Below are 72,089 nucleotides of genomic sequence, written 5' to 3' on the forward strand. Positions count from 1 at the left end.
TCTCTCGAGTGATCTACGGTCCTGACTGGGAACCATCAGGAATGCCGCGAACACCACGAAGGAGAGAGGACGATCGGGCGCTGGATCCAGAGGACAGGAAACCGTCCATGCGGTCCGGGTAAGGTCGTGTAAACACGACGAATTGAGGAAAATTGTTTTTGTTTGGATAATACTAGTATTACGCTTTGTTGAAACCTCTGGAGATTCGCTGTCTGCAAACGGGGAAAAACAAACAGGCTCTCTCTTTGCAAACAGTGAAGGATAGGTAACGCAGACTTTTGTCCCCATTGTAATCCGTCGTACCTATCTTCCTCCCCCACTGTTTCCCGAACTGTCGTTCGTGGATTATTGTCTGGAGATTCTTTGTCTGCAAACAGGGAAGAACAAGGTCTCTCTTTGCAGGTAGAGAAAGAGTGGGTAGCGATAACTTTTCGTGCCCACTTATTCTCCCCACTGAATTGTTTGATTGGCCGATTATTCGGTATTGGTTCGTTCGAGGTATTCACCGCCGCCAAACAACGGAGAATAGAAATATTCTGCCTAGTCTTTGCCCGCTGTGATAAGATAGGTAGTGCAGACTTTTGTCCCCGGTGTAAACCGTCATGCCTATCTTCTCCCCACTGGTTGGTAGCCTGTTTAGCCCGGACCGCTTATTAGAGATGAACCATCCAGCTCCACTGGAGGGCACCCCTAATAAGGACATGTTCACTAAGTATGGACTAGTCGCTATAGCTTACACTAGACTATGGCATAAATACACGAAAAAGAACCCTGAAAGTCAGTGGCCACTGATAGGTTCCTTTAGTGAAAATAAAATAAAAGCATTAGAAATAGCGCTCCAGAAAAATAAGACCACGCCCACCATGCTCGACAGTATCGGCATGTGGCGCAAAGAAACGGAACAACGAAAGAAAAGAGAAGAAGCAAAAGTAGGGAAAGAATTACGAAAGGCAGCCCACCTAGCCGCAAAGCAACTAGAAGAGGAAATAAAAGAAAGAAACGAAGCTACACAAAACCAAGAATCGGGGTCAACAGGCCAATGTCCTGTTAGGACCCCCTCTGCGCTCTACCCTGAACTACCCTCCAAACAACGGGCAAACGATGAGTTATTGCTAGGCCCCCCAATCATCTACATGCCCCCTCCATATGCTCCCAGCCAACAAAACCTGCAAGCCCCGAGTGTGAGTGAAAGTGACCCTAGTGCTAGTGCACCGGCCCTCACGGCCTCCGCACCAGCCGCATTAACAACTTCATTAGGCAACCCCGAGGCTAGCAAACAATCATCAGCCAGGTTAAATAGGTTAAGCAAAGATGAGCGGGATGGGATCGACAAAATAGCAAAGACATTGGTAGAACGAAGGGAGAGCGAAGAATACACAATGAGCGTGTATAATTCACATGCCGACAGCCACAGACGGCATTTCATTTTGCGATTCAGCTTCCACACCCTGAACGCGTATGAAGATAGGTATCAGAGTAAGGGTCCCGCTAGACTAACAGCACTGTATAGGAAGATTGATGTCGGAGATGGGACTGAACGTGAGGCGACGGAGCTCTTCATGCAAATGCTCGAGGTCTTCCGCCACCTCGCCGAACAGAAACCAGAAACAAAGGTTACGCCCCCTGAAACAACCTCGGCAGAGGTAGCCAATACTATGATGCCTATCAGAGAAGCGGCTCCTTACTGGATCCCGCCACGGGGCCAGGGAACGAGCGATGATATTAATAATGAACATGCAAAGGGAAGGGTTGTGTACAATTGGGTTTACCAACCATGGGACCGACAAGACATCCTAACCTTCAAGCAAACCTTGCCCGACTTAAGAAAGAACCCGACGGCATTTTATACTGAATTAGGCACAGCTTTGGGTTCGACAATAATGACTTTAGCAGATATTGACTTGTTCTTTGGGTTATGCCTGCCAGCTGATGTGTGGAAGCAAATCCGGAAAGTCGACCACACGGATCTGTTTGGACATACCTGGGACCAACTCGGTAAACTCGATAGACAGCGAGAGCCAGGGAGTAAACCAGTGAAGGACATACTGGAACTCCCAGACAAACTGGTTCAGAAGTTAAAAACCCTGGTCCCGGAAAGAAAAGTAGACTGGTCGATAGTCACGGCCTGTCGACAGAAACCCCAGGAGGATGTGTCAGAATACTTCTCCCGATTCGAGACAGTGTTCTCCGACTACAGTGGCCAAGACATGACCACCGCAACCGGACAACACCTGTTTGTGCAAAATTATGTAAAGGGACTAACACAAGAAGTCTCCCAAAAACTGCAGACGAGTGAGAGTAGTTGGGGAGCCTCCAAACCCGCAGCCATCCTTCAGATGGCTCAGTATTACGAGCACCAAAGGAATGAGAATGATAGGGCGTCCGAGAAAAAGAAGAAAGATTTGAAGGAAAGGGTAATGATAGCCCAGATACAGGGTATAGCGCTAGGACGGGAACACCAAAGGGGGAACTACCAATCAACCACCCCCAGAGATCTACCTCCTAAAGATCACACCCCAACATCCCACACTGGACGGAGAGACATTAGCAATGACCAATGCGCCTTCTGCAAAGGGCTCGGCCATTGGAAATCCCAGTGTCCGGTTCTGCTAGAGATGAATAGAAGTAGGGATTCCAGGGATGTGGCGGGTGGTCCGAGGAATAGAATACAGGGACGAGGGAACCCCAACGACACCAATAATGACAGATCAGGAAGACTGAACACATTTGACCGTCCCCGACAGAACCAATATCAGCTATCCGAAGGTGAACATGCCCCCGACTTTGCATAGGACTGCCAGGGGCAAGGGAGGGATCCAGTCGAGCTCTGTGTTGACCAGCAAGGTCCTTATGTCACCGCTAAGGTCTTGGGTACAGAGTCTCCATTCTTGGTAGACACTGGGGCGACACGCAGTGTGTTATCAAAACGACTGATTCCAAGGGCACCCTTGTCTGGCTCACACATAACGTCGATAGGTTTCGATGGGACGCCCTCCACTAACCCCCTGTCCGTACCTATTACCTTCGACCTAGAAAACAACACTACTGACGCGACATTTCTCCTCTCCTCCAACTCCCCTGACGCCATTATGGGCATTGACTTACTGAAGCATTTTCGAGCTACCATTAGGTGTTCCCCAGATGGAATACGAGTCATCCTGTACGACAACCCAGACATGCCCAGATCCCGTCCCCCACGACACATGTGCTCTATAACTGATGCTGACCTATCCCTGCTTGACACCCTACCTTCGTACCTGTGGGCCAAAAATGACTCTGATGTGGGGCGGATGATGATTGACCCTATTCACATAACTGTACGACAGGACGCTATGCTCCCGAAACTCCCGCAGTATCGGATATCGCCAGAGGGTGAGAAGGCACTGGTAGCGATCATTCAGTCTCTGGTAGACGCAGGAGTGGTTGAAGAAGTGGTTAGCAACGTCTGCAACAGCCCAATCCTACCTATTGTTAAGAAGCAAGGTGAAGGAGATGAGAAAGCGTACCGCTTCATCATCGACTTGCGAGAGATTAACAAAGTGGTTGTACCCCAATATCCTGTGGTCTCTGATATCACCACCATTCTGACCCTCATCCCGTCCACTGCCACCACCTTCACTGTTTTTTCTCTATCCCCATCCATCCAGACAGCCGTTATCTCTTCGGCTTCACTTTAAAATCCCGTTCGTACCGATTCTGTAGAGCTCCCCAGGGGTACACTGAAAGTCCCAGCATTTACAGCCAGGCCCTCAAAAGACAGCTGGATGCCTTCCAGCTACCAGAGGGAGTGGTGTTGATCCAATATGTCGATGATATCCTTTTGGCGGCTGACACCACCCCGCTTGCAACGACAGCCACCGTTCAACTCCTACACTTTCTTGCAGAAAATGGCCATAAAGTCTCCAAAAAGAAGTTACAGTTCTGCCAGCCACAGGTGACTTACCTAGGCCATCTTCTGTCCAAAGAAGGGAGAAAACTTACACCCGACCGAATCCAAACCATCCTAGATACCCCCATCCCGAAAACACAAAAGCAGGTCCGCTCTTTGGTTGGCCTGACATCTTTTTGCAGACAGTGGTTGCCTAATTACAGCCTCATTGTGAAACCATTACTTGCCCTACTGACCAAGGATGCCCCCTCCCCGTTTCCTTGGACCGCTGAGTGTCAAGCCTCCTTTAAGGAATTACGGGATGCACTCTGCTCAGCGCCCATCCTCGGAACGCCGGATTACTCCAAACCCTTCTCCCTCTTCACCCACGAAAGGGAGGGATGCGCATTGTCTGTCCTAACTCAATCAATTGGTCCTAAGCAGCGCCCTTGTGCCTACTTCTCCGCCACTCTTGATCCTGTAGCCAGAGCTTTGCCTGCCTGCCTTCGAGCAGTAGCCGCCGCTGCTGTCTCTATCCGTCAGAGCGAGGGAATTGTACTTTCCAACTCCCTCACAGTGCTAGTACCCCATGCAGTCGACACCCTCTTGAATCAGACAAAGACCCAGCACCTGACTAGCGCACGACTGACAGGGTATGAACTGACGCTACTTGCACCCCACATCACCCTAAAAAGATGCACGACTTTGAATCCTGCCACATTGTTACCCCTGCCTGAAAATGACCCTGACATTCCTCCCATCCACGACTGTGTGACCCTCACGGACGAACAAACTAGGAGTAGGATTGACCTCCGAGACACTGCTTTCCCTGACCCCGATGGAGAGCTATGGGTAGACGGCTCTTGCATCAAACTCCCAGATGGCACCACTTCAGCTGCCTATGCAGTAACGACAGCCCGAACAGTAGTTGAGACAGCCTGCATCACACAACGATCTGCCCAAGCAGCAGAGCTGATAGCCCTCACTCGAGCATGCATCATAGCCGCAGGGACCACCACGAACGTATATACGGACAGCCAGTATGCCTTCGGAGTGGTCCACCATTTTGGGCTCCTGTGGAGGGAGAGGGGATTCCTGACGTCCCACGGCACCCCGATCCTCCACGGAGATTTAGTCTCCGCCCTGATTGAAGCAGTTCTCCTCCCCAAACGATTAGCGGTGATAAAATGTCAGGCACACAAAAGGGTGACAGACTTAGTTGGACAAGGGAATGCATTGGCCGACATTACTGCACGAACCACAGCCGAGAACAGGACGGTGACACGCATGTACGTGACCAGGTCACAAGCAGAAACATGGAGTGACACAAGGACAATGATCAGAGACATACAATCGGCCAGCACCCCTCACGAGCTGACTAAGTGGGCAGGGGTGGGTTTGAAGGATGAGGAAGGTTGTTGGCGAACGAAGGATGCAAGCAAATGGATGCTGCCCGACTCATATCTGATTCCCATACTGACCATGGCCCACTCCCCCGCACACATAGGATCTGCACCCATGATCGAACTCATTTCCAAAGTCTGGCATAACGACAAAATCCCTGACTCAGCCAGACGCCTAGTTCAGCAGTGCCTTATCTGCCTGCAACACAACCCCGGGAAAGGGACTGTAGTGCCCCGGGGAGGGTTCGGGACCCCCAATCACCCCTTTGAGGTCCTTCAGATGGATTACATCCAACTAGAGAGATGCCAAAACCTGAAGTATGTACTAGTCATCGTATGTGCCTTCAGCAAATGGGTAGAAGCCTATCCAACCCGTGACAACACTGCCATGACTACTGCCAAAGTACTACTGAAGGAATTCTTCCCTCGCTATGGCCTTTGCCGAATTTTATGGAGCGACAATGGCCCTCACTTCATAGCTGAGGTTATCCAGCTAATCCTGAAAGGGTTGGGGGTGAAGCAACGATTCCATGCGGTCTTCCACCCCCAATCCGCCGGTCTAGTGGAGCGCCATAATGCCACACTGAAGCTGAAATTGTCAAAAATCGTGGCCACCACTGGACTTAACTGGCCGGATGCCCTCCCACTGGCTTTGTTATCAATGCGCTCCACTCCCACCAAGCACCATTTGACCCCCTACGAGGTCGTGTTTGGGCGGCCTATGAATCTCTGGACTGCTCCCAAACCGACCTCCATTCATGACGTCCCAGACGTCCTACTATCTGATTATTTGTGCAAGTTGACTAAAACGTTGTCTGTCATTCATCAACAGGTGCAGCAGGCCATCCCCGATGCTTCCAGGGGCCCCGGTCACGACATCCAACCGGGAAATTTCGTATTGATACGAAATTTCCAGCGAACCAAGAGTCTGGAACCTCGGTGGACGGGCCCCTGGCAAGTGCTGATCACCACCCGAACGGCACTCCGAGTGGAGGGGAAGAAGCACTGGCTGCACGCGCATCATTGTCGGAAGGTCCCTGAAAACCTGGCCACAACAGAAAACGTCAGCACCCAAGAAGAGCTCCTGAACAAAGACCGACCGATATTGGACTGTTATTCAGATACTGGGGCACTCGAACTTGCAAAATTCTCTGATCCTACTGTGCCATCCAGAGAAGGGTATTTCCTGCGTCGAAAGGAGGGAGTCTCGGCTAAGTAGGCCACGGACTAAGTTAAAATCTCAGAACGGTGACCCACACACAATCAAGGGTTGCCGGGAGAGAGGCTAAACAAGGTCTGTGGTTCTGCCCACTACCGAGCCCCTTGAAGGTGATGGAAGCGCCAAATAAGAAGATGATGGAAGCGCCAGATAAGAAGATGATGGAAGCAACGGGAAATACCCAGTATAGAAATCCAAAGACTGACAACCTGCACAAACCGAAGACAATTGCACTCTTCATTGTCTTCCTCTTCTGCCTCCTTCTCATGACCTCCTTCTGGATTCTGGAAGAGAGCACACCGGCTCATGAAACATTGCTACCTACTGCACAGCCAACACCTTTGAAAGAGCATCACCTAATCTCTCTGTCGCCTCAGCTCCGAGAAAGGCGCAGGGAATTCTGGAACAATTCCTTCGTGCAACTGTTGCACCAACATAACCTTGCTGCAAATGCTACGAACTGTTGGATCTGTGGGTTGCTCCCGCATGCCACTGGACACTCCATCCCCTTCATCCCTTCACCCTTCTCAGTTCACGGCTCTTGCCTCGCTTGGTTGATCCTCATGCAAGAGAGCCACAGGGACAACGCCACCTCCAGCCGGACAGTGTCACACTTCTACTCTGGGTTTTGGCTGAACAAAACAGGAAAGACCCCAGCTGCCCTGTGTCCTGCGCTCGCAGGCGCCACCTTCATCAAAGACATTCCGGCCAAAGAACGAGTCGAAGTACAGGTGCTCCACAATCCAGCCAGAACCACCTTCACTCATCTGCAAAAGCAATCTACTGCCACTCTAACTGTGGCCCTGTCCGTTATCAATGTCACAGGTCTCGTGTGTCTCGAAGGCCATGGAACGCAGCTGGTGGGTCACAGCGCCTGCCGAATCACCAGAACATTGGACTCAGCTGACCCCCCTTCCTTTGTTGCTTCTCCGAACATGTACTTTGTGTGTGGCACCAAGGCTTACACCTGGCTCCCGAAAGGCTGGAAGGGCACCTGTTATATTGCCTTCGTTCTTCCACCCACATATGTAGCCCCTGCCAACCACCACCGGCAGAGGCGTGCAGACGACCTTGGGCAAGCCGACTCAACTGGAGCACAGTTCCTGGATGCAGCAAAGGGACTTGTTCCTCTGTGGGGCCCAATGGCAAACAGCCGTGCTATCCGACACCTGACCCAGGCAGTAGAAACAACGATCAACATCACGGCTGGCATCCTCGCCAACAACACTGCGGAGCTCCAGGCGGTCCGCCTCGTGACCCTCCAAAATCGTCTTGTCTTAGACGTGGTCCTGGCCGACCGAGGAGGAGCATGCCGCATCATCGGATCCAGCTGCTGCACCTACGTGCCTGACAACTCGCCTTCAGTCTTCAAAAGCCATTGAACACCTCCACAGACTGTCCTCAGAGGTTCACCAAGAACAAGAAGGATGGTCGCTTGGGAGCTGGTTTTGGGACACTTTGAAAAATTGGGGTTGGAAGTTGTTTTCCTTCGTGCTGATACCTATTGTAATATTATGTGGGTGTTGTTTAGGTATCCAATGTCTGCCACCATTGTTCGGCCTTCTTTCTGGCTACATGTGCCCAAAGACTTTGGACTTCCGAAATGAGCACATGAGCCCCCTCTATGAGGTAGAGATACGTGGTCTTATGGGGATAAATCCGAACTGACAAGTTGGCGAGACATGTTAAAAGGGAGGACTGTGGAATTTTAGTTTGCGATCTGAACATCATCTGCGCCAGCTTGTCACCTATGCACTACGCGCACGGCAGCCATTGTGGGTCACCTATGTATTACGTGCACGGCAGCCATCTTAGATATCATGGTCTCCCTGCCCACGATCGATCACCAGCGCGCCCCTGTGACCCAGCAAGCATCCTCCGCGCACCCTGGCTCCCCCTCCCTCCTCTTTATGAGCATGACCCTTCTGCATGACCCTGTCCTTGGGAGTCACGCCAGCGCCTGACCAACACCTCCTCTCCTCCCATGAATGCCCCTCTGTTGATAAACCTCCCCTCTGCGCTGGATTGTTCATGCGGCATGAATACCACTCCATTGATGGCCCCTCGCCCCGTGTCCGACTGTCCGCACGGGTCCGAGGCCATTGCCTAAGCCGAGAGATACCATTTACTGCCCTTATTGTATGAGGTCGCTCTCCTTCAAAGGACCCTCTATTGATCCAGGCCTCCCCACCCCCTGTGACATGATCAGGCGCACACACCCTAAGACCCGACGGAACACTCAGCTGCGTGATGACCCTCTCTCTCTTATCAGCAGGTTGAGGACCTCCATTGTGAATGTATATGGGGGTGGGATTAACACGAGGATTACGGGGATGTCTTTTCCCATGCCTTACAAAGTTGTGATTGTATTAAAAGAAGGTCACATGCCATAAACCAGTGTATAAGAGGCCAGGCCTCTGAGTGGCTGTTAGAGCACCTCGAGACGATACCTTGTTGTCTGATCTGATGTGTTCTGCTCCGTCGGAATAAACTTCTGTTTCCTGCCTTCTGGTCTCCGGCGCCTGCCTCATTGCTTGGTAAACTTGAATGGTACAAGGGCGGTTAGCGCCGGGCAAATCTTGAGAAAGGTCCTAGCCCTACCTTTTTCTACAATGGGGGCCGCAATAGGTAGCTTGGTTGATGGCTGCAAGTTGGGCAGGCCAGTAGTATTTTTTAATATCTGGGAGGCTTATGCCACCATCATACCAGTTGAGGACCAAATTTTTAAGTGCTATGTGAGGTCTCTCGTTCCAGATCAGTTCCCTCTGAAGACCCTCAATTTCCCTAAAATAACTGGCTGGCATTGGATTGGGCTTATTTTGCAATGTATATAGGAAACGCGGTAGGGACATCATTTTAAATAAAGCTGCCCATCCAAGGAGTGAGAGGCAGCGTCCTCCAGGTGGCAATATCCCGCCGCAGCCTCTGGAGAGGCGGGTGCAGGTTTCTCGCAAAGTGTAATTTAGGGTCAGGTGTAACAAATATTCCTAGAAAACTATATCCACCTTCCGCGGTCTGAATGGGGCAATCGTCAAATAAACGGGGGACGCCCTTAAGCACAAACATTATTGATTTATCTCAATTAATCGAAAAAACGGAGTGTCCCCCAAATGCTGCAAAAATGTCCAGGATACTCCTGAACGACCTATGGGGGGGGAGTAAAAAAAAAGAAGTATGCCATCTGCATATTGTGAGATGTGATCCTCCCAATCCATTGACCATTTCAGTCCTTAAATAACGGGATCCTGTCGGATCCAGGCCACCAAGGGCTCCAGGGATAAGCAAATAATAATGGCGATAGTGGACACCACTGACCGGTGCCTCGGCTCAATTTGAAGGCCTCAGATCGCCTGTTGTTCACTACTACTTGTGCCTGCGATGTGGCATATAGCAGTCTGATCCAGGATATAAAAGTAGGCCCAAAGCCCAGCTTCTCAAGCACCGCCATGAGATATGGCCATTCTACAGTATCGAAGGCTATCGAGGCATCTAGGGGCAGTACAATGGCGTCTTCCTGAATTGTGTCAACCCTGCCCAATACACCGTGTACTCGCCGTAGGTTCAGGGCCGTATTCTGCTGAGGCATGAAGCCCGATTGATCAGTCTGCACTAAACTAGTTATGACCTTAACTAGCCTGGTTGCAAGTAGCTTGGTAAGGATTTTGGGTTCCGCATTGAGAATGGAAATGGGTCTGTACACAGAGCACAGATCCCTAGGTTTGCCTTCTTTATGGATAACTACCAGAGAGGCCAGACGCTGGTCCGGTGGGAGGGCGCCTATACTTTCTTCAAAGACTGCCTTCAGGCGCAGGTGAGAGTAAGTCTGGGCATAACTTATATAATTCGATGGGGAACCCGATGGGACCCATGGCCTTCCCTGGTTTAAGACTCCGAATGGCCTGCGCTATCTCTTCAGTCGTTATGGTGCTGTCTACGTACGACTTGTCGTCAGGGGAGAGTGTACGTAGTCTTATATCTCGCAGGAGGGCTCTAGAGTTCACCTCCCCGAGGGGCGATGTGGATTTGTATATTGTACTAAAGTGTTTTGCAAATGCTTTCCTTATTGCCATGGGGTTACTAATTACGCTACTGCCGTCGACCGTCAGCTCGGAGACTAGTCTGCTGGCTCTTTCTTTCTTATCAAGCCAGGTGATCAATTTGTCAGCTTTATCTCCCCATTCGTAGATCCTACTATCTCTCTCTGAACCCCATTCCTTGGCTTAATCTGTTGCTATGTGTTTGTATTCTTCTCTTTTTAGGTGTAGGAGGTGTAGTGTGTCCGGAGATGTAAATAACTAGTTTCTGTCCCTCCCAAAAGGAAGGGGCGGTTGAAGAATGGGGAAACATGGTGAGCATGGAGGACAGATTGGACACAGAGGCAGCAGAGTGGGAAGAATTTAAGGGTGGGTATGGAGAGAGTTTGCTCGACCTGGTAATACCTCATGTTTCAATTATTGTCATCAATGGAACTGAAGCAAGATAACCCAGACTTATCCCAGAGCTCACAAAACAGTCTGATTTCTGTCCTCACCAAAGCTTAAGGACAGTCCAACGGAAGGCAACTGCTCTGTACAAGCTTTGATTTCTGTGACCAGAAAGGGATGTATGGCAATGTGATATTTATGTAAAGCTCACTTGATGTCTTATTTATACAGGTGCTAGTCAACCAGCCTTGAAAAACATAGATTTTCTTATTCTTCTCATCTCGGGCAAAACTAGTGATTGCAGTTGGCATTTCAAATACACATTTCTTTAGGCCCAATCACAAAGCAGCACACATTCCTTCTCAGTGAATTTTGCAAATCTGCTGGGAATTCACCTCTTGTGTGAATTCAAGTTTACTGTTGACCAGGGCCATTTTAACAGCACTATAGCCCCCCAGGCACAGCAGTGCACTGGGCCCTGCCTAGACAGCCACTCACAGGAGTAAAAATGTTTAATGGAAAATGAGTGTTAAATTCTAGTCTGGATGGGGCCCCCATGCTCATGAGGCCACTGGCTAACTGCCCATGCATTAGGATGGCACTGCTGTTGACTGGTACCCATTTGAATGTGCCTATTAGGAACAAAATGTATGCTTTAGCTGTGTTATGAAGGAATGTTCTTTCCTTTAACATGCCTGTTACTGTAAACATGCACTTTCCTCGTTATCGTCTCAACATGCTAGTACTGTAGGTTGTGTTTTAACTGATAATCTGATCAAAATCAGGTTGAAGCCAATGGAGAAACTCCCCAACATGAAATTATGCCCTGTGGCAGAAGGAGGAATCTACCTGGTTATTGCTGCTTTGTTGAAGCACTTCTATCGGAAAACTGTTAGGCGCTCATATCAATGTTTTAAAGACCTACTTGCTATAAATGCTGTTGTGTAATTGAGTTTTATTGTCGTACTTAATCCAGCAACTCATGGGTCACTGCTTTTGATTTATGTTCCTCATTCTTCTCAGTTCCTATGCATCCTGATAGCCCATGCTTACTCACCTTCAGTTACTCTGCATCCCAATTAACTTGGATCCAGCTCCCACAACGGCGCATAAAGTCACCTTCCATTCCTCAAAAATCTTTAACATTTGGACACCCTGGTCTTCCAAGATGGTCATTTTAGAGGATTTTTGGCTGCTTTAGACTCCTTGGGCCAATGCAAAAGCAATTCCTTGTATCTACTCCTTGAGTTAATTAAGCGAGAACATAAGGGGGGATATGTACAATGGAAGTGGCGTAGAGAGGCTTTAGCTGTCGTGGCTTAACGCCTCACTCCACTACTTCTGAAATGCAAGGCTGCACCATATTTACAATGATATGGTGCTGACTTGCTTTTCCCCCTGCAATGGCGCTACACTTAGCAGTGTAGCGCCAACGCAGGCACCCTTGCACCATAGTGCAAGGGTGTCTGCATGCAGGGGAGGATTGCTTATGTTTAGGAAGGTGTCCCTTCCTGCACATAAACAATCCTGAAATAACATGTTGTCACTTGCTTAATGCGCACACATGAAAGTCACAAAACTGCATTTTTTTAAAAATGATTGTTTATGTACAGGAAGGTTCCCTTTCCTGTACATAACACTCCATGGCATTTTGCTTTTTCTATGTGTGCTGCGCAAGGCAACATGCACACATGGAAACAGCAAAAACGAGGAAAAAAAAGAAATTTCTCCTCGATTCACCAACTTAAGACCAGGTTTCTCCTGGTCTTAATTTTGGCGCTGCGTCCTAGGTATGCTGCCCTTGTACATAGGGGGCAGCATCAAAATCAATGGGTGTTGCAGTGGAATGCCCACCGCAACACCCACTGCCCACTCCTTGCTAACCACAGCGTGAAAGGAGGTCTTATTCACAACGTTAAGTGGCTTAACGCTGCCTTGTAAATAAGACCAAGCCCCTATCCCCACCACAACGTTAAAAAAATTGATATTGTGGTGGTGATAGGGGTTTGTACAAATGTCCAAACGTTTCTAGGGAAAATCTGCAATTCTGGAGTACGGCATCTGGCCATCAACTGCATCAAAGTGGCACATAAGCAACTCCGACGTGTTACCATCTCCCAGTTATGCACTCTTATGGGAATGTCCAGCTCCCGTAAACAATGGGTTTCAGGAAATGCTAGTATTCTTATACCTTTGCAGTACTTAATTAAAAGAGATACCTGGAAGGAGGCGTGGCCTGGCAGCCTAAGGTGGCAGACGTGCTTCTCTAGTGCTCCACCCCGGCTGCCCGCGCAATCCGTGCCAAACGCTACTGGAATCCTCTCCCGGCCATCCGGCCATAATGCCACAGAGCTCATCACCCCTGGAACCCCCGGCGCCCCTGAAATGTAAAGTGGCGCGGTACTTCCCCAAGAACGAGGCGACTGATCCACGGTGGAGATCAAAATGGCGGCACCCCTCGGGGAGACAGACAATAGGGCCTAACAACGGCGGGCGCCAGAATCTTGCCAGGCGAACCGGAGGTGCCCCCATATGCGGGTGTGTCCCGCGTGGAGAAAACGGCGGCCAGATCGAAGCCCCCGATGTCCCCTGGAGGCAGGTGAGAGAGCATACCTCAACTGCGCTCAGGGTTCCGCCGACAGTGTGCAGCCCGCGTGTAGGGCTTAGCTCCGGTGCCATAATACCCAGGTTGTCGGAGGGCCCCCACTGCAATGCGGTGACTGCCAACCCCCCGCGTGCTGCTGGAGAGGTCCTGCTGCAGAGCAGGTGCTCGGCGGTGAATCGGCAGGTGGGGCACTGGGCCATACTCCACCCGGTGCACAGATTCTCCGCCGCGACCCCCGCTGGGGGCCACCAACCCGGCACGCTACCCATCATTGGCCGCAGACACATGCCTTGCTCGGCCAGCGCAGTTCCAGTGGCAACAACTCTCCCCCCCCCGATCGGTGCTAGGATTCGGAGCGCGGGGTTGGCGGAGCCTACATGTGAGGATGCTGGTGGGGGGACAGATCGGGAGGCCCATCACACTACACCCACCATTGCCCTAGGAAAGCAGAGAGTCCTGCACAGGTTGAGACTGTGATCCCGGGCCGCGGACAGGAGCCTACCACTGGGCCCAGCGACAGGACACACACTGAGAGATGGCAGAGGCCTATAGGTGGGGTGCCCACCATTGCCGGAGCCACAAGAACACGCCTGGGGTCCTGGGTTTGCGAGACGGTGCCCACGACCTACAACAGCCACACAGCAAGCTGCCTTTGCACTCCCTGCTCAACGCATTACTGGCTCCAGGCCTGTGCACATGGTCCTCCCTCCCCGCCCAGCACTGGGCCTCGTGGTGCACCGTGGGGGCCCCCGGCGAAGGGTGAGATCACAGTCTGATACAAACCGGCACAGTAGGGTGATCTCCATAGATAAGACAGCCAGAACGACCATCAGTCACGTGGGGCACAACGGACAAGGCAGACGTGTGCTAGGCCCTGCGCTCAGCAATAAGGCAACCATCTGCAGCTTGTCACACCGTGCATACCTAAGTCAGACGGCGACCCCCATATACCCCCCCACTCCCGGCATTGGGACTCGAGGCACGAATCAGGGGCCCAGATAGGAATTTTCTCCTCCGACATTATGGGACGCAAACACATCACAGGGTCCACACGGCACCGGGTCGCAGACAGGCTTCCCCGGAACCCACGAATTCCCTCACAGAAGGAGGGCCCTCCCAACGAGGCGTCCACATCTGATAAACTGGATAAAGTCCTCACCACCATCGAACACTCCATGGTGACGATGGAGACTAAGTTTGGGGAATTGGCAGCAGATATCAGTATTCTGCGAGATGATCATCGGAAATTGGCAGACAAAGTTAAGCATACTGAGATGACACTTCAAGTTGTAGAACCAAAGGTACGGATGCACCAAGATGCCCTGACAGACCTCCAACAAAGAATACAACTCCTTGAAAATAAAACGGACGATTTGGAAGGACGCTCTCAGAGGAGTAATATCCGCATCTTGAACCTGCCGGAAGGCTCAGAAGGCACCCACCCAGTTAAACATATGGAAACATGGTTAAAGTCATTTATCTGACCAGAAGATCTGACCCCAGTCTGTACCGTACGAGTACCAGCTCGTAAACCAATACCAGGCTCACCACCACGACTGTTTCTCCTGAAGCTACTCCACTTTCAGGACAGAGACACTATTCTCAGGGCAGCCCGGGAGAATGGTTCGCTCCAAGTAGAAGATAAACGCGTTATACTGTTCCCCGTGAAGAACTGGGATATCAAATACCCAGCGGCGCCAGGGACACGTCCAAAGTCCTCTGGGTTCCCTTGCCTTGGGATACAGAGACACGGAATACTTCTAGGTGGCGTCAGAGATCAAATTTATTAGCTGCAGCTAGTAGCAGAAATCCCAGCAATACAACACGGTGTACAACTCAAGAAACTGCTCAATTTTACTAAGGCGAGACATCCCTATTTATACACAAAAAGGTACATTTAAAATGCACGCCCCTGCACAAAAATTCAACCAATAGAAAATACATGACATCACACAGCATCATACAGTAAAGCTCATTTTACAGTGTCCCAACCCACAAGTTAATATTTAGGCATATCTAAATAATAATCTGGAAGGCCCGGACAAACCCTTAATTGAAAGCGTAACCCATGAAATGAAGAAACAGTAAAGAAAAGTAGTTTCAGATAATGTGCAAGATAACAGAAACGTAAAGAAACTTAAAAGTTAACAAATGTCTTGAATGGTGATTGGGAAAGTGGATAATGATCTTGCAGGGAAATTGGCTTGGCAGGGTCAATTCCAGGTGAAAGGCCAGCTTCTGAAATTAACTCCAGCGCACGAAGAAAACCTTAGTTAATGTATACATGACCCACAAAAGGTCAGACTGCTTTGCTCGCAGACTAACTTCTGAGGCCTACGTAAAAGGCAACACCAGATGACAGTCACGACGCATGGCAAAAACCCATGTTTAGAAAAGAAAGTCGTAAGGAAAGAAACAATTTAGATATTCTTTAGGATAAGATATATGCAAGGAAACAAAAGGTTAACAAGGTCTTGAACAGTGATTGAAAAACTCAGACAACGATCAGCTAGTGAAACTGGTTTTGCAAAAGGTCAGTTTCAGGTGAAAAGGGTCACTCTCTCTGCAGTTCATTCAGAGTCAGAAAAACCCAAGTTAATACATGCACGAACTCAGAAGGCCAGGCCACTTGTTCGTTGGGCCTACTTCACAGGCCTACGTGAGGGCAAGACTAAAATGGAGTCAGGTTTGAGAATTACAGAATCACAGACCCTCCTTTTGCCATTATGTAGGTCTATATCTATTCTCATCAGGTCATCAAGGTGTTGCTGTAACATCATCTTATTATCCTTCACTTCTCTCGGGACTGGTCTTCTCACACAGATCGTAGCACAAAGGCTACAAATGGCGGGACCACACTGGATGCATAAACAACACGAGAAAAGGATAGCTAACTCCATACCAAGAAACATCAGAATCTTCCATCCCCATTTGGACAGCGATTCCCATAACCATCCCATCAACGACCAGTTACCTTCGTCCACATGAATAGACTCAGAGATCTTATGTAGTCTAGAGATGGCTTGGTACACTGTCGGGGCATTATCTGGTATGAAAACGCAGCAACTAGATCTAATCAATTTGCATACCCCACTTCTATCTGCAAGTATAATATCTAGAACAAAGCGGTTCTGTAATGTCATAAGGCGATCCGCTTGAAGCTCAGCTGTAATATTGCTAAGGGCACCTGCATTCTCATTTATAGTGGCCTCAACTACTCTCGTAAGCTGACGAATATTACTACTATTAGCCATAGGACCCCAAAAGGGTAGGAAGCCCTTGAAGAAGTCTCCAGCTTCTTGTGCGACAGTATCTTTCCCATCGATAATACCTCTACCATATCTTGTCTTATGGTAGTCGAAAACAGCAGTGTATGTAGGGGGAAGCAAAAATGCCACGTAACATGTGCAGGAAAAATCAGATGGCAACCATGTGTATACTCTATTGTGACAAACAAAATACGTGCCTTTGGCTGGCACGAACGGAGGAGATTTCTGGGACGTATAAACGTATGTGTGAACACACACACTCTTACCAAGCTGAGCTCTCGGATTCTGACCATTACCTTGCAAACAGAGATGACCTCCGTGGGGTATAATCCAAATAGGAGGAGACCTTCTCTGCCTTTCTTTCTCCGTCAAGCTAACACTATATGTTGTCTTATTCCAACCGACATATGCTCGTACCTCATCTCTAGGGATAGCGTCATACGCATCGATATCTCTAATCATATCAACTATTCCCCGTATCAAGGCATTATTACTTGCATTGTCTTTGACGGAACGTACAGGAGAGGCTTCATTCACATAGATAAACATTGATTGGAGTGCCCAAACTGACCCGTTAGGCGAAAAAGGTAAAACCAAATATGTCATTCCCTTATCTGTAGTATGTTGCATAAGACCACACACCCAACAATTCGTGGTATTTATGACTTGCTGATGCTGATGCAACATCTGTATAAACGAATTGTTTGCAAATTCTGATCTTCGTGTATGTTCATGTTCAGGTAACGTATGAAACTCATGTGGAGAAACAGTAGAAAAAGAAAGAGTAGGTTGGGAGGTAGATGTAAGTGGCAATTGTGTGACAGAAAATCCAACCCACACAAGCAAACGTAATATATTCACAAGCATAAGAAAACACATTATCAAAAAACATTTGCTACGAATCAATATACATATTCGGACTTTAGAATCCACTTTCCTAACCCATTTATGAGACTCAAGAAACTCCATCCTCTAACGTGCTGCTCACGGAAATTTTCCTTCTTCACTTAAGTGTGCGCCAAGATCACACTAACGACCCTGAACCACAGACCTTGTGTCAATACGCGGCTCACCCCTTAAGAACTTCCTACCGTGACCCTGCAGCTGAGTCCGGATGGTGACTCGAAAAAGGAAAAAGCAAAAAAAAAGTCTCCTGATCTGACAAGGTGTAATTCACTATATAAAAAAATTCGGTTTTATTTGTCCATGGCAATAGGCTTTCTTGGCCTCAAATCGTAGCGTTCTTTATCAGGTACAGTTGGATCCTTAAATAAAAGTTCCGGATTGGTGGTGTCAATCTTTAGATGAGGAGGCACAGCAGCTTGCAGAACATCATCATCCTAGCATTCTGACCGTGTCCATGTCAAATGAGCATCACTAAATGGAACAAATTTGGGGACTCTCTCGCAATCTGTGCCAGCTATACCATCCCTCACCCACTGATCATATGGTAAAGGCAAAGGAACTTTTTTCGTATGGGTGGCATGCACCCAGTTCTTTTTACCAGCTACTCTAACAGCAGTTCTAGTGACCAGCAATACCAAATAGGGACCAGTCCATCTTGGTTCCAAATTCTTGGATCGCTGAAAATTCTTCGTCAAGATAAAATCACCAGGTTGGATCGTGTGCCCTGGATCTGTAGTAGCTGTCGGCAAACTGTCATAGACCTGTTGGTGGAGAACACGTAATTTAGCAGTCAAGTAATGTAAGTAATCCACCAACATAGGGTACTCAATACTGCTGTATTCTTTAGGACGGGGCACACCCCAACCATTCGCAGGACGACCAAACACAATTTCATACGGACTAAGTCCCACTCGAGAATGCACAGTCGTCCTTGTTGACAAAAGAGCCAACGGCAAGGCATCCGGCCATGTAAGACCAGTGCTCACTTGTACCTTAGCTAATTTCAGCTTCAAGGTACCATTGTAACATTCAACAAGTCCAGCAGACTGGGGGTGATTCGCTGCATGGAACTTCTGATTTATTCCCAAACCAGCACATACTTTCTTCATGATTTGACCCACAAATTCACTCCCATTGTCCGACCATACAGTTCTCGGCAAACCATACCTAGGGAAGTACTCTCTCAGCAAAACCTTGGCTGTAGACAAGGCAGTATTATCCTTTAGGGGGTAGGCCTCTATCCACCTGGAAAAGGCACAAACAACCACAAGGACATACTTCAAATTATTGCATTTCTCCATATGTATATAATCTAGCTGTATCACCTCAAACGGATACGTCGGAGGAGCAAAATGACCAGCTGGAGTTGGAATTCCCTTACCAGGATTATACTTCAGACAAATCATACAATGTTTCACCACGTTCTCTGCACATTTCGGAATTCCAGCATTCTGCCAAACTGGAGCCAACAACTTGCATATTCCCTTCGAACTTATGTGAGCCATTCCATGAGCCATTGTAACCAGTGGGAGCACATACGCATCTGGCAACAGACATCGCTGGTGTTCTGACAACTCAACCCAACAACCTGTTGAATCCAACATACCCGTAGTCTCTCTCCAAACACTCACTTCTTTCTCAGTCGCTTCAGCCTGAATCATTTTCACACTTTCTATTGTGTCTTCACACATTCCACCAGCCATAACCCAATTAGCTGGGCCTGCAACATACATACGGCTCATCATGTCTTTTGCCGTTTCCTTCGCAACTTCATCCGCAAACGCATTCCCTCGACCAACATCATCCACAACTTTCTTATGCGCACTACACTTCATAATTTAAATCTGCTTTGGGAGAGTGAGAGATTCCAAAAGTTCATTCACCAACTGCCCATGCTGTATTTTGGTTCCGTGCGAAGTAAGGAACCCACGCTCTCTCCATAAATGCCCAAAACTATGGGCAACACCAAACGCATACTGGCTGTCGGTGTAAACATTCACTCGCTTTCCTTCTGACAACACACACGCTCTAGTCAGTGCAATCAACTCTGCTGCTTGCGCAGAATTCTGTGGTATGCGTGCTGTCTCAACAACTGTATGTAAATTTGTAATAGCATACGCTGCAGTCGTTTCACTATTCTGGAGCTTAAAACACGAACCATCTACCCATAGGGTACCATCAACATCCGTAAGGGGAGTATCCCTTAGGTCACCTCTAGCCTTCGTTTCTTCCTCTGTACGAAGAAAACAATCATGCTGTTCCTGAGGATCCGTCTCTGTAGAGATCGGTAACAACGTAGCTGGATTCAACACATTACATCTTTTAATGTGCACATGACTAGCCAACAATGTCAACTCGTAACCTGACAGACGTGCACTAGTAAGGTGCTTTGTCTTAGTCCTGTTTAATAAGGTATCCACTGCATGTGGGACCATCACAATCAACGTATTATCCAATACCAAACCAGTAGACTGTCGGATAGAAACAGCCGCTGCAGCTGTAGCTCTCAGACAACTCAGCAACGCCTTAGCAACTGGGTCTAACGTTGCTGAAAAATACGCACATGGACGCTGCTTGTCCCCAAATGGTTGTGTTAACACTGACAACGCACAACCTTCTCTCTCGTGCACGTACAACGTGAAAGGCATACTATAGTCTGGAGTACCCAACACAGGAGCCGAACACAATGCATCGCGTAGTTCAGAAAAACTTTTCTGACATTCGTCAGACCAAGGTAGAGGAGGCGGAGTATCTTTCAGAGTCAATGCTAACAGAGGGTTCGCCAACAGTGAAAAATTGGGGATCCACTGTCTACAATACGATGTAATACCTAAAAAGGCACGCACTTCTCTCTGTGTGGATGGTACATTCATTTGCGCAATTGCTTGAATTCGTTCTGGGGTCAATCTCCTTCCCTCCTTCGACAAGAGATGACCTAAGTAGGTCACTTCTTGGCGACAATATTGCAACTTTTAAGGTGACACTTTATGATGAAGGTCAGACAAATACCGTAACAAAAAAAGAGTAGCCTCTATACAAATCTTTTCATCATCAGCAGTAATCAACAAATCATCGACATACTGAATAAGAGGGTATACACCTGTTACAACACAACTTTTACAACTGCCTACTATTACAACGCTACTTTTACAACGCATACCATTACAACGCATTGCGCTGTGGGGGCGCTCTAGGATAGGGAATAAGTATAATTTACTATCCAACACCTTCCCTAGTGTCCACGGGGACTGGAGTTAGAATAGTAAATTATACTTACCACTATCCAGCACCTCAAAGCGCTATGCGTTGTAATGGTATGCGTTGTAATGGTCGCGTTGTAATAGTAGGTAGTTGTAATGGTATGCGTTGTAACATGGTACATCCGAATAAGAGTAGCACCAACAGGTAACACAAAACCGTCAAGCTGAGTTTTCAACGCCTGACTATAGATGGAGGGACTTTCACAATAACCTTGGGAATCTCTCCTAAACCGGAAGCTTTGGCCTCCTAATGAGAAGCCAAAAATATCCCAGCTCTCCTCAGTAATAGGAATACTGAAGAAAGCATTCTTCAAATCGATGACAGAAAACCAAGCTGCCGAAGCAGGAATCAAAGTCAACAAAGCAGTAATATCAGGTACCACAGGAAACTGTGGCACGACAATGTTGTTTACCTCTGGAAGGTTGATCACAAACCGGTACACAGGTGGCTGAGAAGCATCAGTACATTTAAGGACAGGCAAAACAGGACTGTTACAAACATTACCTCTCGTTTCCTCAACTACACCCTTCTCAACCAGATCATAGACACTCGCTAAAAGAGCTCTCTCACCATCACTCGAGATCTTGTATTGGGGAATACGAGGTAGCCTAGCATTTGACTTAAGGGTGACAACTTAAGGTGGAATCTGCAAAAGACCAACATCATTTGGACCTGTAGCCCAAAGTGTATCAGGAAGCGAACGCAATTCCAGTGGCAAACAATCCTTAGACAAATACATTGGGGAAATCACTTTCTTACCGAGGGTAAGTTGTACTCCTGAAGGAGAACAATGTAATGTTGCATACAATCTTTTCAGCAGGTCCAAACCCAACAGATTCTCACCACAACCAGCCGTTAGAATAAGTGGAGCTTCCAATTCAAAAGGGCCAATGGAAAGGGACAAAGGACTAGAAATCGGATTACGAACTGGGGCGCCTGAAAATCCTACTGAAACATTGGTCAAGCCAGACAAAGGTGCGCCTGGATGTTTAGAGTGCATAATAGAACTCTTTGTCGCACCAGTATCTAAAAGAAAAGGTTCTACCACACCTGATGTAATCACTTCAACATAAGGTCCACTCTGATCTACTGGAACTGACACTGCTCCCTCACTTTGTCCTTGGCTGTCCTAGTTATCATTATAACCAGAACTCTCGCCTTCGACATAGTAATCCTCAACATAGTACTGGGCAGACTGACCACTCAGAACATTCTGTCAGTCAAAATAATTCGCAGAATTCTGTAGGGAAGAGGAACGCTCATTCTGAGGGATCACACCATGTTCTCTACCCCTAAGAGCTTGCTGAAAACTACCACGACCTCTCTGACCAGATACACCATTCACACGCTGTAACAAAGCCGAGCAACTATTCTTGTAATGACCTTCCTCTCTGCAATAAGCACACTGATTAGGGCCAGGAAAGAATCGCTGAACGTAAGGCTCAGGCTTCTGTAACAATCTCTGAAATTGTGGAGGTTGCGGAAACTGAGGCTGATTCTGATGAGGCGGAAAAGCTTGCTGCAAAAGAACTTTCGTCTTTAACTCTTTAGTTTTCTTCTCCACTTTATCCTTATCATCTTTATCCCTATTCTCGTAATATTGTGCACTAGCCAATATCTGGGCCGACGAAGAGAAGGCCCATGAACTCTCAGAGTCCTTTAACTTATTAGAAAGTTCGGGAAGCAAATTAAAAACAAATTTATCCACAAACAACCTTTGACCACCCTCCGTACTCATATCCTGACCACTATGATCGATACACGTTTCTTCAAACCTCGTGAAGAAATCAGATACACTCTCGTCTTTCTTCTGCTTACATGCTGCTAACTTATCCCAATTCACTCGTAAAGCGGGCATCATTGTTTTCATCAGATTAATAATTCTACCTGGTAATTCTGAAACTAAAGGTTACGGTTTAGCACCTCCCTCCTGTCTACCATCTGCAGCAACAATATTCGCCCAGGTAGCACCTAATTCAGCAGCATGATTCTCATGACGAATCTTTGCCCACAAGGGTTGAGGGACTACATTACCCATCAACATATCGATGTCAGCTAAATTCATAATGCACGCTTCAACTGTCTGGGACAACTCCTTGTAATAACCAGCAGGATTCTTACGAGGGTCCGGTAAGGTCTACTTAAGAGCCAAGACCTCTGCTCTCTTCCAAGGGACATGTACCCATACTCGCTGAAAATGAGCCGGAGCGGCCTGAATACCCAAATTTACATTAGCCTAAACTGCTTCTTTCCATACAGGAGGAACTTCTCTCAAGGGTACTGTTTCACTTTCCTCCTAACAGAGGTATCAGGTTCATACAATGTCTGAGGCGAAAGTCTATATCTGAAAGCAAGTATTGTCTCTACGGCATCTGTAACATCAGATTCCACTATCATCCCTTTAGCAAAATCTGACTGAACATCGAGCACATCCTGCGGAATCGGACCCAACTCATTATCTTCCCATTCCTGACGCAGAAAAGTACACATTACATCAAAAACATACCTTTGCTCAGGCGGTTCCCACTGAAAGAAAACATCTATAACTGCTGGCAAATCATACCTCGGAGCATTTAAAATCCACCTACGAGCCAACAAATCCAACACTGTCCGTTCTTCAGAACTAGGAAGCTGACTACGACTCTGTTTACGTTCCGAAACAGGGGTCATATTCAGTAACCCAAACAATGGTGACAACAGATTAACAACAGTCTTGGTCATTCGTTTTCGAGCAGAAGGGGAAGAAGTAGACATAAGAACAGGAGAATAAGTATTCTGAGGTAAAGAAGGTGTAGGGACAAGAAAAGTAGAAGTCGAAGATGCAGAAGCAGAAGGCAAAGGAGTTTGAGGCAAAGCTGGTAGCAAGGCTGGCGACCCTAGAATGGGTTGCTCAGGAGAAGGCAAAACCATCTGTGGAGCACCGGGTGGCTGAACAACAGCAGGAGGTTGAACAACAAAGGGTGGAACAACCGGGGGTGATAGAGGCGCAGTAGCACCCTGCACATAGGGAGGAGGCAATCTCAGTAAATGAGAGATCAAAGGATCTTTTTCAAGGTCTTCCATCACTTTCGGAGGAGAAAATGGCAAGGCCGGATAACATTTATCTATGGCCATGCAACGCTGTCTATCTAAGACTTCACTCGCACGCTCTTCTCCATCTTCCTTAAACTGTCTAGCAGCTTGTAGTATTGACAAATTCATATCTTTCCTATCTCTCTTTGCTTGCTTAATTTCTCGCTGTTTGGCTTCCTTACGCCAAAGGCGGAAAGAGTCAAACATTGCCGGCCGGGCTTTCTTCCTAAATAGCCTAACTTCTAGATTGTCTAAAATCTCTGTTTCAAAACTACCATGTGGGGGCCATTGCAAAACACCATCTTTTTTGTGTAGCGGATCCATACTTCATTATAAGTAATAGGGCCCACTCTGTGTTTAGAATAGAGCTCATAAGTCGGAGTTCCAACCTGAGGTATCGGACATGAATCCTCCAATCGGGAATCCCTGTTACTACCACAAACAAACCAATTACAAAATGTACGAAGACCAGGCATCTTGCTCACTAGTCTGGTTTCAAACTTCAAAGGGAATCAAAAAATGATACACTCGTAAATATGGAAGCCCTTCGGCTTTGGGTACTGCAGCAACCAAATCAAAACCAAGGAACCAAACAAAGTCGTGGGAGCGACCCACTTATACTTAACCAAATATCTGTCACGCCACCAGAAGAACGTCTATCGTCTCGCTTTACAAACATCAATCGGAGGGTCCAAGACAAGGGGACAGTCAGGGCAGCAGTCCTTCGTAGCCGTTGGAAAGCGGGAAGCTTCGCAGAAAAGACCTTTGGTCCACGTCGACATGCAGGGGTCGATGAAGTGGGGGCCCTCCTCCAGAATTTCCTCATGTGGCTCCTCGCAATTTCGGGCTTGGACCGGTACCACTGAAGTAGCCCCATGTTGGGCGCCAACTGAAGAACTGGGATATCAAATACCCAGCGGCGCCAGGGGCACGCCCAAAGTCCTCTGGGTTCCCTTGCCTTGGCTTACAGAGACACGGAATACTTCTAGGTGGTATCAGAGATCAAATTTATTAGCTGCAGCTAGTAGCAGAAATCCCAGCAATACAACACAGTGTACAACTCAAGAAACTGCTCAATTTTACTAAGGCGAGACATCCCTATTTATACACAAAAGGGTACATTTAAAATGCACGCCCCTGCACCAAAATTCAACCAATAGAAAATACATGACATCACACAGCATCATACAGTAAAGCTCATTTTACAGTGTCCCAACCCACAAGTTAATATTTAGGCATATATAAATAATAATCTGGAAGGCCCGGACAAACCCTTAATTGAAAGCGTAACCCATGAAATGAAGAAACAGTAAAGATAAGTAGTTTCAGATAATGTGCAAGATAACAGAAACGTAAAGAAACTTAAAAGTTAACAAATGTCTTGAATGGTGATTGGGAAAGTGGATAACGATCTTGCAGGGAAATTGGTTTGGCAGGGTCAATTCCAGGTGAAAGGCCAGCTTCTGAAATTAACTCCAGCGCACGAAGAAAACCTTAGTTAATGTATACAGGACCCACAAAAGGTCAGACTGCTTTGCTCGCAGACTAACTTCTGAGGCCTACGTAAAAGGCAACACCAGATGGCAGTCACGACGCATGGCAAAAACCCATGTTTAGAAAAGAAAGTCGTAAGGAAAGAATCAATTTAGATATTGTTTAGGATCAGATATGTGCAAGGAAACTAAAGGTTAACAAGGTCCTGAACAGTGATTGAAAAACTCAGACAACGATCAGCTAGTGAAACTGGTTTTGCAAAAGGTCAGTTTCAGGTGAAAAGGGTCACTCTCTCTGCAGTTCATTCAGAGTCAGAAAAACCCAACTTAATATATGCACGAACTCAGAAGGCCAGGCCACTTGTTCGTTGGGCCTACTTCACAGGCCTACGTGAGGGCAAGACTAAAATGGAGTCAGGTTTGAGAATTACAGAACCACACCCGACTACTCGCGAGCCGTCTAACAACAGAGAGCCACCTTCCGGGCAGTCAAGCGAATCCTGCAACAGAAAAAGTGCAATACGCTCTCCTCTTTCCAGCCCTTTTGAAAATACTTCATAATGGCTCTACACATTTTTTCACCGACCCAGCAGAGGCAAGTGACTGGGAAGACTGGCAGCTATCTGGGCCGGATGCCCATGAGAACACGCAAAGCCATCAACCGCCAAACTGCCACAGACATCAACAGAAGACAATTACCCTCACACAGCTCAGCTCCCGCTCGGAGTCACTCACACATCGCTCCCCCGATCTAGAACATATTATAGCCGAGCGCAGGAGAGCCCTACAGGCGGCAGCGGCGAGCAGGGTGATCAAGAACACCTCTGATGTGGAAAAAGCTCCTCATATCTTCACGTCGGACGACGAAGCAAGTGATACACACACGTCGCATGACGGCTCTGGCACGCCGCCACTCCGCAAAAGGCAGACACATTACTATAGACTGTGATGAGAGGGGCAGGTCATGCTAAAGTATAGCGCCCTTACCGATGTCCACCCCTGGGACTCAGAGTGCTAACAGGGCAGCGATGGGGGGCAAAACTAAACAAATCCTCGAGGGCGACTGCCCTGCCTGTCGCAGAGCGAGACGACACACGAGCTATAACATGAGCGACTACTTCCCTAGCAACATGAACCGGTCACTATAAAGTGGGCGGCTGGACCTCTGGAGACACCCACAGCAGAGCAACCACCCCCCCACACAGAACGATTTAAAGACAGTACATGAAGTACAGTTTGGACATACCGTCCGCTATGTCCCTCCAGTTGGGAAGTTTCCCGGACATCCAAGTTTTACTTCCCCGTTTTTCCGGCTCACCCTATTCCCCCTGCGGATCAATCTAGTAGAATCCTATGTAATCAATGGGCTGTGGACAAAAGGAGGAGAAGGGCACAGGAGGGAGGTGAAGGGATGACACACAAGAGCGGCTGGCCCGCGTTCACGACATATCATGACCCATAAAATCCCTAACACAGACATAAAGATCATTACCATAAATGTCAGGGGCATGCACACAGCTACCAAGAGATACGCTGTCTATGCATACATCAAACGACAACAGGCACAGATAGCGCTCTTACAGGAGACACACTTGTCAGCACAGGAAGTGGGCCGGCTACACAGAAAATGGCAGGGTATCGTATGTGCCACTACTTACTCTGCATATGCCAGGGGCGCTCTCATCTGGATCAGGCCGGGAATTCTGTTTAAAAAGCAAACACGGGTCATGGATAAAGAGGGCCGATACGCCCTAATAGAGGGCATTCTGGAAGGCTAGACTATCCTACTGGGAAGTATATACGCTCCTAACATAGATCAAAACCAATATTGGAAGCATCTCACGGGAGTACTCACCCAATACACCTTAGTCCCATGGCTCTTAGGCGGAGATTATAATTGTGTTCTGAACATCCAGCTTGATAGGTCCCACTCCCCACCAATACACTCCACAACACACAAACAGGCAACCCAATTTCAAGCATGGGTGCAACTCTGGAACCTGATAGATCCTTGCAAAGCAAAACCCAGGCACTAAACTATACTCCTTTCACTCTGTACCACACAACCTGCGTGTCCGCCTCGATAGATTCCTTTGCTCCACAGCGGTGCTCTCACATGTACAACATTCTGATTATCTTGGTAGAGTACTTTCACATCACAATGCCCATATACTGACACTCAGATGGAGACCTCCGCACCTCCCTTGCCCACATGGAAACTGCTGCGTGATTGTCTCTCCGATCAGGTGTTCTGACAGGAACACAGCTCCTACATCCGGGAACACTTTACACTCAACTCAGGCACAGCAGGGTCTAGATTAATAGAATGGGACGTGTTTAAAGTAGCAGCTTGGGGTCACTGCTTACAACAAATAGTGGAGGTTCGAAAGACGCTAGACAGAACACTTCAAGCAGCAGAACTGACACTAGCGACACTAACAAATCAAACGGACACTGCTGAAGCCTCTACGAGCAAATAGCAGCGGCTAAAACCACCTATGCAGAGGCACTACGAGACACACGTAAATATAACTTTAGGGCCTGTGTCGCCAGGACACACAGGGAGGGCAATAGGGCGGGTACACCCTTAGCGTGGTTAGCCAGACAGGAGGTGAACACAAACCCGGTCATGGAACTACTAGACCACACAGGTACCCCCAGGCACTCACAAATCAACATTTTGCACATCTTCCGAGATTACTACTCAGAAATCTACCAAGCCCCAGCGCAAATAAATCAAGGGTAAATAACACAATTCCTCCGCCCACTGCAAATCTCCCTCATCCCAAGAACCTTCAGAAAAGACTTGGGGCCAGATGTAGGAGAGGAAATACCGGTCGGTAACGGCCGAATTTGGCCGTTACCGACCGGTATTTAGGAATCGGCATGTAGGGGCCAGTATTTTACAGAATCAGTAAATTTACTGATTCAGTAAATTTACCGATTCTGTAAAATACCGAATCGGTAATTTTACCGATTCGGTAATTCCACATGTAGGTGGCACTCCTGAGAGTGCCACAGGCCCTTTAGAGTTGGTATTTTACCACCCAATCCTATTGGGTGGTAAAATACCGAATGCAGGTGTGCACCTGTGCCATGTGACACACAGACATGCCCTTAGGGCATGTCTGTGTTCCACATGGCACACATGCCTGTATTTGGGGTGCTAGAGGGTGTCAAAGTGACACCCCCTGCACCCTTGCAGGATTCAGTATTTACTGATTCGGTAAATACCGAATCGGTATTGCCCATTGATTCCTATGGGCTTCAAGGCCCATAGGAATCAATGGGCAATACCGATTCGGTATTTACCGAATCGGTAAATACCGAATGTTACCGATTCGGTAATTGAAAATTAAATTTTACCTACATCTCCCACCTTCTATTTTACCGATTCATAAATACCGAATCGGTATTCATGAATCTGTAAAATAGAATTACCTACATCTGGCCCTTGGACTCCAAGATCAAAGCCCCGGAGGTCACTCACTCCATTAGACAACTAGCACGACATAAAGCCCCGGGAATGGATGGCTCACTAGAATACTATAGCACGTTCTCGATGCATCTTGTCCCCAAGGTAGTGACCATATTCGAAGAGGCACTGGCCAGAGGGGAACTCCCAGGGTCACTCCGGGAATCCATAATTTTAATTTTTCTCAAGCCCCATAGGAACCCCGCCCTCCCAGCCTCATATTGACCAATAACACTACTAAATACAGACTGTAAATTATTAGGGAAGATTTTGGCAAACCGATACACCCAAATCCTAGCGCCATTGGTGCACCCTGACCAAAATGGGTTTGTTGCGGGGCGAAACACCTCACAAAACATACGTAGACTGTTCCATCTCCAAGACAGAGCAAGAACACGCTTCCCGAATGCGGCCTGCTTGATCCTAGATCTTGAAAAGGAGTTTGATACTCTGCTCTGGCCGTATCTGTTTGCGGTTCTACGCAGGGTCCGGGTGGGACCTGTTCTGCTGAAATACACAAAACTACTCTACAAGGGCCTCACATCTTAAATGCGGATAGGCAAATATAGTTCAGCCCCATTTCAGATAGAGAGAGGGACAAGACAAGGGTGCCCCCTGTCCCCCCTCTTGTTTGCCCTAGCAGTAGAACCACTCGTAATTAAACTAAGACGGGAGGGACGGGTGTGGGGAATACCAATAGCATACACAACACACTGCGTATCACTCTACGCAGATGATCTTTTGATCTATGTGAGAGACATTACGAGCGACCTCTCTACTATCTGGTCGGCGTTACAGGACTTTGCGACGGCATCGGGTCTTAGGGTCAACTGGACCAAGTCCACGATATTACCCTTGAGCCCACATCTAGCTCCACACGACATACCGGTGGGCGCTCACACGCTCACTTGGAGTACGGCGGCACCTAGATACCTGGGGGTACAATTATTTCACTCTCCCTAAGGTTTATACGACGGGAATCATCGCAAGGTCTTAGCGGGACTGAGAGCGTCAGTACAATTCTGGAAAACACTACCCCTTGCCCCCATAGGCCGCATAGCACTTGCAAAGATGATAATGGTCCCACGACTCCTGTACCATTTCGCCAACCTTCCAGTGATACCGCCACATTCCTTTTCTAAAGAACTAAACACGCTCCTCACAACCCTGATCTGGGGAGGGGGAGAAGCAGGGTGGCCCTAACCACGCTTTACCTACCCACGACCCATGGAGGACTTGGTGCTCAGTCTTCTGAAGCATACTTTCTGGCGGCGCAACTCCAATGTTTGTTGTACTGGACAGCGGAGCGCCATATCGGGGAGACACTCAGGAAACAAGGGCGGATCCCCCTTCCAGCTGTACCCAGGCTATTACTACCAGGTACAAAGCCCCTACATACACACCCCTTGCACCTGACAGTTGCACGCACATGTATGCTGAGGATCCACCGTATGTCCAAAGGGAAACCCCCGTACTCACTTCTTCTTCCACTGGTAGGATTCCCCCGTAATGACAATTATTATACCACCCGCGCCTTCCAGGTTTGGACTGACCACTCTATCACGGACATTGCGTCCCTTTTTGACGACGGACAACTAATGACATACGCCCAACTGACAGATCTCTACGACCTTCCTCAAGGGCAATTTTTACTGCACCGACAGCTAATAGACAGTAGCCGCCCGTTCTGGATCGCGCAGGAGGGCGAACCACCCAACACACCCAGTAATACACACCATTATACATATGGGAGTGGGAAGGCACCTGGTCACATGGTTATACAAGGCAGTCCGAGAGCTTCTTCTCCGTCCCCTGGACACATTACGACGAACATGGAAGGACGAAGTAGGTCGAGTATTCAACGAAAAAGAGAGGGAAAGAGCCCTAGAGTATCCAAAGAAAGTCTCTAGAAACGCACACTTCCGAAACATCCAATTTAATATACTCCATAGAGCGTACCTCACCCAACAACGTCTTCACCGGTTCTATCCTGACACACACTTAGCCTGTCCCCGATGTCAGGCCCCTGAAGCTGACTTCAAACACATGTTTTGGGATTGCCCAATCGTCCAACAATATTGGAACCAGGTGCACCACATACTCCAGGAGGTTACAAGTAATCTGACCCTGTCCTCATGGGAAGCCAGTGCCCTCGGGGTGTTCTGCAAACGGAAAACCAAGAAGGTACCATGACGATTCACTTCACTAGCTATTCTCCTAGCTAAGAGAGGGATAATGATGCACTGGCGTGCCCCAGGTGGCCCCCCTTTAGGCAGCATGGATAGGGGCAATGAAGAAATGGGGGGCGGCAGAGGAGGAGGCTCTGCGGGACAAGGAGGTGAGAGGCATGCGAAAGCACCCAATCTCCCTTGAATTGGCGCAACTGTGGCATCAATTTACCTACGTAACAGCACAGCCACCCTCCCCTGCCACCTCCCAGGCACAATCCCCATTGGGCTCCCCACAGAGACAGATAGGAGATAATGCACGAGTAACCACCGGTACCTAGAGAGATCACTAGCATCACACCAACCCTACCCCCCCCAAAGGATACACAGAGGCTACCTTCCGAAACAGGTTCCTACCGCAGTCCACAACACTTACCTAGATTAGACTCCTTCACACTAGAATCTCCGCAGCACTATCCCCCAGTTCATCCCCCCTGAAGTTAACAGTTCTTCTCTATATCGGAGGTTCCGATTCCGATAAATAGTTTATAGGAATACATACACCCAAGACCTGGTGAGGGACACCAAAAGGATATATGCAGGTGCCACGATGAATCCCTGGATACACCAGACAATACTGACCCAATGGCCTGTACACTCCATAACGCTACATCAGAGGGTGGGCTTGGGATCGTTCTACAACTGGCAATTATTGCAAATGTTCGAAGGGACCATGTGTAGGTGGACAATTCCTTTTGTCAAAACTGTATCCTACCGATACTCGTTGAGTGGACACTCGCCATGTATTACTGTACCTTAATGTTGAAATGATTTACGCTCACTAGGACCCTTGATGTAATGTAATACAAAATATCAATAAAAACATTTAAATAAAAAAAAAAGAGATACCTGGAACCACTGTCCTGGTCCAAGGTAACAGAATAAGCCTATGGTTTTTCAAAATATACTTTATTTTCTCCACCTGCTTTGGGTTTATCCAATGATGTTAAACCTTTTAAACTGTGCTGTTATGAGGAACTTACCTTAGAGTTGTTGGTGCAAAATCATAGTGACGAAAAGAAACTGACTGCTTTTTACCAGGTGCTACGCAAACAAATGATAGACGGAATGCTGAATAAATCATACATTCACCCCAGTCAAGAGATTTGGGTTAAATCCATTGCTCTTTTACTAACCATGCCACCCCAGTTTAGACCAAGCCATATGCAAATCGGTCTTGACCCTGTGCCTCCTGGGAAAGGTCCAGACCAAACTGCCAAGCCAGGTCCTCCCTGGAACGGAAACAAGCCTCCTGGGACCGGTTTCTGGGTATTACCCTTCATCAGCCAGGCTAGCTTGAATCCAGTGGCACAGTGAGCAAGGAACCCACGTCTGGGCATACCCATCCCACTTAGGGTAAAAAGTGCAACGTAAACAATTGATAGACGGAATGCTGAATAAATCATACATTCACCCCCAGTCAATAGATCTGGGTTAAATCCATCGTTCTTTTGCTCACCATGCCACCCCAGTTTAGACCGAGCAAATCAGTCTTGACCCTGTGCCTCTGAAATTATGCAATTCTGTGGCTGCTGTTTTTTTCCACATAGTTGTGATTTTGCTACACTGGCCACATAATCCAACAACTTCTGTGTATTTTTCAGAATTGGTTTATAGCTCAAATAAATCATAAGTTACCAAAAATGCTGCCACATATGTTGCTGTGAATTAGCAGGCTCCTTGCTTCATAGTTGCAGAACACCTTCAAATTTCTGCTTGTTGTATTTATAATAATAAGATTAAACATTTGCCCAAACTATGCTAACATGCGTAAAATGACCAAAAAGTGAACTACAAAATGTGCTGCTTTAATCTTATCTTATCTTATCTTAATAGTCATTTGTTGAGCGCACGTACACCCTTGGGTTTCTTGGCGCTATAGAATCAAGACAACAACACCATTCTTAAGCATAGGCCTGTTGGAATAACCAAGTTTTTAAAGATTTTCGGAACGTCAGTAGATCCTTGCTCTGTCTAATATAAAGGGGGAGAGCATTCCAGAAGGAGGCAGCCAGATGGTGAAAACAGCTGCCACCCTGGCATTTTTTTTTAAATGAGGAGACATTTGCAAGAAGTAGATGTTTAGAGCGTAGGTTGCGCAAAGGTGCGTAGTTGGTAATAGATTGCCTAATAAATCTAGGGCCATAGTCATGGAGCGCCCTAAAGGTGATACATCCTGCTTTAAAAGCAATCCGCTGGGCCACTGGCAGCCAGTGAAGTTTTTCTAACCCAGCTCTAATTGATTGCCACTTTGGTTGTTTCCAAATCAGTCTTGCCGCCTGGTTTTGGACAATCTGTAGGCGTTATGTAGTTTAAGCTACATAATTTGTCTTTTCTTGCTGCATTTAGTCAACCATGGCGCATTATTTGGTCCTCTCTTGTCACATAATCCTGTGGCCCAGCTTACTACTCTTATGTCCTTGATACTGTGGCTGCTTCCATATTAGTGCATTGCTGCAGCAGCAGAAATCTTGTTGACGTTTCTGAAAATATTGTATTGGGTCACCCCTCACTGTTGCTAGGCATCGTGCTGTGGTGTCACTACTGTCAACCACCAACGTCCAGCACATGTCTATGTCTAGGTTGCCAAGGTATAAGATAATATTGCTCACTGCTTCTCATAGCACTATAGTACAGTGTCCTAAGCTAAACCCTGTTTCATTGTTCCCTACTTCATTGATGTAGATCCACTTGATTTTATTCTCATGACTACCCATCTGGCCACATCCTGTGCCAGTATCACTAATGCACCTTTACTAAACTGTGACCTTCTATATTATGTTGATGGTTCTTGCCTAGTAAACGATAGAGGGCACACATGTTACTGACTGTGTTGTATCACTATACATGAATTGTTGACAGTCTTTGCTTAACCTAAGTGCGCTCTGCTCAAGTAGTTAAACTGGTTTCTCTTATGCGCATATGTGTGCCTATACTTTAGCCATTCAGAAAACTGTAACAGTTTTGACTGACTTAAATATCCATTTAAATTAGTCTATTATCTTGATGCAGCAAGGATTTCTCACTTCCGTAGGTACTGCTGACAAAATAGGTCCTATATTAAAGGTTTGCTTGGTGCCCTTCAATAGCCCCTGAAAGCAGCTAGTGTTAAGTGTACTAATCTTCCATCTGGTCAGGATGAGGGATCCAAACGTAAAAAAATGTCAGCTGTGCTGCTCAAATCAAATACTTCATCTCCTCCTTCTTAGGGAATGTTAAATGCATCCCAGACTGTTACCCACCCTACAGGACCTTGTAGTTTTACATGATCTGACTCCTGAAAGTCAAAAGAATAAGCAAGCTAGATGAAAATGTCTAAAACATTCTGATGGTTTATGCAAGACAATCATGGCAAGGTGGCTGACCCCAAATTATGGTGATTCTCCCAGATCTAGTCGACATGCATCATGGTATTACACATGATAGTTGAGATGGAATCAGTGGGCCCTATTGTTCACATACAAATCAGTATTATCCAAATGCTTCAAGGTTGTTCTTTTTTGTTGTTTTTTTTGTCCTCATCTCACATATAAGCATATTGCAGAGTGTTACAGCCATTATAATGGACCTGGGCTCCCTCCGGCCAACTGCACTTGCTTATGTCTCCCGGCCAACTCCTTACACTGGAGTTAAGGTGTAATCATCAGATCGGATATCTTCGCGCTTAGTTACCGAAACAGTCTGAGGTATCGGCCCATAGTAATAAGGCGTTGCCAGAGGCGGGTTAAAGTGCTGCTGGAGCTAGCAAGGTCAAGGTGAGCCATCACAAATGCTGATTTAAGCCAATCTTCCGTTCTTGGGGGGCTTGGGTCTTACCATTTCACACATATTTCTCTGCGCTCCAGCAAGATAAGACATAATATTAGTCCTCTATCGTTCACTGCCAGGTCCTTTGTTGAGGAACAATCGTCCGCAAAAAAACACTAAAGACCTATTGACCACAATGTTCATATCAAAAATCCTGCACAGACAGTCCCCAATCCCTTTCCAAAACGATCCCAGCTCTGGGCACTCAAAGAAAATATGAATGTCATCAGCTTTAGGGGCCATACATCTGTGACATTTCGGCTCGGGGGTTGGGGCAAATTTTGCTATTTTAGCTGGGGTATAATAAATACGATTAGTCACAAAAAAATGATTCTTCTTTAAACTAGCTGATTTTGTTAATTTATAAAGAAGTTTTAAGGAAGGTTCTAAAAGATCCCCTATTACAGATTCAAAGGGGGATTGATTCCACACAGAAGCCTGTGTTGGGATATCCTTATTGTCTGCTTCAACCAGCTTTCTATACCAAATCGAAACTTCTTTCTTCAGCAGTTGGGCCGATGTAAAAAGAAGCTCTATATCCCAATCTCCCCTTATATCCCCACTCTCCGCCTCAAGCCAGGATTTCAGTTGTGCAAAGTTGTTCTTACGTTTAAGTGTTGGTACTAGTGTGTATATTTTCAGGGTGGATTGAGGTTCGTCAGTGCGCTTGAACTTCTATTACTGTAGCAGCAGCTAAGAAACCACTGCAAGACTTTATTCCCAGGTCTGAGATACAACTCCTGCCTGGGATTGACAAAGGAACTGACTTTGTGTCCTCACAAGTCCGAAGAACTATGCAAGCTTAAATCAAATACTTAATCTCCTCTCTCTCAGGGAATGTTAAATGCATCCCTGACTTTTACCCACCCTACAGGACTTTGCAGTTTTACATGATCTGACTCCTGAAAGTCAAAAGAATAGGCAAGCTAGGTGCAAATGTCAAAAAACATTCTGTTGAACCAGATTTGTTGCTGCAGAAAAAGTCCATGCGGAAGCAACCTGAACCTTTGGACCAGCGGTAATGCACCTTCATTGGATTGACTTGGCTTGTTTGTCTCCGAGGTCTTTGGAGCCAAAAGGTTTTTACATTGCAGGTTTTTAGGATGTTATGAGAAGTACACTCTGACACAGGCAAGGGTCTCAGGACCTTAAGAGCAGCACTCGGGGGTCAAGACTCAGTCCAGCAGAAGTCACCAGTAGCGTCCAGGGTAGTTCCAGTTGTAACTGGTCAGATTGATTGTTCAGAAAAAAGGCTTCTAGCAGCGTGTTGTGTCAATGTAGCTTAACAGGAAGTCAGTCAAATGACCCTTGGAGTCCACTTCTTTGTCCCGTCTCTAGGTTGACAGGTCCAGACTTTTAGCTCTCCTTGATTAAACAAAAAGTGCCCCACCAAATCTAAGTCATCCGTGTAACAGACCAGTCCAAAGGGTATAGTATCCTAATTTTAATACATATACCTAGGGTGTGTGAAATAACACTACTCCTATGGTCAGGATGTATAAATGACTTGACACTACAAAAACAACAACACAGGCCAACACATTCAAAGACTAATAAGAATGTGAAAAATATGTGAAGAATAGAGTGAGTGCCTCACGGTAGCAACACCCGAGGTGGTTCCCGGCTAACAATCACCAGTATACCCACTTCTCATCATTGGTCACTCACTCTATGTAAAGAATACAGAAGTGTACATACACACAATACAAAGTGCACAAGTGAGAATAGCAACAAAGACAAACTAGTGTATACAAATAAACACTACTGAACACAAACGTGTAGACATAGACCCCCACACAAACAGATATAAAAACCGGGCAGAGTTTTGCTGGCTAATTATCCTTTATTCTGGTGCTGCAAAAACCTCCCAATTAAAAATTGTTAATTAAATACCATGCAGATTCTTCCTCAAGCCAACATGTTTCATTGCTCTTATTTAAGCAATTTCATCAGTGCATATGAGGGTTTTCCTATTCTCAATCTTCACATATAAAATGTATAATAGGACCTGTGTGACCATAAAACAAGCATTTTCGTGATTGTGCTGCACCACTTCAGCCAAAGCGAGTGCTAGAAGAAAGTCACAAAAGTGCCAAACTCCACACGCAACAGCGCAAAGATTTTACCTTATGGTGAACCAATCAATATGTACCGGTCACCAACTGTTGGACCCCGTGTCACTACTAGATCACGCGCCTGCTGATGGCTCCTCAATGATGCGAGCCACCTGTGTCCGAAAACAACAGTCCAGAATTTAAATGATACATTTTCAGTCCTGCAGAGTTATAAAGACACCACGGGGTTTGTAAAAAGAACAACTCGGCTCTTTACATACACCCTCTCTGCCCGCCGAAGTGTAATGCAGCCCTCACTCGGGATATTCACAAAACCCCTGGTAACCCGTTCCGCTGTTAGGGGCCCGCACCTCGGTGCTCCCACAGGTCGTCATTCTACAGGTGTTACCTACAGCATTCATACCGGCATCATCACACAGACTTACTGCTGCCGAGTTTTAGCTCTCCTTAACAGCAGGTGAAGTACTTCTTCTGTCTTCCACAGGTCACTTAATGGACTGTATTAGAACTTTAACCAATTAGTGGTATAGAAAGACTGTGGCAGAGTCAGAATATTGATGTATTATGATGAGAGAGCTACACGTCTCTATTTTATGATGGGAGTGTGTGCCCCGCTAACCTGATCGGATGTTTTTGCGAAGTGAGCATAGTTTTAAATGGCTATCTGAAACACGCAGCTGATATACGGCACTAGCAAATACCGATTGTCACTTGTTATCGACTCTTAGGGAACAAGATACGACGCGAATGAAAACTCAGACACGATCCAAAGCAGGACATAGCTCTATCTGCATTCATGAATCTGTATCTCTTCAAAATAGGACTTGTTCGTATTTAAAAACAAGTATGTCTGGAAGCAAAACTATTGTGGCGATCTACATACGTTAACAATATAGTATTTAAGTCAGGCAAGACGCCTTCTCGTTCTGTGGTGGTATTGTATCTAGCATTCAGGCTCTGTTCCCCTATGTAGAGACAGAGCAAACTAACATGAGTAAATGATTACCATTTATATTATTGATATCAAATTCAGAAGACTTATATTAGATGCACATTTGAGGCAACTGCGTAAGAATTTGCCTTTCCGTCTTTGAACTGAAAAATGTAAGTACATACACAATACATTGAAATTGATGTGATGTCACTTGTATTCAGAGTGATTGCTGAAAAGATTGAAGCTTGAGCACCCATGTAATTGACATTACTGCTGTGTCAATCACAAGACCAGGTACACAAGAGATACAATCCATTGAGCAGTAATATAATTTAACCATCAATAAGCAACCTTAGAATAATATATATATCTCAATATCAGAGTGGGAACTCCGACACCGAAGGTCTGGAGGATTAGTGAGTTCTGTGGAAATCGTACCAATTGTTCTGAATCACTTACTGTTTGGCCTCCCTTTAAAAGTAAGCACGCAAATGTTGAATATGAAATACCTGTCTTTAAATGCAGAGAGGGTGAGATAATCTGAAGCTAGGCATATCCTGCCCGCTTAAATTGAATTTGGATGACAATACAGTAAACTATGGGGATTCAAAACAATAGTCACTATATATGTACACTATCTTGTTTTAACACAGGTTGTCTTGGATCTATTGTTTCATCAATAGATTATAATTGAATCTAACTGACATATATGTAACTGTATGCATTATGTTCTCTCAGGGGTCTTTGCTTGATGCAATATCAATTGTCCTGAAGATGGTCTGAGGGATTCATACCACAGAAGACCGAAACGTTGACTGTACCATCCACTTCCCTAATATTTAATGTATTTTAAGTGATTGCTTTGTCTATCAGGAGATACATCACTTTTGTGATTATTTAGGAATGGATGTTTTTACTCATGAACTATAGGTTGAATTGTAGTATACCTTCTTCATGTTTTTGCATTGAATTAATTTCTGTTCTGATTTTGCCCTTTCTAATGTGATTTACATATGAAAATACATTGATAAATTGATTATAAGACATTCCCGTGTTTTTTCTGTTCCTGTTTTTCATGTGCATCTATTGCACAAGTAATTCATTCAATTGCTGGTTCAAGATTTGTTTAGACTGAGGGAGGAGCCAAGCTAGCAACCAAGATGGTCGTGTGAAAGCTCGGGTCCGCCGATCTCCGCTCCCAAAACTAATATCCTGCAAGGCATCTTGCCTAAAATTGCCATCCTCTGCCCGGTATTAGTAAGTGACGCCTGTGCCTGCTTACCCGAACCATCCGCGAAGCTGGAATTCGGAGTTGGCTCGCCCGGAAGATCGGGGTCTGGTCCGGACTTGAAGCTGAGGCCTCGCGTGATGCTGGAGGCCGGCTTCAAAGTTCACAACAACGGGGACGCGAGTGGAGCCGTCCCGACCCGTGCCCAAGTTTTCTCGATGCCGTGACCGCTGTTTTGATGCCCCCTGCCTCGCGGATGCTTGCATATCATGTGATCTCTTCTTGATTTGGAACTGCTGCCCGTCTCTGTGTGTGTGGTGGAGCCTTTTAAGGACTCTGTTCCCCTGCCTCGACCAAGGCTGTGCGGCGAATGGTGGAAGAGCACTGATAGAAAACCCCCCTGCCTGATATCCCTGGAGGACTGCGACGCCGCGTTTGGCCGCCTGCTGAGGCTGCTAGTAGTGCTGCGGACTTGCGAGATGTGGCCACCGATCCAAATAATTGGGACATGCGCTTGCAGTGATCTGTGAGGACGGCAAGCTGCTTCAGGAATATTGATCTGCCATTCGCTGTGGTCCAGGTAATCTTTGATGCACTGAAAACCGGTGGAGTGTCTGCAATTATAGTGTGAGCAGAAATTGTGGTGATTGCTCTGCTGGCCCTTGCACCGTTGAGGGACTGTGTGCAGAGGTGCTGCTCTGGGGGAACGGAAGGTGCTGGAAGGCGTGTTTGGTCCATATTGTGCGGAAAGGGTCGGGAGGATTGTAGACCGGAGAGCCCGGTTCCCTGTCTATGTCCTTCGGTGCAGCGACGCATTTAACTATTCTGTGAGAGACTATAACCCTTTTGCACTCCTGCTGCTTTTTGTGCACCTTCTCGTTCGATGGAAAGGGGCCTGGCCTGTAGGAACTGAACTTACCTAACGGGTGAAAGATATAGACGGCCAGGAGTGTAGTCGTCAGCTGATGTTAAGGGGAAGAAGTGGCAGAGGACCTTGTGTTGGCTATATCTTCATTCTAACTGGATCCCTTGATAGGTAGCATCATGGCAGCACAACTAGATTCAGATAAGCCCTTGTCGCGCTCCTCTAAGGGATCTAAAACAGTCCAAGTTAATAAACTTGATCACTATAATATCCCTAAGGGGTCCCCGGGGGAGATCAAAAAAACGTCATTAATGAGAGAGGGGGTATTGACGGATCCAGCTGAACCTACACTAACGGATCATATGACAGCTATTAATGGTGTCCAGACGTCCCTGGGCCAGAAGATAGAAGCTCTTGATGCCAAATTAGACACGTCACCATTGAGATGGGGTGAATCCGCACGGACCTCGCAAAGACTAATGAGAAAGTCAAATCACTCGAACTCAAAACAAACGGCTTATTGGATGACGTAAGCCAGTTGCAACGGGAGGTGCAGGACCTCAAGAAATCGAGAGTTCTTATGGACTGCAAGCTGGACGAATCTGAAGGGAGAGTCAGACGCAATAACATCCGTATTCTTGGGATTCCTGAGAAATCAGAGGGCCAAACACCGGATCTGTTTGTAGAAACTCTTGTTCTCAAACATCTCAATCCCAAAGGTCTTAGTAACTTGTTCACGGTGGAGCGTGAGCACAGAGTCCCAGGCGGAAGACCGAGACCAGGGGCGCCCCCTCGCCCTATGATTGCACTAGTTGTGAATTTCCGAGACAGAGATGTAATTTTACAGGCCGCGCGGAATGGTTCCCCATTGCAGAATGAGAATGTGACCCTTTCCTTTTTTCCAGATTTTACTCAGCTGGTTCAAAGACAATGGCAGAGCTTCTTCTCTGTGAAGAAAAGACTGAGGGATAAGGGACTGTAATATGCAATGATGTTCCCAACCCGGCTCCGAGTTAAATTTAACGGAAAGACCTGTTTTTTTGACAATCCTGAGGTGGCGACGGACTGGTTGGACAGTGTGATAGCGTCTGAGAGAGAGGGCTAGGACCGGGGAGAGGTGTGGGATCAAGAACAATATATAGCAAAAGTATTATGTCTTAGCAGTGATGGAGTGCGATGCGGGAGGAGGGGCAAAAAGAGGGACGTTAATAATTCTTCATTGGCTTACGATGTTGAAATAAGTGTTGAGTATACTGATTTGAAACCGGAGCGGAGGGGTCCGAGTTGGGAGCGGGGTGAGGTGGTGGGCGAGTATAGGCCCTCCCTCGGTTTTCTACCTCTATTAAGTTGTAGATTAGTATTTGATTGCTAGGGGCGACAGGCACACTGCTAGTTGGGGATGCATGCAAGCGAAATGCAGGGGTGCAGGGTTGGGGGTGGGGGTAGACGGGTTGAAGAGTATCTTGCAGTATTGTATGACACACCATTAATCTTTGGTTTTATTTTAGGTATGTGTTGTATTGTTTTTGGCATCACTGTGTTGATTTTTATTTTTATGCACCTGACACCAGATGAACACTTTCTCCTACGATGATGGGGGGTAGTGAACTTAAGGTTGTAAGTTGGAATGTAAATGGTTTGGGGGAGAAGATTAAGTGCACTGTAGTCCTTCAATACTTGAGGCGACATGCACCGGACATTGTCCTCCTTCAAGAGACGCATTTAGTTGGGAATTCATGCATGGCTATGCACAGAATGGGATATACATTGATTGCCCATGCAGGGTTTACGTTTGGATCTAGGGGGACGGGAATCCTGATTCGGAAGACACTTCCCTTAGTAATAGATTCCACATGGGCAGATGATAGGGGACGAAACGCTGGGATCTCAGGTAGATGGGAAGGACAGATTCTGACCCTCCTGTCGGTTTATGTCCCCCCGGGTCTGCAATCTACGACCTTCTTTGATTTGGGGAAGTTGCTGCTTGGGCTGCCAGGAGGATTTTTGATTGTAGATGCTGATTCCAATGCTGTAGTTTCTGGAATAATGGATAGATATCCTCCACTGGATATAAGACCTGCCCAGAGATGGTTGCCTGAATTTATGGACGCGATGGGGTTGGTTGATGGTTGGAGAATGTTTCACCCAGATGATAGGCAGTGCACCTTCTACTCGGGGTGCACGGTAGTCTTTCCCGGTTAGATTACTGTTTTGTTCCAGCTGATCAGGTGTCCTATATTTGTGAGACGGTTCATTTAGCTAGAGGCATCTCTGACCACTCTCCACTCTGGCTTAGGTTTCGAATTACACCAAGATCGGTGGGTAGAGTTGCCCATATCAACCCATGGTATTTTTGAAATCCCAAGCCCTGTGGGGACCTTGTGAAGGCTATAAATAATTATTTTGTGGAAAACGAGGGATCGGTAGACTCTATGGTGTCACTTTGGGAAGCTTTTAAAATGGTGGTTAGGGGCCATGCTCTGGCGCTGATAGCCGGTTCTAAAAAGGAAAAAAACAAGGAAATAGTCGAGGCAGAATCCGAGATTCGTAGATTGGAAGGGGATTTGGGTGAGGAGGTGACACAAGCTCGCCTACATGTTTTGAGCCTAAAACAGCATGAATATACCTCGTTGGTCCCAGATAGAGCCAGAGCCCTTGATAGGGAGCAGAAGGGAAGATTATACGACCTTGGGGATAAGGCAGGGAAATTAATTGCATGGCTTGACAAGAGGGAACGGGACGGCCGAGTGGTCCCGGAGCTGCTTACAGATGACGGAGAGGTGCTCACAGACCCACAGAGTGTGGTGGATAGCTTTGCACAACATTTTCAAAAGATTTATACCTCAGTGTCGGATCGGCCAAAGAAAGATTCACATCATTTACTTCGGGATATACGCCTTCCTTGTTTAAATAAGGAGGAATTTGAATTTATGGATAATCCCTTAACTGTTGACGAAATTGCTCTGGCTATCCGATCACTGAATTCAGGCAAAGCTTTGGGGCCTAATGGACTCCCAATTGAATTATACAAACTCAGGCCGGATAGTTTAGCTCATTACCTAAAGGGTATGTTCGTTGAGGCTCGGGAGGGAGGATGCTTACCCAGAGAACAGAGAGTGGCATCGGTGGTAGTGATCCATAAGGAGGGTGAGCCTAACAATATGTGTGCATCATATAGACCTATCTCTTTATTAAATGCAGAGCCTAAAATATTGGCTAAGATCCTTTCAAATAGACTTGTAAAGGTGATCAGTGGATTGATCCACCCGGATCAGTCAGGGTTTATACCCCATAGAAACACTGCTTTAAATTTGAGGAGATTGCAGTGCGTCATAGCTAGAGCACATACTCTACGAGAGCAAGCTTTTGTCGCTTCCCTTGATGCTACCATGGCCTTTGATACAATTGAGTGGCCCTATCTGTGGGCGGTCCTGGCTAAATTTGCATTCGGACCTGAGTTTATTGGTTGGGTGCGATTATTATATACTGAACCGCTTGCCCAGGTAGTGGTTAATGGACGAGTATCGGCGCCCTTCCAATTGGAACAGGGTACACGGCAGGGCTGCCCTCTATCTCCTCTCCTTTTCTCCCTGGCTTTGGAACTTCTGGCGGCATGGATCTGCTGGGAACCATTTATTCGAGGAATTCGGTGTTCCCCAGAGTGGGAGGATCGAGTTTCGCTATACGCGGATTACATTTTGCTCTATTTGACCTCCCCTCGAAGTCCCTTATGGTGGTCTGTGATGTCCTGGCTTCCTTTGGGAAAAACTCAGGACTCTCCATTAATTGGGGGAAGTCATTATTATATGCCCTTAGTGGAGAGACCCCGGTCCTTCCGCAGAACTGTCCCATTCAGATTATTGCAAATGTACTTCAATATCTTGGTATTTTTATCTCCTTGGACCCGACGGTTAGATATACTGAAAATCTTTTACCTCATCTGAGTAGACTTAGAAGTGACTCCGCTCATTGGCGGAGACTTTCGATTTCCTTATTGGGCCGGGCGGCATTACTCAAGATGATGTCTCTGCTGCGGGTTTTGTATGCCCTTCAGAATACGTTGGATGAAGTGCCTGCAACTTATTTGCGCGAGGTTGAGGGGATGCTACGTAGTCTGCTTTGGTAGGGGAGACCCCGTGTCGCTCTGGCTAAACTTACACTCCCTTGGTACGATGGTGGTATCGCCCTCCCAGATATAAAGCGGTATTATTGGACCTCTCAGCTGGCTGCTATTAATCATGGAATATATGGACACGGCGAGGATCCCGGATATGCCATGGATAAGTGGCTCCTCCAGGGGACTGGCTACAGTAGGGCACTGTATTCTAAACCATTGAGATTTGACCTCACAGGATCGACAAAACATGCAGTTAAAATCTGGCATGATGCCTTGAACTCACTGGGATAAAGACAAATTGATGCTAGCCACCCCACTGTTTGCAGCGGAAAGATTGGGCAAGCTGTGGAATACTAAGGGATTTGATAAATGGGAACTGATAGGGATATCAACAATAGGGGACATGTTGGGAAAGGGGCGGATAAAATCATTCGGAGAAATGCAAGTAGAGTTTGAGCTGTCGGACTCTGAGTGTTTCCGCTATATGCAAATCCGACATGCTTTGTTGGCTGCCCTGCCTGCGGATGAAGTGCCGCCGGAGGCCTCGCCTCTGGTGGATAGGATTCTTGATGGCCATCTCCCTGACAAAACAATTTCCCTGATCTATAAGAAACTTATTAACAATAGGGCTAATTTGCTTGAGGATCTTAGGGTTAAGTGGACACGAGACGGAAAAGAACTAGATGATGAAGACTGGCAAATAGCTTTGTCCTCCCCAAAGATAGTAGGAAGTCCGGCAAGACTGCAGCTTGTACAGTTGAAAATACTACATAGGGTGTATGTCACTGGCCCTCGCCTGGTGCAGATGGGACTGTTGGGGGATAGGCTATGTAGACGTAAGTGTGGATTGATGGGTACCTTTTTGCATATCTGCTGGGAGTGCCAACATGTGGCTGAGTATTGGGGTAGGATCCATCATATTATTTATGAGGTGAATGGTGTACTGCTGTTGCCGGAGGCACAGAGGTGCCTTTTCAATCTATGGGAGCCCACCGATTTCGCTAATTTGCACATAAAGTGGATCACACTGAGCTATAACAACTACAACTACAAGCTACAACAGCTACAGAGGGTTAGATCAATCTCCCCACCAAGTTTGGAGACACTAGGACCTACCAGAGCCGAGGCGTACCAATACTCAGTTTATCACATTCTCAACGGAAAACACTGAGAAGAAGAGTCTCCTCCAGACTCCCAAAGCACCAGAAGCAAGTACCCATTGAGGGACATTTCAAGATTGTCTCTGCAAGTTGCCTGCTCTTGAGTGCGAGGACCTCAAGAAGCACAATGCCAGAATGTCTTGTTCACTCTGCACCCAGCCCCACTGGCCCCAGCACCGACCAACCAGCCAACCAGCTCTGCTTTCGTGGACCTTCTTCCTCTAAAGAGACCCACTGGTATTACCTGTAAGTCCCTCTGCGCAGTACATTTTTAAGTGGTCCCCTTCGTATTTGCACATCAGCTTCCAAGACCTCAGCTCTCTGCTTCTGGCCAATCCTGGCCAATCCAGGATGCTCCAGAACTTCTCCTGCTGGAGCTTAAATGAGAAGGTGAACTTTGTGAAAGCATTGCTTGAATTTCTACGCATTTTTCTGCTTTTTCCTAATTGTTTCCTACGCGGGTAATGGTGCATAGAAGTGATATATTCATCGAACTTTGCAAAATGGTATCTCCGAAAGTACCAAAGTTAGAACTGTGTTTTTGGTCTTAATAAATATATAAAAATCGATATTATTTATACAGATTGGTCTTGGATTTCTCATTTATTACCTCTGTGAGTACAACAAATGCTTAGCACTACCCTCTGATATGCCCAACTGCTCGCCCACACTACCATAAAAAGAGAGTTAGGATGACTTCTTGGTAGGACTCTAATTCGGAGCTCTCTGCTCCCACCGGGATTTACACAGTAATTCCGGCAGTGAGAGGGTGACGACTGCGGCGGAAATCCTCTCCTGGGAAGTGCTGCCCTTTTGAGAAGACGAGGTGGCAGCATCGAAACTCCGGAACTGGTTTTAGAGCTGCAGCGGAGAGACCCTGCGAAGCTGCTGGGTGGCCGGAGGGGCTGGCGGCGGTCCAGGCAGAGAGGGCATACAATCAGTGCCTCACGGCGGTCCCTGTATGATCTAGGGGGTCGCTGCAATGCATCACCGGCACAGAGCCCTTCCGGTGGGATGGAGGACGAGCCTGCTTGGCCGTGAGCGAGAGGGGACCTGTGCCGCGACCATCACGCGAGGCCCCGGCTCCACAGACGATGGAAGGCCTCAACCTTGGAAACTTGGCCGGGGAGGAGCCATTGTGCGCGCAGCCCACGTGGCGCCGTGCTAACACCACTCTACCTGCCGTACCCCCTCACCTGTTGGGGAGTTTCGTGACTTCGGCTTGACAGCCTACCGACCCACGTCAGTGCGACTCCCAGAGTTGGTGTTGGGAAAGGGCGCACACCAAGGTGTGTCTGAACGGGGGAGCTTGGAGACCGGGCCTGGATACAAATGAGCCATCAGGGGAGAGCGCTCACCGGAGGGGCATTCAGCTGAGCCCCTCCGCACATCGGCCGGCTTGGGAGGCCCTCCAGAGTCTCCAATTCCACCACCAGTATCTCCCACCCCGCCAGAGCACTCCGATTGGCTCGGTGCATCGCCAGGTGGTCTGGCTAGGCAGCGGGTGGCGTAGCATATTTGGGGATCTGAAAAAAGAGCTCCAACGCGCGCAACAGTTTTGAGGCCTGGCCCAGACATAGAGACTTTTTCAGGCATGGGCGTTCCCAGTCAGGGGACACTGCAGTGCCCCTCCACCCACCGGCTTTTTTCCAGAGGTCCCCAGGGTCTCTGCTACTGACACCAGCACTCCTTGTCAGTACTGGGTTTCCCAGGGTGGATAAACAAATTTCCTGGTGGTCTTGCTAGGTAAACAGCGACATCGTAATAAAGATGGGACAATAAGGCCCCAGCAGCAGGCCTCTGATATCCACCACATTCTCCCCCCGGTGCTAAAAGCGAGGTGAATGCTAAGGGCTTGAGCAGGGGGGCGTACGGCAAAGACCCTGCGGCTGTGATACTGCCTTTCAGCTCTTCCCCATGGCTTCCCCCGCCTGTGGATCCCTGTACACCTTGCCCCCACCTCGACGGTGGGCCCAGCACATGCAGGAGTCATGGCTGTCCCAAAGAGCAGAAAGGACAGGTCCGTAAAAGATCTCTTGCTCAAATCAACTCAACAGTCTGAAAGTCAGCCGGGACAGGGGTGCACAGATGAGATGGAGGGGAGTGAAAGTCCGGAGGCCCAGGTCAGTCAATCTTTCGTGGAGTCCATTTTTTCCTCGCTCCGAGATGACATATCCACACTGAAACGCGACCTTCTGGCAGACCTAAGGGACGTACGTTGTTATATGGACTCCCTGGGAGAGCGAGTTCACATGCTGGAGGAGCACGAAACTGGACGGGATGAGAAAATTGAGAACCTCCAACAAGAAGTCTCTGGCTGCAAAAACAGAACCTGGACATAGAAAATAGGTCCCGGCGGAACAACATCAGCTTCCAAGGTATGGCGCACGATGACTGTGATGGAGATATCGAGGGGCTGGAGGTGGGCATCTTCCGCTCCATCCTTGGAGAATCCTCAGAATTCCTGGTCAGACTGCATCACACTCACAAGGTGGGCACACGGAGAGCGGCCCCTGCCCCCCGGCGGACAACTTGACCTGTGTCCATGACTATCAGCTAAAGGAGAGGATCCTCCGCGAGTCTCAGCGACACCCAGTCTTTACATACCAGGGGCAGAAACCCACCCTATTCCAGGATCTGGTTGCCTCCACTTTGCTCAAACGCAAGTCCTTCTGGCCGATCACACTCCATCTTCGGGAATCTGGCATAAAATACTCTTGGGGACACCCTTTCAGGTTGACCTTTTACTACAAGGGGGAACTGAGATAAAATCCATTCACTTCCAGCGGCCTATAAACTTTTGGGCATTTACGAACCTGTGCCAGACCAGTCCAGCCAGAACTCCCGCCCTCGCAGAGGAGAAGCGACCATGGATGGACCACCATTAAGCCCCCAAGTTCCGCGGCGCAGCCTGACAAGGACACTATGGCCAAAGAGCGGCGAGCAGAGCTATCATCCCTTGCCGGGGCATCTTCGGAGTGAGGCGGAATTCATACCAACTGCATTCTGGTATATTGAAGGTGCACCCTTGCCCCATGCCGATGGTGTTGACAATTTTTTCATGGGCCTTATCAGCTGGGAGCGGGAGGCCACAGGCCACAGGTACCCCTCTCTCTCTTTTCGAAGAGCAGGACGCTCTGGACACTGACTCTGATTCTTTGTATTATGTTTATGCTTTCGTGTGTTTTGGGGTTTTGTTTTTTTCATTGTTGGGGTCTCCTCTCCCCTGTTGAGACTCCCTCGACTTGTGCACAGGGTAGTAACCCTTATATGTTATTGGCATTCTTTCCAGGATACTTCAGGGTCAGAATAGCAATGGTTAGATTGGCTCTTATGCACCTGCAGCGTGTAGCACCCCCCCACCCACGTAGATAAGTGTCACAATCCTAACGTTGAACATGAAAGGGCTTAACAACCCTGTTAAACGTGGAGCTATCCTGTCTTAGTTGGAAAATTCTGAGGCCCATATCTGTTTACTACAAGAGACCCACTTGCTGTCCAGCGATACCCATAAGATGCACTCTAAGGCCTTCCCACAACAATACTTCTCCTGCCTTCCCTCCAAGAAGGCTGGGGTTGCCATCCTTGCTGCGCATACGTTCCCTGTGAGGGTGGGAGCCAGAGTATCGGAGATTGAAGGGAGGCTCCTAGCGCACTCTGTGACCATAGGGGGACACACACTTACACTGGCTACTATATATGCTCCTAAAGAGGGTCCAGAGATTTTCTTACATAAGGCGATAGGAGACTTAACAACTACACCCGATCGGCACATGTTTATAGGGGGCGACTTGAATATTGTGTTCAACAGTCAGCTTGACAGTTCCAAACAGAGGCAGGGACAAATGGGGGCTCTCTCTGATACAAACCATCAGTGGCTACACAACTTGGGACTGGTGGACCTGTGGCAGCATTTTCATCCCCACACACTCAACTACACTTTCTACTCTCATGCCTGAGGGACATATGCAAGGCTGGACTACTTCCTAACGACTCGATCTCGCCTCCTGATAGCGCAGAACTCAGCAATCGAACCCCAAGCACTCTAGAATCATTCAGCCCTGATTGCAGCTTTGCTGTTTCCCCCCCACCTCTGGACCTTCATACTCCTGGAGAATCAGGGACACGCTCCACCGCAACCCTGCAGTTGTAACATGCCTCACAAAAACACTGAAAGACTTTTTAGTTACCAACGACACCCAGAACACCTCAATCGTCTCTCCTTGGGAAACCCTCAAATTAGTAGCCCAGGGCGACTTCATAGCAGCATTGGCTGCAGATAATAGGGTACACAGGGAGAAGAGGGATGAACTCTCTAAGCAAGTACTGGAATTAGAAGGGATTCATAAGAAGACAGGGCCCCTCAAATTTGAAGGAAGCTAAAAGCAGCGGGTGCACAGCTGGCCAGCCTATACCTCGATAGAGTGGAACACACTGCACTTCGCTTGAAGCACACATTTTATACAGGAGGGGATAAATGCAGCCGCTTGTTGGCTCATAAACTGCACGCACAGCAACAGGCGGAAACCGTCCCGCTCATCCTGACTGAAGGGGGCATGGAGATCACATGGGAGGAGGATATATCTAATACATTCCGTGATTTCTACGCAACTCTATATACAGCTCAGCCCTTGCCTGACCTTAACCCCTCCAGGTATTGCCAGGGCATAACACACTGCAGGTTGACACCTGACCAGGAGGCGGCTATTGACAACCCCATTAGAACTGAAGAGGTTATTTCGATCATAGGACAACTCAAGCTTCTTAAATCCCCTGACCCAGATGGATTTACCGTCATTTAAAAAAAAACTTTTGTTCAATCTTAGCCCCAATACTGACTCAGCTTTTTAATACTATTGACGACACCACAGAGCTGCCGCCTAAGAAGATTTTAGCATCAGTGGCAGTATTGCCAAAACCTGAAAAAGCTAACAGATACTGCGCCTTTTATAGGCCGATATCCCTCATGAACATAGACTTTAAGATCTTCACAGGAATCCTTGCGGTTAAACTGGGACCTATGATCCCGGGATTGATAGACCAGGACCAGGCCAAATTTGTTGCGACTAGGCAATGTAGCGATAATACCAGAAGGCTACTACATCTCTTGCATAAGTCTCACAGTCAGTCGGAGGAGCCCGTCTTCCTATCAATAGACGCCGAAAAGGTGGGACAGGGTTCATTGGCCCTTCTTGGAGACTGTCCTTGAGAGGTTTGGGATCGGGCGCTGCTTTCACCAATGGGTGATTAGTGGCTATAGCCACCCTTCAGCCACAGTTCAGGTGAATGGTTTCACCTCTGATCCCTTTCATATCAGCAGAGGCACTCAATAGGGCTGTCCACTCTCCCCCCTTTTGTTTGCTATTTCCATGGAGACTTTAGCTCATAGGGTTAGGGAGAATCAGCACACACCTCAGCTCCGGCTTTTTTGTCCGAGTTAAAGGAATTTGTGGCAGCCTCAGGATTTGAGGTCAACGTGGCCAAGTCCCAAGCGTTGGGCGTCTCATTGAAGCAGACAACTACCACTGCTTTGGCCCTAGCGTGCCCTATTCGCTGGGATCATAAAGCCATGCCGTACCTGGGTATAATGTTGTCATTATCCACCCCTGAGACGATACCCTTGAACTACTCCCCGCTATTGCGATACACAAGGCAGGAGCTCAAAAGATGGTGGCCGTTTAATCTCTCGTGGCTGGGTTGGGTGGCAGCTCCAAGATGAGCATACTCCCCCAAGTCTCATACCTTTCTCAAACCCTTTTGAACCTCCCCCAGGTGTTTTGAAGCAGCTTCAGTCCGAATTTATCACATTTGTCTGGGCCGATAAGATGCCACGAATAAATAGAGACCTGAACTTCAGATCACAAGAGGAGGGGGCTAGGGATCCCAGACCTTGATCGCTATTACAAAGCGGCACAGCTGCGGACTCTACTCGAATGGGCCAAACGGAATCCGAGAAGTGGTGGCTCTTTATGGAGCGTGCACTAGCAAAAAAGTCTCTCTGGAAGATCCCCTTCCTTTGCAAAGCCGCTATGCCCCCTGGGCTGTATAGCTCTCCTCTGACTCGAGCTATATGGAAAGCTTGGGATGCTACAGCCACTCCCAATGGTCTGACAACTTTTTCATCGCCCCTCACTCCTGTCACTGAAAATCCGAACTTCTCTCCGGGCCTTGACTGGAAGGCATTTTGTCATTGGGACAAAGCAGGGCACAGGTCTATAGGGCATTTTTTCGACATTGAGGGTCCTGGATCCTTCAAGGATTTAAAATCTGACTTTAAAATACCCAAAATTGAACTTTACCATTGTTTGCAAATACAACATTGAGTTATACACCACAGGTTTGTCTGGGAGCGGAGAGTTCCCTCACTCAGTACGAGCGTTTGATGCTCTTGAAACAATCCACAAAGTGACTCATTACAGAATTATACCATATCTTATGGCCCCCATAACAGGTGGTCAAGTCAGCGGGCCAAAGACGATGGGAGACTGAGCTCGGTTGGACTCTGACCTCTAAAGAATGGGCAGATATTCACTACAGAGCCCGACATTCAGGGCATAATATATCTAGCATTGAGACTGCCACTAAGATTATGATGTACTGGTATCTTACACCTCCTGACTCCACAAGAGCGACCCTGACTGTTCCGCTACTTGCTGGAGGAGTTGTGACACAGAAGGCACACTATTACACCTGTCGTGGGAATGTCCTACCCTTACTACTTACTGGTCGCAAGTACTGGCCGAGATTGATTGTCATTTCGATACCAGGCTATTACGCTTCCCGCATATGTGGTCCTGAGAGTGTCCAATAGGCTTACCTTTCCCCTGAAATCTCATAAAGGTAAGCAACTAGGCATAGCTCCAGGGGCGGCACTACAAAATATATTATCACACTGGGGCACAGACAGAACACCAAATATACAAGGACGGCTCCATCGACTGTGGTATGTTCTTGGCATGGAAAGCATCTCCTTCTCGCTTCAAGGAGATGGGGCTTCCTTCACTGATGTGTAGCAGCCCTTTATCACTATGCTATGCTCTGAATTCCGCAAGTTATCCTGCTCTAAATACCTGCGGCTACTGTGCCTTCCTGAGTTGAGCCAAAACGTGAACTAAACATCACTGTACTGAGCAACAGAGTGCTGAGCCTGCTTTCCGCTTTTCTGTCCATACATTTCAAATGGGGGAGGAGACAGGAGGTAGGAGGAGAGGTTTAGGAGTGGGAAGGTTCATTCTGGTATTATTTTTATCCTCTGCGAAGCAATATGATGGTTGCAGGCCAATGGCCTGGGCACCTTGTTTTTTGTTAAATCAATAAAAAAGATTTCAACTTAAAATAAGAGTTAGTATTAACTACTTATACCTCTGCATACCCATTGTGAATTCCCCGGACTCTCTACATATTGTACTTCCTTTTAGTACACTGTATAGAGAGCCAGTTTCCGACAATAAGCATAAACTTTCCCAAAGGCCCCTGGAAGACAGGGAAGTCTTCACGCCAACATTCCACTCTGAAGCCCTAAGGAGAAGAAGACACCAATGGTTATCCATATACCCCGACGTTAGTGAAGCAACCAACCAATCTGGACATTTTCATTCTTGTCATTAACGCAATAAAGTAAATATAAGCATGTAACCCACTTTGTTATCTTGTTCTTTTGACCCACGTCTCGCAATTGGATTTTTGCCCTTAAAGCACACAGGCCTGAGCAAAAAGATCTTTGTTAGGAGACTATGGGGCATATTTACAAGCCGCTATGGCAACCAGAATGTCACTTTTAACAACGTTGCGGTGACAATAGGGGCTTCGCTTTATGTACAAGGTGGCATAAGCCACATAACATGGCTTAATGCTGTCTTGTAAGTAAGGCACCCTTTCATGCTATACTTAGCGTGAAAGAGGCGGGCAATGGGTGGTGTGGTGGGCAATGCACCGCAACACCCATTGATTTTGGTGCTGCCCCATATTTACAAGGGTGGGGTACATATTGGGCAGTGCCAAAATTAAGACCCGGGGTAAACCTTGTCTTACCCAGGCACAACGAGAAGTGTTTCATTTCTCCTTGTTTCGCTTATTTCATGTGTGCTGTGCTGTGCAGCACACATTGAAACAGATAAACGCCATTGATTGTTTAGGTGCAGAAAGGTGTTCCTTCATACACATAAACCATCTTTAAAAAAAATATGTTTTGCAACTTCTATGTGTGCTGCATTAAGCAGTACCATAGAAGTTACAAAATGCTGTTTAAAGATTGTTTATGTGCAGGAAGGGACACCTTACTGCACATAAACAATCTTCCCCTGCAATGCAGGCACCCTTGCACTATTGTGCAAGGTGCCTGCGTTTGCGTTAGGCGGGTAAATTTATGCCAGGGCAGGAGGAAATGCAGGACTGCACCATATTGTTGTAAATACTGTGCAGCCCTGTATTTCAGAAGTGGTGTTAACACCTCGCTTCGTCACTTCATCACTTCATCAGTATTGTAAATATACCCCTTTATGTTACTTTCAACTTGTGCCGGCTTTAACTACTTACTGAAGTTTGGATCTCTTTGACTCTTGAGAAGGGTTGTTAGACACTTATGGATATGTCGTAATGCTATAACGAGGATTCGTTCCCTCAGAACATGTAGGTTGGGCTCAAGAAGAACAATGGGTGTATAAAGGCCAGCAATTTATATCAGTTGATAGAGGAGTTTCTTGCCTCATGGAGGAGGATATAAGGTATTTATTTTTATACTTAAAAGTCAGAATCCCAGATTTAATTTCAAGGAATGCAGCGAGATAGATTATACCCATATGAGTCTGTGGGATGAGAGCTCACATATTTGTGCGCATAATAGACTGTAGGAATACAAGGCGTTTTGTGATTTTATGGGATAAAGAAGTAGGAAACGTATTAGTAGGGTGTCATTTCTTTGACCTGTTAACAATGTAGATCACACGATTTACAAAGCTGGATCTTGCTGCAATATGAGTTAGGGGCCCTTGGTACACAGAAAAATCTGCTAATTTGGGTGACAGCGCCCTGGGCGGACGTATGTGGCCACACAGTCCTAAAGCAAGCCTCACAAGGGGTTAATAGGCACCTCCCCCGCCACAAATCTCACATTCTGAGGTAAAAGCCCTCCGCTGGAGCTCGCCCATCAACTCTCCTATTAATCCCCACCTCTGGGTGCACAAATACATTCTGTTCGAGACACAACGTCAAACGCGGGTCTGCCGACTCTCCCGATGCGGGCGAGAGAACATCCTCTTGTCCCCAGAGGACCCCATCACACTGGTACCCCCCGCTGCTGCTTGATGCGACTCTCTTCTTGATTCAAGAAGATGGTTCTGTGCAAGGAAGAGGAGACTTTGGAGGGTGGTGCCATGGTAGCACGTTAGATCTCGCCCACCCTGGTGCCCTCCCTCCATAGAGTGAACGATCCAACAGAGCAAAGCCTGGTTGTGTTGGAGGAGGGAAGGACTAAGTGTTGACCAGTGGCAAACTCATCTACCGCTATCGAACACCCTACACCCCTGTGCTTCCCAAGAGCTAAGCTGGACCATATCACCCCACACTGGTGCCTCTGACCTAGGTCAGTATTCCAAGGTTGATTGCGACCACTTGTGTCTGTAGCCCACGGTTGTCTATCGCCCACGAGTGTCTGTATGCTCTGGGGTCTGTATTCCAATAGAGTCTGTATTCCAAAGAGGATTGTCACCACTTGTGTCTGTAGCCAAGAGTGTCTGTAGCTCACAAGTGTCTGGAACCACTGGTATCTAAATTCCAATGGGGTCTGTAGCCACGGTTAAGTATAGCCCACGTGCGTCTTTTCGCTCTGGGGTCTATATTCCAATAGAGCCTGTATTCCAAAGAGGATTGTCACCACTTGTGTCTGTAGCCCAAAAGTGTCTGCATTCCAAGGGAGTGTGTATCCCAGGTTGTCTGTAGCCCACAAGTGTCTGTAGGCTCTGGTGTCTGTATTCTCATAGTAGATTTTCCAATGAGGATTGTAACCACGTGTGCCTGTAGCTCAAGAGTGTCTGCATAGTGCATTCCAAGTCAGACTGTACCCTGTTGTCCATAGCCCTCAGGTGTTGGTTGTGCCTGTTGCCCCATAATGCTGCTCGCAGGCCAGGTCACTCCCATCCTGCCGCACAGCTCCACCGGTTGTGCCTGTGCCTCGCCGCTGCTGAGGCGAGTTCTACCCTGCTGTGCCCCCGAGCGTGATGTTTGACTGACTGTTTTTTGGTACTGTTATTTTGTTGCGTGGTTCTCTACACCGTTTACATTGTTGCCTTTGTCTACCACTGCTGTGTGCTTAATTGTATTTTTATTTTTTATAAAGTTCTTTGCCTTGCACCTTGCCCGTTTGCCCCCACCTCCCCCTTCTCTTCTGTACCCTCTCCCAATTCCCGCCGCTGCTCCCCTGGGCCCCGCCCTCTCACTGCCACACGATCACCTCCCAGCTGATCCTCCCTCCCCGCCTTAAATGGTGGCCGCTGCACAGCCGCGCGCAGCGGGCGCACCAGAGGCAAGCCCATCTACACTCGTCCGTGCCTGGACCACGTGCACCCAGCAACAGAAAACACCTGGACCTCGCAATCGCCACGACACCAGATTCCAATACGACGCCAACACCCTCCACGCTCTGAACACCGGCCGAGACCACCGCTGCTTCCAGGCTGCCCCGAAACGCACCCACGGACCCTTCTCCTGCCACACCTGCAACTTCACCTGTGACCGAACCACCAAACCTCCTAGGACCGTACCCAACCACTTTCGCTGCATACTCCTCAACACCTACTCCGCACGCAAACATGCCGTCGAGTTCTGGGACCTGCTTGACACCTCTGCCCCAGACGTTGCCTTCTTGACCGAGACCTGGAGGAACAACTCCTTGGCACCCAACATCGCCATAGCCATCCCGGACGGCTACAAAATCACCCACAGGTATAGCGCCAATGGAATTGGAGGAGGCTTAGCCATCATCCACAATTCCACCCTCCAGGTCTACACCCACTTAGACGACACCCTCAACACCCCCGAACACCTGCACTTCCGGATCCACACCAACCCCAACACTACCCTCAGAGGAACACTCATCTACAGACCCCCCGGACCCAGGGCTCTGTTAAGCGACTCCATCGCCGACCTTGCCAGCACCCACGCACTTGCCTCCACGGACTACATCCTCCTCGGGGACCTGAACTTCCACCTTGAGAACAACAATGATGCCAACTCCGCCACGCTGATCGACAACCTCGCCAACCTCGGCCTCAGACAACTCGTCACCGGACCCATCCACGCCGCCAGCCACGCGCTTGACCCCTTCTTCTCCACAAGCACCCATGTCCCTTTAACCACACCACCGAACTCCACTGGACCGGCCACCGCTGCATCCATTTCACCTTCAAGAAACCAACCACGCACCTCCCCACCCAACAACTGCCTCGCCACTGCTGGAGTAAAATCACCGAAGACCATCTGACCTCCGCCCTCGCCCAGAACCCACCCACCGACCCCACCGACCCAGACGCCGCCACCCGCAACCTCAGACAGTGGATGGACGACTACGCCAACACCCTCGCCCCACTCAAGAAACCCTCCAACAGCCACACTGGCAAGAAAGCCGCCTGGTTCACCGAAGAGCTCCAGACCTCCAAACGTACATACCGGAAACTGGAGAAGAAATGGCTCCATGTACACCAGACAGCCACGCAGCCCACAAGGACGCCACCCGCAGGCATCACCAACTCATCAGAACAGCCAAGAAATCTTCCTTCAAAACCCGCCTGGACAATAATAATAATAATAATAAAACCATTTATTGAGCGCCTGGTTACACTGAACAGTGTGTCCCCGCGCTATAGAACCCCATCATTAAACCATCAGACCAGCCAGATCAGTAGAATCTCTAACCAGACACAGACCGCTAGTCTTTAGGGAAGAGATGCGTCTTAAGTTTCAAGCGGAATCTCCTCTCGGAGGGTTCCATCCGCAATTCAAGGGGTAGTTTATTCCAATAGGAGGCCGCTAAATAACAAAATGAACGGCCGCCCATTTTGGCTTTAAAAATGCGAGGAACTGAAAACAGCATACTGCCCAGTGATCTTAAGTGACGTTTTGGGCGGTGGATGCTGAGGAGATTGTTCAGATAAGGGGGTCCTTTCCCTTGTGCAATTCGATGGGAAATGCACATGGCCTTGAAAAGTATACGCTCCTTTATAGGAAGCCAGTGCAATTTGGATAATGCATCCTTTCCTGAAGCTCTGCGTGGGAGGTTGAGAACTAGGCAGGCAGCCATATTCTGGACTCTTTGTAGTTGTTTCAGACCTTTTTGGCTCAGCCCTATAAGTAGGGCATTGCCATAGTCAAGATGTGGGGTGACTAAGGCATGGACAAGGGATTTCCTTGTACTCATCGGTACTGGGTCCAGGACCTTACGCAGGATTTTGAGAACTGCATAACATTTACCAGTAACCTTTTCAATATGCTTCACATACGAGAGTTTGGTATCTAGTATCATTCCCAAATTCTTGGCTGAATCCGTAGGAACAGGGGTCTGACCAAGTTCTGCTGGCCACCAGTCTGATGACCACGCTGAAGGAGCCTTACCAATGAGCAACACCTCAGTTTTGTCTCCATTCAGACGCAAACAGTTATTGTCCATCCATCTCGCTACAGCTGAGAGACAAGCTGAAAAGTTGATAGCTGTCTCTTCTCCATCTTGACTGAGTGTAATCATTAGTTGCGTATCATCGGCGTAAGTTATAATATTAACACCGAAGGACTCAACTATACGTGCAAGGGGTTCCATATACAGGTTGAACAAGGTAGGGTTCAGACTTGAGCCCTGTGGAACCCCGTGCTTCAGCTGTCTGGGAGTGGACTTGAATGGCGGACAATGAATTTGGAAACTTCTATTTTCCAGAAATGACTTTAGCCACTCATATGCATCTCCTTCAACTCCAATCTCTGATAGACGTGACAGCAGCGTAGAGTGTGACACAGTATCAAAAGCGGCGCTTAAGTCAAGTAACACAAGCGCTGCTGTCTGGCCTTTATCAGCTATTTGCCTCAGCAGTTCTGTTGAGTAAAGGACTGCCGATTCAGTAGAGTATTGATCTCTGAAGCCAGATTGAGTAGGGTGAAGAAATCGCCCTTGCTCCAGATGTTCCATAAGCTGTATATTTACAATTTTTTCTGCCACTTTCATACAAGGGCAACAGAGAGATTGGGCGGAGATTCTGAAGTTGAGACACGTGCAAGTTAGCTTTTTTTTTTAATGGAATAACCTGAGCTCTTTTCCAAGGTTCAGGTACCTGCTTTTCAAGGAAAGAAAGGGAGATGAGATGACTTATGTGATGTAATAAAACATCTGTGATGTCAGTGAAGCATTTAGGGGGACAGCATCGTTAGGTGAGCCTGATTTCACACTTTTAACAATGCGAAGCATAGACTGACGGTCTGGCATCACAAAACTGTTTAAGCACATAGTTCTGTCCGGGCAACTGTCTGTCATCTTCACCTGCAAAGAAATCGCAGGTATTTTAGTAAATGAGGCGTGTATTGTGTCCACTTTGTTTATAAAGTGATCTGCTATGGAGTTGCATAGTTCATTGGACAGCGTATCCTGAGCCAATAATCTGTTGGGGACCGTAATTTCTTTATATATGGCAAAGAGTTCTTTGGCAGGATTGTTTGCATTCAAAATTCTGTCGTTAAAACATTTACTCTTTGCTGCTCTGATCATTTTAGAGTATTTGCTTAGTTCAGTTTTGTAAAGTTGTTTACTCCCTGTATTATAATCTCTCCTCCAGAGGCGTTCCAATCTTTTGCATGTGGCTTTAGCCCTTTTTAATTCGTCAGTAAACCAAGGAGCCGTTTTATTACTTCTTACTGGGATTTTAGTAGTCCACGGTGCGATTTTATCCAATGCCTTTTCCATCCATTCTTCATAAGCCGTCCAGCTTTTGGATAGATTATTGCTCAAGGGAGGGTGATTTTCCAATAAGGCCTGCCTGTAAGCTTCTTGCGTAAATCTCTTCCAATTCCTGCGCCTGTGGGACAGCGATTTAGAGAATTTCGTAGTGTTCGGGACGTGAGAGATTTCAAAGACAATAAGTTTATGGTCTGACCAAGGAGTTGTGAAGGGAGGGGCAGTCAGAATGGAAATCCAGTTAGCGAATAGCGGGTCAAGTAAGTGGCCTGATTGATGTGTGGGTGTAGTAAATTGCAGTTCTAGCATCAGGGATTTGAGTGCCCCTAGAAGAGTTTGTGCTTCTATGCACTCTGTATTGTCAAAGTGGATATTTAAGTCCCCCATCAGGAGAAAGTGGTTATATATAACTGCTGGTTGGATAATTGCATCCAATAAACTGTTGCAAAAAGTTGCAGCAGGACCTGGTGGTCTATAGAGCAAGTAGCCATTTATGGTGAATTTCGGGGAAATCATGATAGAAAAAACACCAGCCTCACATTTTGTAATATTTACAGGTTCAAGGGTACAAGTAAGTTCCTCTCTATAAATGATCGCAATTCCACCTCCTCTTTGTTTCTCACGATCTAATCTAAGTAAACAATATACCGTCGGGATAGCATCAAGTGTTTCAGGCGAGGAGGTTTCGTCTAACCATGTTTCTGTTAAAAAGAATACTTCAGGCTGATGATCCATGATCAAATCATGAATTTGAGTAGTATGTTTACGCAGTGAGCGACAGTTCAGCAGAAGCATTTTAACGGCGGTATCATTCTGTGAGGTATTAACAAGAGGGGGTGAAAACAGACATGCCGCGCATGTGAGAGGAAGCTGTTCAGGATTGAGAGAGTGTTTGCACCCTATTGGTGTAATGGGGCAGAGATGGCGTAGTTGGGCGCTCGAATAGGTAATGTTACCTGATATCTCCAGAGAGCTGAGTACAGGAGGGGTGGCCCTGGGCCGCGTCCGGTCGCGGACGGGAGCAGACGGGCAGGACTCAGGCTTGACTCCGGCGCGATTCCGGCGCGCCCGCTGAACGCGTCCGCTGCGCGGAGTCATGCCTAAACGTTTTTATAGCGGCGACTAGAGTGCCGTGGGAGGGTAGCCCTGCCTAAGATGGCCGCCGTCAATTCGGCCAACCCGTGTAAATGGCCCTATAATCGGCCAGAAGTGTCCGTGCTCGAGTGTGCCCCCCACAAAGTGTCAATGCCCCAGAATGTAGAGTGAGCAATGGTCTATCTCTCCTCCAAATTACGGGTGCGCTATGCTGGCTCCGTCGTAAAAACAGGGGAGGGGGTCGGACACAAAGGGTAATTCAACAGTAGGATCTGCAACACAATTAAAAATAAAACAGCCGTCCGGCTCAAGGTAAAATTGGTTAAATGAGGAGTTCTCGCGAATATCTCTATGCTCCGGCTTTTATAGCGGCGACTAGAGCGCCGTGGGAGGGTAGCCCTGCCTAAGATGGCCGCCGTCAATTCGGCCGACCCGTGTAAATGGCCCTATAATCGGCCAGAAGTGTCCGTGCTCGAGTGTGCCCCCCATAAAGTGTCAATGCCCCAGAATGTAGAGTGAGCAATGGTCTATCTCTCCTCCAAATTACGGGTGCGCTATGCTGGCTCCGTCGTAAAAACAGGGGAGGGGGTCGGACACAAAGGGTAATTCAACAGTAGGATCTGCAACACAATTAAAAATAAAACAGCCGTCCGGCTCAAGGTAAAATTGGTTAAATGAGGAGTTCTCACACAACGCACACAACAGCAAAGAGCTATTCAGCATAGTGAAGGAACTCTCCAACCCCAACCCACCAACGACATCCCGCCCTCGCAAGACCTGTGCGAATCACTAGCCACCCTCTTCCATCGCAAGATAGCCGACATCCATGACAGCTTCAACACCTCGACAGCCCGACTACGGCAGACTCCGTCCCCCCGCGAACAGCACCTGCACCAACCACCTGACCTCTTGGTCCTACGTCAACGACAACGAGACGCGCAAAGTCATGAACTCCATCCACTCAAGATCACCATCAGACCCCTGCCCACACCACGTATTCAACAAAGCAGACGCAGCCATCGCACCCGAACTACGGAAGGTCTTCAACATCTCCTTCGAGACAGCGACATTCCCGGAGAGCTGGAAGCACGCCAAAATCAACGGTACACAGACAAAATATCGAGTTTTAAATTTCGATATACAATTATATCGAAGTTTAAATATCGATGGGACATAATATAGAAGGTAAATAATATCAACACTCTTAATATCGATATTAGTAATATCGAAGTTTTACATATCGATGTCAGTAATATCGAAGTAAATAATTTCGATGTTACTAATATCGGTTTTTAAATAAATTTTGTGTATATTATATTGTATTTATTATGTTTTATTATTTATTTTTAATGTAATTTAATTAAATATTGTCTTTTAGTACTGTAGCGGGTTGTGGGTTTATAGGGGAATAGGAAGGGAAGTCATTTAATTATGTTAAAATCATTATTAATTAGTAGGAATTATTAATTAATTAATTGAGATTAATTTTTAAATAATTTTAATTGATTGAATAATTGATAAATATGTTCTGTAGCGGGTTATGGGTTTATAGGGGAATAGGGTGGGACGTAATTTAATTGTGTTAAATTAATTATTAATTAGTAGGAATTATTAATTAATTAATTGAAAATTATTTTTAAATAATTTTAATTAATTGATTAATTGATAAATATGTTCTGTAGCGGGTTATGGGTTTATAGGGGAATAGGGTGGGAAGTAATTTAACAATGTTTAAATAATTATTAATTAGTAGGAATCATACATTAATTAAAAATAATTGGTAATTATATTTAATTATTTTGGTAATTATTTTTAATTAATTGATTAATTGATAAATGTGTTCTGTAGCATGTTATGGGTTTATAGGGCAATAGGGTGGGAAGTAATTTCATTATGTAGTAAGTAAATTCTTTATTGCTTGGTTAGTTAAAACCATTACAATGTATAACATTCTACGGCGTTTAAAACAACTTTTAAGAAATAGGGAAGGAATAGTAAGTAGCAAAAGGGAAGGGGAGGAGAATTTTAAAAAACGAGGATAAAACTATGTTACAAAAAGGCTGCCACTGGTTTCAGTGGGCTTTGCTAGAGCACGAAGTTGTCATTCAAACAGTGTTCTTAGCTCTCGACGAAGGTCGCTTCGATGGCTGTGGGCCTCGTTTTTTTTCACAAAGCTGTCCAGAAATTTTACTGATCGGCAGATCAGTTGTGGGTCCGCTGAACATAGAATCTGGACAATCGCAGATCGACAGGTGCGGACTCCTTGCTCATTGAGTTTGTCTTTCAGCCAGTGCCTTTGATCATTTCAGGACAGATACAGACTATGTGCATAATGTCTTGTTTACCTGCGCCACAAAGATCGCATTCCGTTGTTTCTTGCGGTCTCCATTTAGGTTGATCTAGTTTTGTGGGCAGAATGCCCATCCGTAAAAGGAGAAATTTACGTTTAAATGTCAGTGAGAATGCGGTGTCTAGGTAAACTGCTGGAGCGAGTCTTGTGTACGATTTAATAGTCATCCAAGCGTGGGTTCGGGTGCTAAAAGTTATTTTGTCAGTAAGAAACGAGTGTTTCTTAGCGATCCTTTTAATCACCTGGTTAAACGAAGGAACTGGCAGTTTTGTTTGCCACAGGGTTCCCAGCTCGGTTGCTTCTAGTGAAAGTTTTAGGTACTTTGAGTAGTCAGAGTTCGGACTAGTCTGGATCGCTTCCCAGAGTGCGCCGTACATTATGTTCTCCTTATTCATCCAGACATTGTACCAGAATTTGATGGCTTCATATTTTTTCAGCAAAACCTGAGATTGTAGTCCGAACTCAAGTCTAACTTGAGCTGGAGAAGAACTACTTGGTAACACAAAAACCCGTTTGAAGACTTTAGTTTGTATTTTGTCCAGGAGGGTAGCATTTTTTCCGTGGTGCAAGATGCTGCCGTATGCTATTGTGGGCAGTAATTTTACTTTCATTGCGATTAGTAGAGGGGATACGAGAGGACCCTTTAGCTCGGTTGCCAGTCTGGCAAAGGCGTGCAATAGAGATGCCTCCTTATTTTCTACGGCTTTAAAATGCTCTTGGAAGTTTAGGCGCTTATCTAGGTATACCCCCAAGTATTTATAGCTGTTCACGGCTTCCAGATGATCATTATTTATTTGGAAGATTGGCTGATTTTTGCGACGTCGTGTTATGAGCAATGTCTTTGTTTTCCTGATGTTTATTGTTAGCAGGTTCCTTTTTGTATAACTGGACAGGTCGTGTAGCAGGCGTTGAAGGCCAATTCTTGTCTGGCTCAACAGTACCACGTCGTCCGCGTATGATAGGTGCGTTAGACGAAGGGTACCTAGCCTGGGAGGATGTGCGTTGACCTTGTCTAAGAATTCTGTCAGGTCACTCATAAACAAGTTAAATAAATGTGGAGCCAAGACGCAGCCTTGCTTTAGTCCATCATCGGTATAGATCTTCCTGGTCAAGTGGCGCCCGTTGTCGATTTTTACCTGCATCCACGTTCCGGTATGTAGGTTGATAATGGGCAAAAGAATTGAGTCTGGTAGGCCCTGATGCTTTAGTTTTGCCCAAAGCGTTTGCCTATTGACGCGGTCAAAGGCCGCCTTAAAGTCCACGAAGCACGTGTAAAGCTCCTGGGAATTCTGTAGACTTTTTTCAGCGATCAGGCTTAGGGCCATGGCGTTCGTCATTGTGCCCATGCCATGGCGAAATCCAGTCTGGTTCGGAGGTATTTTACTGTTCATTTCAGACCATTCGATCAGATCAGCTAGTATCGAAGACGCATAGTATTTTGATTCTGCGTCGAGGAGGGCGATCTCCTCCTTTATAGATAGGAGTTATGATCGACCCCCTCCAGCTCTCTGGGATGCCGCCTGTGTTGGTTACCGATCGAAACAGTAAGTTAAGTTTGTTAGCCCAGTACTGTGGATCCTCCTTATAGATGGCTTGCGGAACGCCGTTTGGACCTGGGGCGCTATCTTGTCGACTTTTCCTGATTATTTTTGCAATGCTTTGTACGTCAACTTGCCCGAGGCATAATGTAGTTGTTCCGGAAGCCTTTGCGCAGTTCCCTTGGTGAACTCGGGAGATGTCTTCCTGCTCATAATTTTCTGTTGTATCCGTGTACAGGGCTGTGGCTGTGCTCAAGTTGTTGATTGAGAATGTTTCCGTTATGTGTTTGGACCATTCAGACTCGGTTAGGCAGGCCATGCTTGTAGGTTGGGCTGTCCGATTTACAGAATTAATTTGTAGCCAGAAGGCCCGCGAGTCCGCTCTCTTTATATTATGCAGCAGTTTGGACCAGAACTCATTTTGGAGTTTTTGTTTTTCGATCCATAATAATTTCTTATATTGGGTCCTGGCCTTGCGTACTGCTGCCCAGACACTGGCGTGTTGGGTTTGGCCACGTGCTTGGTGCGTTAATTTATTCAGATGCCTTTTCAATTGTAGTACTGATCTATTAAGTACGATGTTAGATTTAAGAGGTAATCTTGTTTTATTGGTTAAGTTTGTCCTTGGAAGTTGCTTCAAGTAGTTGTTCCAGGCGTCTGGACTCAGGACGTTCTCTGTCAGGAACTCTTCTAGTACGTTTTTAGCGTCATTTGCTATCCGAGGGAGAGATTCACTTGTCCACTTGAGCCGCTTCAGGTTGATTGTTGTTACATTACCTGGTAGCATAGGAGCAGGTGTGAGTTTAGGTATGTCCGTCATGATCTCAAAGTATTGTTTAGAGTGGTCGCTGTCCAGGGAGCAGATGATGTGAAAGTCTTGTATTCGGATAAGCAGGGGTAATGTGACAAATGTGTAATCCAGTACAGAGCAGGAGTTATGTCCTATGTAGGTCATGGAAGGGGGTTGTCTTGGTTAGTTCTTCCGTTTAATGCTCTTAGGCCAAGATTTTCAAGGTCCCGCATGAGGTGTTTGCCCTCCTTGTTGGTCTTCCTTACCTGAGGGATCACCTGCGGCGGAACATTCCAGAGTTCATTTGCGGCGCTGATATTGGCCTCATCCTCCGGTTCTTGCAGAAGGTTTGAGTTGAAGTCACCCGTAAGAATTATCTCCCAGTCTGGGTGTTCCAAATGCGTATTTGAGATCACAGAAATAATACGTTGGAACAGTACTTTTTTGAGAGATTTTTTTGGGTGTGCGTAAATGTTTATTAGGATCAGCGTTCTGGTAGTGACCATTGTTGTGCTCTCTAGTTTTAAGATTTGCATATCCATGGTGGAGTCAGAAAGTTGAGTTGTTCTCATTTTTAGGGCTGTTGATATGTAGACAGAAAGACCCCCTCGGGCTCGCCCAAAACGCTGTAAGCGAGTCGCACTTACGTGATAGCATAGACGGCCTGGGATGTCAATTGGATCAATTTGCCACGTTTCCTGTAACGCTATTATTGCGTATGGGTCCCAGGTGGCGGCTTTGCCGTTTTTGTTCACAATGTCTTTTGCGCCTGCGATGTTCCAGGAGAGGATTTTTATTACGTGGCTTTCAGTATTAACGGATTTGTCGGGGGTTCAATTTGGAAGTGACATTTGCGGCTGTAGGTGCTCATAGGCTGAGATTTCAGCTCCTCTAGCTCCTTGAAGGACCGAGCGTGCTGGTTGGTTCCTCAGTACTAAATTTGCACTCTTGGTGTGCCTTCTTAGGAGCGGGGATGGATATGCTGGCTTGACCATTTCCTTCAAAAGAATTCCCCATTCCTTAAATTTGGCAGTTTCTGAGAGGATGTGGGTCGCTATTCCCATCTCCCTCCAAGTCGTGACTGTGCACTCTTTCTTTAACTCGTCATCCGTGGTTATGAACTCAACCGACAGGAGGTCAGCTGAAGTAAGATAGCCAAGGCTGGGGATAGCTGAAGTAAGGCGAAGTATGTTACTGCGATTTAGGTAGTCTTGCAGGCCTTGTTGCTCATATTCAGGAATGAAAAGAAGTTTCCCCACGTTGGGGGCATCCTCCTTGTCCATCGGTGGATTGCACAAATTCTGACGATTTTGCGCTGGATCATTCGATTATGGCTTCCAGAATCTTTCACATTAACGATATGGCTGTTCCCAAGAGAGGGTTGAACGCCATTCGGGGGTTGCTTATGTAGGAAGCATAGTGATTTTCCTTCGTTTTCTGGGTTTATCGCGTGCCTTGTTGCTGGTACGCGGTCGTTTACGTTAGCTAGATTCACTGTATGGCGACTTTCCCCCACTTCTCTACTTGTTTCGGAGTTAGCCCCCTTTTTGTCAGTTGGAAAGGTTACTTTAATGAGATCAAGGTTATTCCTAATCGCGTTTGTTGCTGCCACTTGTCTGTCAGGTTCTACGGCTGCGCTGGAAATGGTGATTGAAATTGGAGAATTAATTATTAATTAGTAGGAAGCATACATTAATTTTTATAAATTGGTAAATAAATTTCATTAATTGGCAATTAATTTTAAATAATTAATTAATTGATAGATGTGTTCTGTTGCGGGTTGTGTGTTTATAGGTGAATATGGTGGGAACTAATTTTAATGTAATTACGTAATAATGAATTAAAAATAATTGTTAAGTTAATTTAATAATTTTTAATTATTTATTAATTGGTAATTAAATATTATAAAATGGTATGTTTTTCATGATTTTTTTAGGTTACATATATTTTGCTAGTCATGTTTTTAATAATTATGTATATGTATTGTAAATGTTTTATATTTATTTAATAGGTCATATTTGTATTATAAAAAAAAAATTGTAAGTATGAAATTTAAACCCCTACGCTATCCAACACTTTCCCTACTGTTGCACTCTCTGGAGTGGGAATAGTAATTTTTACCCCTACGCTATCCAACACTTTCCCTACTGTTGCACTCTCTCGAGTTGGAATAGTAATTGTTACCCCTACGCTATCCAACACTTTCCCTACTGTTGCACTCTCTGGAGTTGGAATAGTAATTGTTACCCCTACGCTATCCAACACTTTCCCTACTGTTGCACTCTCTGGAGTGGGAATAGTAATTTTTACCCCTACGCTATCCAACACTTTCCCTACTGTTGCACTCTCGGGAGTTGGAATAGTAATTGTTACCCCTACGCTATCCAACACTTTCCCTACTGTTGCATTCTTTGGAGTTGGAATAGTAATTGTTACCCCTACGCTATCCCACACTTTCCCTACTGTTGCACTCTCGGGAGTTGGAACAGTAATTGTTACCCCTACGCTATCCAACACTTTCCCTACTGTTGCACTCTCTGGAGTTGGAATAGTAATTGTTACTCCTACGCGATCCAACACTTTCCCTACTGTTGCACTCTCTAGAGTTGGAATAGTAATTGTTACCCCTACGCTATCCAACACTTTCCCTACTGTTGCACTCTCTGGAGTGGGAATAGTAATTTTTACCCCTACGCTATCCAACACTTTCCCTACTGTTGCATTCTCTGGAGTTAGAATAGTAATTGTTACTCCTACGCTATCAAACACTTTCCCTACTGTTGCACTCTCTGGAGAGGGAATATTATTTGTTACCCCTACGCTATCCAACACTTTCCCTACTGTTGCACTCTCTGGAGTTGGAATAGTAATTGTTACCCCTACGCTATCCAACACTTTCCCTACTGTTGCACTCTCTGGAGTGGGAATAGTAATTGTTACCGCTACGCTATCCAACACTTTCCCTACTGTCGCACTCTCTGGATTGGGAATAGTAATTTTTACTCATACGCTATCTAAAATGTATTTAGCTTTTTTATTAGTATTATGTTGTTATTAATTGTTATTTATGTGAATATTTAATGTAAATACATGTATTAGTAATTTATTACATTTTTATTTGTTTATAAGTTATTAAAATTATTAATTTAGAGTTATTATTATTGAAAAATATATTATGTATTATATATTTATTAATACTAATGTGTATTACATTATGTATTAATTTTAAATATTATAGTACATTTTTAAATATGTTTATTACATTTATAAGAATTATTTTGTTAATATTTGATTTTTATTATATAAAAAAACCAATATTTTACAAAAAACAATATTTTTGTCATTCTATATTTTATTTTCGATATATTTGTACTTACCTTGTTAGGGATAGGATTCCTATATTTTTTACTTCGATATTTTTGTTCCGATATTTTTGTATATCGATATTTGTGTTATCGATATTTTGTCAGACATTCAAATCAACGCCCTCCTCAAGAAGCCCAAGGACCTCAAGAACTTCCGGCCCATCTCCCTGCTCCCTTTCCCGGCAAAGGTCATTGAGAAAATCGCCAACATGCAACTGGCCCGCCGCCTCAAGGACAACAACATCTTAGACCCGTCCCAATCCGGATTCAGACAAAACCACAGCACAGAGACAGGCCTCATCGCCACCACAAACAACATCAGGCGCCAACTAGACAAGGGCAAAACTTCAGCCCTCATCCTCCTGGACCTGTTAGCCCCCTTCGACACAGACTGCCACTGCACACTAAGGACACGCCTCCAAGAAGCCGGAATCCAGGAGAAGGCCCTGGACTGGACCACGTCCTTCCTCTCCGCCAGAACCCAGAGAGTCCACCTCCCACCCTTCCGATCCGAAGCTACCAACATCATCTGCGGCGTACCCTAGGGCTCATCCCTCAGCCGGACCCTGTTCCACGTCTACATGGCCCCCTCGCACAAGTGGCCCGCCAGCACGACCTGAACATCATCTCCTATGCCGACGACACCCAGCTCATCCTGTCTCTCAACAAGGAACCATACACCTACGAGCGCGCCAGAGACTGTAATACTCCTGAGGCGAAAAGCCGGGAGAAGAATTGTGCTGTTGCTTTGTTTTAACTCTTGTTTTTCATTGCTCGTTTTTAAACTCACTACCTTCCCTGAGCACTTACATCTGGGACAGGGCGCCTCCTGAAGCAGACGCGCTGCGGACTTTAGCGCTGACGCGCTGCACAGGGTAATCTTGCCGCCACTCCCCCAGCCACGCACAAGCCACGCCCACTTTAGCGAGGCCACGCCCCCTTTCTCGCCCCCTATCGCCTCTATATAAACATGTGCCTCTTAAGGACGCGCAGCGGACGAGCGCAGCGGGCGCGCCGGTTGCACGCCAAAGGCGCGCCTAAGGCAAGCCCGTCTGCGCCCGTCCGCGACCGGCCGGGCCCAGGGACCAGGCAGAATGGAGAAATCACCAGGTACACCCTCGGTGAACTCCGTGCTTTACAGAACTCTGGCCCATCCCTCCTTGATGTTACAACTTACGCTCGTTTAAAGGCTAATAACATCCCTACCCCCATCATGTGTCGCAGGAGCCATCCTCTATCTCACCTCAAAGCTCCAATTTTACCATTACGTCTTTACGTTACGATGCTCGGATCCTCCGTTGTTTATACCTCAACACCAGATCCCTGGTAAAACATCAACTAGATATTTTTCTTCTACTCCAATCGGATAGGCCAGACATTTTGCTTGTCTCCGAAACCTGGCTCACCGCAGACTCCTTGCTGAATATTCTTTCAGCCTTACCGTCAGATTATTATATCCTGTCTGCAAACAGAAAACCAGGAAAATCCGGGGGTGGCGTCGCAGCTATCATTCACAAAGACCATACGTTTACCACCTTATCTTCTTTAGACTTACCAGACACTGAAAACCTGGTAATTAAAGCTGATAATGACATAGGAACTATGGTACTGGTATTGATTTATCGTCCACCTATACCTATGCCGTCCTTCCCAGTCTCCATATCTGAGCAACTGGCCGGTCTGACCGTTGATTATGATAAAGTCATGCTGATAGGGGATCTAAACTATTGGTATAACAACCTGGACGCAGGTCCTCACGCTTCAGAACTCTTTGAGCTTCTCTCCAATTTAAATTTTCATCAACATGTCCTGATTCCCACCCATGACAAAGGTCACATCCTGGTCCAGATCTGGTCGTATAATATCCCTACCTCCAGTCCCACGGCATCACCCTGCATATGGTGTGACTATCATTTGCTGCAATTTTCCATCACTCTGCAGGGCAACTTGAAAATCCCTGTGCCCCTAGGAGGGTTAGCCAGGAAATGGAGATCGTTAAGCATCCCAGATTTTTTATCTACCTTGACTAACTCCCTTCCGACCCAGGATCTGGACATTAACCTGATGGATAAAGCATTCACTGACTGGCATTCATCTGCCTGTGACGTACATGTCCCCCTAACAAAGTTTTCCCGCGCTCGCAGAATGGACGCCCATAGGTGGTTTTCCACAGACCTAAAAATTCAAAAATTAGAACTCCGCCAACTAGAAAGAAAATGGAGGCAGGGTTATCATGAGACAGATAGATGCTCATTCACGATAGCTCGGAGGAATTACAATAGCTCCATCTTAGCTGCTAAGGCAGCCTTCTTCTCTGATAAAATCTCCATGGCTCATAATAAATCGAGAGAAATCTTTAATGTTGTAAACGATCTATGCAATGACACCCGAACCTCCCCCTCTCAGCCCCCGACTCAACTGATGTGTAATCAGCTTAACGATTTCTTCAAGGAGAAGATTGATATTATAAAAGCTAGTATCCAAGCGACTCACGTCATGGCAACCAGCAAGGAAAGCTGTGGAAACCCACACAAACTTCAGTCTATCCCCCATATTGACCTTCCCAAATTGGTGGAGCTTATGAACCGGGTAAAGTCTGGGTCTCCCAATGATCCCTGTCCCCCGCATATACTGAAGGAAGTTTATTCTACTCTACCTCAAGGAATACTCCCACTCCTGAATAGCTCTCTATCACAGGGAATAGTCCCCAACTCATTCAAAAATGCTATTTTGGTCCCATTAATTAAAAAAACGGGCGCGGACGTATCCATTCTCTCTAACTATCGCCCCATATCTCTCCTTCCGTTTGGCGCCAAGTTGCTTGAAGCCCATGTGGCTAGCTGTATCTCTAACTTCATTGAGACATCCGACTACCTGGAGCCAAACCAAGCCGGGTTCCGCCAGGCACATTCTACCGAGGCGGTTATTCTTGCTGTCCTGGATACTTTAAGGTCCAACGCCGATAAAGACAATCATCAGGCCCTTGTACTCTTAGACCTATCGGCCGCGTTCGACGCGGTGGATCATACCATCTTATTACACCGTGTCGAACAAGCCGGCCTTAGCGGCTCGGCTCTCGCCTGGATTAAGTCCTTTCTGAAGGACCGATCCCAGGCAGTTAAGCTGGAGAATTTTATGGCACCCAAACTCTCCACTACATGCGGTGTTCTGCAGGGTTCATCATTATCCACCCTCCTTTTTAACCTATACCTTAAACCATTGCTGCAGTCCCTAAAAAACAGGAAAGTCACCATCTACAATTATGCAGACGACTTGCAGCTGGTTTTTCCTCTAAACTCAGCGGACTCTGCTGAAGAATTCCAGTCCACTATGCTGCATATTCAGGGCTGGATGGATGAGAACCATCTAAAGCTTAACCCGGGAAAGACTGAGCTGGTACTCCCTGGGAATAGTGCAACAAGTTGGGGCCCTCACTTCTGGCCATCCTCAACGGGGTCCCCTCCAAACCCTTCCCATTGGATGAAGAGCCTTGGGGTCACTTTTAGCTCTGACCTCTCACTGAAAAGTCAGGTCGGAACAGTGATCTCTTCTAGTTTCTTCCAACTTCGAAAGATCAAAAAAATCGCCCATCTATTGACACACTCCGCCCTCATC

The sequence above is a fragment of the Lissotriton vulgaris genome, chromosome 2_1 (genome assembly GCF_964263255.1).
Source record: "Lissotriton vulgaris chromosome 2_1, aLisVul1.2, whole genome shotgun sequence".
Taxonomy (NCBI): domain Eukaryota; kingdom Metazoa; phylum Chordata; class Amphibia; order Caudata; family Salamandridae; genus Lissotriton; species Lissotriton vulgaris.